Consider the following 72,089-nt stretch of genomic DNA (forward strand, 5'->3'; position numbering starts at 1 on the left):
CTGCAGCAGCCCCAGCCTGCACACCGTCACTCTCCCCGGGGCAGGCATGGTCACCGCCACTCACCGTGCTATGACACCTGCTCTTGGGGGCTCTGCCCCCTCTTCCCTCCTCCGCCTGCCAGTGCTGAGGCCTGACGGAAAGCTCCAAGTTAGTGAGAGCATCGTGGGCTCAGCCAGCCCCGCCAAGGCAGGGTGATGGTGAAGAGAAAATGAGATATGGGTTAGTAAAGCTGATACAGCAGCTAAAGGGCTAATGCAGGTTTGGGCTTTGTTCCCAGTGGTTTCATCAGCAGAGAACAGAGGTGAGAGTCCCTCGTTAATAGCCTTCTCCAAACCCCACCTGGAAAATTACATGAAATTCCGGGCACTTCAATACCATAAAGATGCAGGAAAGCTGAAGGGAGTACCGAGCCCAGTAATAAAAGCAGTGGGGTGGTAGGGAGCCGTGATTTACTGGGAAAGATTAAAATAACTAACTATGTACAGCACGTCTGGGTGGTGACTGCTGAGGAGGCAGGGAATCGTAGCAGCCTATAAATAATGAAGGCATGTAAACAGCGCGGCAGACGCTTCGCCCGGTACCAGGAGGCTCAGCAGAAGGAGGGTAGCCCGCCGGAGAGGACAATTTATGAAGGGCGTTCAGAGAGCTGTGTGGGCTTCTTTTGAAGAGAGAGTGAAATTAAAGACACTGAGGAGTACTGTTCCAACCCAGCAGGAGGAAATCCTGCTTTTCCGAATCTACTGGTTTCCGGTCCACCCTGCGTGACTCCTACCCCAACTGCTGGAGCCCGTGGCTATCACCTCCTCTCCCCAACAGACCGCAAGCTCAGCAGAGTGGAAACGCACTGGGTTTGCTCACCAGTGACTCCCCAGCACCTAAGGCAACACCCACCTCGTGGTCATCATCCCATAAATATCAGCCAAATGAAAGACACAGCAGATGACCAGTTTGCAAAGAAATAAAGCATTTATTACCAGAAATGACATGAGGTAGCAGTCATGGTAAAACACCAAAGACCAAAGACCTAGCAGGCTCATTGCTATGGATTGTAAGAATTTTAAGGTTAGAAGGGCCATTAAACATCCTATATTTCCTATAGGATGAATAAACAACAAGGTCCTACTTCATAGCACAGGGAGCTGTCTTCAATATCCTGTCATAAACCATAATGGAAAAGAACATGAAAAAGAACACATATGAATAACTGAGTCACTTTGCTATACAGAAGGAATTAGCACAGCATGATAAATCAACTAAAACACATCAATAAAAATTTCTTTAAAAATCTTACATTTCAACAATTCTCAATTTATTTTCCCAAACCAGCTCCTGTGTGCCCCGGTGCTTGTGCACAGTCTCCAGAACACTATGTACACCCAGGGCCTTCTCTCCACCCTGAGAGCGCCTCTCAGAGTGCAGCCACGTGAGAAGGACGGTCTCCCACGGAAAACCTCGAAGCCTCTCTAATCGACTAAAACAAAAGAGTGAACCAGTGGAAAGGCAGACATTGCAGGTTTAAGTTAAACAACTCAAGACTGAAACCGCACGGGCCACCTGCCAAGCCTCCTGCTCCTCTGGGCCACCTCCTGGGGTCCCCTCCCACACCCCAGACTCCTCTGCAGCAGCTCGTGTGACAAAGCTACAGGCACCGGTTTGCCGAGATCTGTGGTGAGCACGGGATTTTCCCTGTCAACTTAGCCGACGCTGATGAGCCGTAGTTATGAAATTTGGAGGCAAAGTCCAGACAGCCCTTGATGCATACATTTGTTTCTGGAAAAGTCAACTTCAAAGCCCAAAGTCCATCTATGGAATCCCGAGTCCCCATTAACACCCACAATAAAACAGTAAATACATTCCAGGGAGAAAGCAGTGGGGAGAGTCATTTCTCAACTGAGTCCCCAAAGTGGTTGCTGCCCCCAGGGCCCAGGTGCATGGGGGTTGTGGGGTGGGGGGTGCTGTGGACAGAGCCCAACATAACTCAGGAATCCGGGGGTCACACAACCCACCATGTCAACACTAGGCACTGAGCACAGGAAACCGGAGGAGGAGGCATCTGAGCTGGGTGGAGTCACCCCAGGGAGGAGGGACAGGAAACAGCTGAGTTTGTTGTGGAGGGGTTGGAGGGGAGAGTGGGTTGGGAAGCTGGGAGATCCTGCTAGAATCTGCTCAGACGTGGAGCAAGCAGATCAGAGAAACACAACAGATGTTCAGAGCAAGGGGTCAACACTTTGGGGGACAAAGTCAGAACTTAAGGCCACACAGTCCGACCTCCATGGATCTGAAGCTACATATAGACTTTGTCCACTTTGATCGATTGTTCTGAACAGAAACATTAACACTTTGGAACTTGAGGTGGTACATCAGACCCCGCTGGAGTGTTCCCTAATATGGGGTGCATGTACCAAGTCCCCTTCCCAAACTCTAGAATGTTCTAGAACACAGCAGTTCAGGGCCAGGGAGTGGCAGGGCTGTACAACTCTCACAGCTCCACGAAGGATGGAGGGAAGGATCGTGAGGGAGGTGAGAACGAGATCAGCCCTACAGATGGAGGGGACCCGCTCACGGGCTGGAGAGAAGGAGCTGGCCTGGGTGCAAATCAGTAGGATTTCGTGATATTGAGAGGTAGGGTGGGGGCGGGGAGGGGTGGGGACAAGGATTTCACAAGTTTTGTCCTGGACGCAGGGGTGGGCAGAGGCGGCACCTTTGAGACGATGCTCACAGGTGGGAGAATGTGGTTTGTGCACCTCTTGAAATTGGGGTGATAAAGAGCTACAGAGTCTTCTGAGCTCGGTTGTTATTATGTTCAGCAGGTATAATAATAAGACAGTTCCATGCACCTCCACCATCACACTTTTCCTACTACTAGATTCCTTACACAGATTTTTGGTCTTCTCTGGATAATCTCTGAAATGGTTTCAAAAGTCATTTCTAAAATGCAGGTATAACTCCCAGCAATAAGCCACCAAATTCCAAATCAGGGAGGAAACCTAATGACACACGTAGCCACGAGTAAATAACAAAGTGATTTTGTTCAAACAAGTAGTTCTGGGGCAGAAAATAAACAGCAGAATCACCAAAGATGGCAAAGTCATTTTCTGTGAAACGCATTCTCACTCCATGAACACAGCATAGCTGATGGGCTATTTTCTGGTTTTGTCTTTAGAATTTGTTACCCACTTAAGTGATCCAGCAGAAAGATGCTAGAGATGGAAAACTAAGAATCCTGACCTGATGGGGAGGCAGAAGTGGAAGAGGGTCGAACGAGATGTGGTCACCGGTGTCCCTGCTAGTTCTGAACAGTCCAGAGTATACATACATCCATGTGTCCAACTCTTTATGACCCCATGGACTATAGACTGCCAGGCTCCCCTGCCCAAGGGATTTACTTGGCTAGAATACCAAGAGTTGCCATTTCCTTCTTCAGAGGATCTTCCTGACCCAGGGATCAAACCCACATCTCCTGCATCTCCTGCATTAGCAGGAGGATTCTTTATCACTGAGCCACCTGGGAAGCCCAGAGGAGTTCAGTGAACTATCCCTCCAGCCTCTTGGACATTGGGCTTGTCTACAAGGTCAAAGTTGACTCTCAGGGTCATATGGGAAGGAGGAGTGATGTGTGGTGTTTGAGGCCAGCTCTAGAAATCCCATAAAATCTCTTCTACTCTCGTCTATTGCTATAAATTAATCAGGTAGTCAAGCCCTCTGCAAGGGAGGTTGGGAATTGAGTCTCCAGCTGGGTGGCTGAAAGGAGGGAAGCACGTTGTTGAACATGTTGACCATGAATCTCAGCCTGTGGTCCTCCCCCATCAGGCCCAGTGACATGGCAGTCCCAGCAGATACCCCCCAGAGCTACTGGACCACTACCTGCCAGGTATCCTCTGCATGGAGACACGATAACCAATTGAGAAAACTGAAGAGGGGATATGTTATTGGGACACGTACAATGAAACCTGGATCACTGATCTACTAAGGAAGACTGCTCCTCATTCCCAGTGGAAACTGAACCAAATCAACTCACTTCACATCCCTAAGTCCCATGTGTTTCCAATTCAAAGAAGAAAAAAAAAAAAAAAAAAAAGCTACTTCTGGGCTATGGCCCCACCTCCCTGGAACGTGGCGAAGGTAGGTGAAGCCACACTTGCCCTCTGCTTTGCAGTCCGAGACATGCTGGCTAAACGTGGTGCTTCGGCTGCCCAGGCAAAGTGAGGAGGTACACATGGAGTCCACCATGATTGAAGGAAAATGCTAGGTGGGAGTTTCCAAAACCTAGAACTCAAGTGGACCCATCTGTCCGGTGTTAAGTCAAGATGGGGGAGAGAAGCTGAGGCCAAGGTCAGAGAGCCCAAGTGCAATCCCAGGACTGTCGTGAATCAGCTAGTGTGTTTTTTCTGAGACAGACATGATTGTGTGATTTCAAGGATGCAAATTTGAGGTGTGGAAGGAGAGACACACCCTGCTGTGAGCCTATGCAGGTCAGGTTCTATTCAACATGCTTTACAAACCTCACTTACCCCATCCTGACAACATCCCCCTCAGAGGCAGGGATGAAGGGCCACGCAAAAACACACTGAGGAACATGGTATGTCCCTGGCCACAAAGTTAGAAGAAACCATGGATACGGGATTCAAACCCAGGCCACCAGACCACAAAGCTTACACTTGTAAACAATAACTAACTTGGTAGAAAATGGGTATTTAATAAATGAATAACGACACTCATGCAACTTCCACGATTTAAAAACATCAATCAGCCTCATTGACCTTCCATCCCAGGAGAAGATGCAAGTAAATACTCTTTGTAAGCTGGTATCACCCGTGTGTGAATTAATAGCAGTATAAACGATTACTACTTCCACAGGTTCCATCCTTCTGTAAACAATTAGCACAGTGGGAATGTGTTGTGTTGAAGTCCAATAGAGTGTAGGCACAACATGGCCTGATTTCCATCGAGACAACCATAGCTGGCTTATTTGCTGTCCTCCAAATGTAAAGTTCTCATCCTAGTTGTGTAGAAAACAGAAATGAGCCTTTGATTCTCTTCTGCCTTACAAAAACTTGTTTTCAGACCATTAATCTGCAATCCTGTATACAGTCTTGACGTTCATGTCATGTCTTCAGTATAAAGTCCTACGGTCCTAAGAACAGGTGAGTCAGTCACTGTGTTACATGTTGTATTAATTCTTCCCTCTAATCTCTAGTGAACTTCACAGCATCGTCTGCATTCCCAAGTTTGCTTCAAACGCTTAGCCCCTGTCTAGAGAGCAGTAAGTAACTGATCGAATGGTTTTATAAATTGTTCGTACATTTGTCACATGCTCCTTAATATAGTCCCCTGACTGTGCTCAGAACCATCGGGCGTGGCTCCCGATTTAGCCCCATGACAAGTTGTCACGAGATAAAAACAGCTAAACAGGAATTCTGAAACTTAACTCCTTTAGTTCTGAACTAAAAATACAGAACTAATCATTACAAAGCAAGCCCAGAAAGGTATTCTATATGACACCACATGTATGTCTTGATTTTTCTTGCTGTTGTTCTTTCGTTTCGCTCACAGGTCTCCTTCACAGGAGGTTGTAAGTCAAGCCTCTCTCTCCTGCAAACAGTGTGCAATGTGGTTTGGGGCTGGGGTGGAGGGCTCCCTGGACCACCACCGGTAATGAGCTGCTCTCTCCCGCCCCAGACTCACCTTCCTGTCTCTGGCAGATCACTCAAGTCCAAGGAGCTGGGTTTTAGAAAATGGTGATGAGGGACAAATATCGTCATAGTTTCCCTTCCTCTGGGTGTTCCTTGTCCTGCTGTTCAGCAGACGTGAGGATCTCCTTGAGGGAGGATATGAGGCTGTGGTTGTCAGGAAGGGGGCTGACTGATGCTCCAAGATCACACTACCACCATCATCACATGTCAACTACATGATGGCTGTCTATATAAATACGTAAAATATTTTATGTAATATTTTTTATTTTTTCCATGCTGTAAAATGGCCATACAACAAACTGTACAGAAATGTAGAATGTGAGGTTTGACATGTCTCTCCAGCCAGTAAATCAAGATCATTACCAAACCCATCACCCCAAGGTCTCCTCACTGCCCCGTCTTCCCACTTCTGCTGGCCCTGCTCTTCCCCAGGAAACCACCATCTACTGCCTATAACTTCGCATTTAGATTTAATTTTCTAGAATTTTATTCAAATAGAAACAAGTACATGTACCGTGTACTTTTTTGTCTAGCTTCTTTCATTCAGCTCAATTATTTTGAGATTCATCCATGCTGTGGCATGTTTCAATAATCCACTCGTCTTTATTGTGGAGCGGTCCTCCATTGTACAGACACATCAGAGTTAATTCATTCCCCTGGAGTACATCTAATACATTTGGGGTTTTTCCCAGTACTTGGCTATTACCTTAACAGCTGCATATGTCTTTTTCTGTTGGTACATACATAGAAGTGGAATGTCTGGATCATATAGAACAAGCATTCCAGTTCCTCTGAATCCTTACCAACACTCAGAAGGGTCAAATTTTTTAAATTTTAGCCCTTTTAATAGGTGTGTAATGGTATCTCAATGCAGTTTCACCTCCCATCTCCCTAAAGAGCAATGATGTTGAGTATCTTTTTAGGTAATTATTTGCCATTTGCATAATCCTTGGAGAAGTGACAGTTTAAATATTTTGCCCACTTTACTGAGTTTCAAGAATTCTTCACACATTCTAGCTTCAGATCCTTAGGCAGGTAAGTCTGGACATAACTTGAAGATGTTATATTCTGTCAGTCTGTGGATTTTCTTTTCATTCTCTTAACAGTGTCTTTGAAAGAGATTGTGCTCTTCCTGTGTTGTATCTGAGAAATCTTTATCTAAGTTCACAGATATTTTTTTTCCTATTTGATTCTAGAAGTTTCATAGTTTTTGGTTTGATGTTTAGGTTTATAGTCCATTTTTAGTTAATTTCTATATATGGTACAAGGTATGGATTGAATTTTTTGTGTATGATATATTCAACTGTTCATACCATTTGTTGAAAGGCTGTCCTTTCTTCATTGAATTCCCTTTGTGTTTTTGTCAAAACTTAGTCATCTTGACTGGTAAGGATGTGAAGCAACAGGAACCCTCATCCATTTCTAGTAGGACTCTAAAATGGTACAGGCAGTTCGGAAGACAGTTAGACAGTTTCTTACAAAACTAAGCATACTGTTACCATATGACCCAGCGATCTTACTCCTTGATATTTACCCAAAGAAATGAAAACTGTGGTTCACCAAAAACTCTGCACAGGGATGTTTATAGCAGCTTTATTCATAATTAACAAAACTGGGGGAAAAAACCAGATGTCCTTCACTGGATGATGGATAAATAAGCTGAGGTCCATCCAGGCAATGGAATACTATTTAGTGCTGAAATGAAATGAGCTAGCCAGCCATGAAAAGACTGGGGGAAATCTCAAGTGTGTATTACTGAGTGAAAGAAGTCAATCTGAAAGGGCTATGTTCTGTATGATTTCAACTGTATGACACTCTGGAAAAAGTAAAACTATGGAGACAGCAAAAAGATCAGTGGTTTCTAAAGGCTTGAGGGGTGGAGGACAGAAGACTTTTAGGACAGTGAAAATACTCTGTATGATACTATTAATATAATGATGGATATGTATCATTATACATTTTCCAAACCCCAAAAACGTACACCAAGAATGAACTATAACAGAAATTATGGACTTTCGGTGGTTAAGATGTTGTATGGATTGGGGACGGGGGTAGTGTATGGGAAATCTATGAACATAAAATTGCTCTAAAAACATACAGTCTTAATTTTTTAGAAGTATAGAGATAAAAATAGTGAATTTAGCACATCAGATCTCTTTTTCAGTCCTGTTGCTGCTATAATACAATTTATGTATGAGTATTTGCTTCTTAGCATAAAATAGAGGGTAACAATACAATTTTGAAATTGAGGTGTCTCCCGATTTGTGGGTCTTTTTATGGACTTTGTATTCTGTTCCAGTGATGGGTCGGCACAGTCTCAGTTACTGTAGCCTTATAAGCCTTGAATTTACATGGTGTCAAGACTCCAACTGTGTTCCTTGTTCTGGATGTTCTCACTCCTTTCTATTTCCATATGAACTATAGAATCAATCTCTAATTTCTAAAAAAATGAAAAGCCTGTGAAATTTTGATTGAGGTGACCTCTGATCAATAGGCCAGTATGTAGGAGATATACAGCTTAACAACACATAAACGTGGTGTATTTCTCCATTTATTTGACTTCTTTTATCTCAGCCACATTTTGAGGTCTGTGGTGAATTGGTATCTTGAGTATCTTCTGTGACATTTGTCCTTAAATATTTGTATTCTATTAAATGTTACTTTTATTTAAATATCTGATTGTTCATTAAGAATATGTAGAAATGCAATTGGTTTTTGTAGTGCCTGGTGGCTCAGTGGTAAAGAATCTGCCTGTGATACAGGAGACATAGGTTTGATCCCTGGGTTGGGAAGATCCCCTGGAAAAGGGAATGACAACCCACTCCAGTATACCTGCCTGAGAAATCCCATGGACAGACAGGTACACTACAATCCATGGGGTTGCAAAAGAGTCAAACACAACTTGGCGACTAATCGATAACTTGCATCCTTCAACCTAAACTCGTTTTTTAATTCTACTGGCTTTTCTGTAGATATCATCAAATCTTCTGCATAAATGGTAATGTCATCTGCAAAAAAAAAAAAGATGGTTCTTCTTACTTTCCAATGTGGATGCCCTTCATTTCTTTCTGCTTAGGATCTCCAGGACAAAGTTGAACAGAAGTGGTAAGAGTGAACAACCTTGCTAAGGGTTTTGTCAGGAATTATTTTTAATTTTGTCAAATACTGTTTCTAAATTTACTGAGATGACTGATAACTTGCTTTTCTTTTTTGCATGGTAATAAGTTGAATTATACTAATTTTCAATTGCCAAGTCAACCCTGAATTCTTGGAATAAAGTCCTACTTTAGACATGATACATTATTCTTCTTTAAAAAAAAAAAAAGGTTGGATTCAACTTGCTAAAATTATATTTAGAAGTTTTAAATCCATATGCTCATGATGGATACTGATCTGTCATTTTTTCTTCTTGTAAAGTCCTTCTCTGACTTAATTCATAAAGTGAGTTTTAAATATTTCCTTCTCTTCAATTTTCTGCATTTATCTTAAAGTGATATTTCTTTTTCTTAAACATTTGGTAGAATTTACTAGTGATGCTTCTGAGTCTAGAGGTTTATTTGTGGGGAGGGTCTTAATTGCAAATTCATTTACTAATTTTGTAACTAGTATGAGTATCTATATCTGTTGGTAAAGTTAATATTTCACATTTAAATATTAATAGCAATGATATTAATCCTATTAGTAAAAATAGGGCTATTCATGTTATCTATTTCTTCTTGAGTAAGCTTGGTATCTTGTAGTTTATGTTTTTCAGGTAATTTGTCCATCTAATCTAAATGTTTTAATTTATTCAACATTAAACTTTGTCATCAATTGTTCCTAGCATTCCCTCATTTCATTTTAACATCTATAGAATCTATAGTAAAGTAACCTCTCCATTTTTATATCTCTAAATTGTGTCTTCTTACTTTTTTCTCTGATCAGTTTGGCTAAAGGTTTATCAATTTTATTGATCTTGTCAAATAACCAGTTTTTTGTTTCATTAATTTTTTTTCTGTTGTTTTTATGTTTTCTATTTCATTAATTTCTACTCTGATCTTTATATGTCTTTTGCCCTGCTCACTTTATGCCAAATTTTCTCTTCTTTTTCTAGTTTCTTAAGATGGAAGTTGAATTCATTGGTTTGAGGATTTTTTTCTTTTGTTTCTTCCTTTCCTTTTTCTAATAAAGGAATTTAGTAAATATCAATTTCTCCTAAGTATTAACTTAGCAGTGTTCCACAGTTTTTGAGCTGTTGTATTTTAATTTTCATTTAGTTCAAGCTACTTTATAGTTTCACTTCTGACTTCTTTGAGTCATGGGTTCAAAATCAGAATATTTAGAAGTTACATTTTCTTAGTTTTCAGTGTTTATGGATTATCCAGAGACCTTTTTGCTAAATTGGATTCTATTGTGGTCAGAAAGTATTTTATCTTACTGGTTGCTTGATATTTTTTATTTCCATAGATATTATTGAGCATTGTTTGGGGATAAAATTAAGCTTACTTAAAATAGTTTCATATTTTTTGGTGTTTCTTTTTAAATATATTAGGTAGAACTGGAACAGTGTTTAGTCTAAGGCTAATTACTCTCCACCACTGACTGAATCAGACCTTTCTGTGTACTCCACCCAAAGCTCTGTGAATCCTGAGATTTTTCAGTCTATTCCTCTACCCTTTCTAGAGGGCAATTACTAATCAAATGTATTTATAAATTGTTCATACATCTGTCACACACTCCTTAATATAGTCCCTTCAGTGTGCTCAGAACCATTGGGTGTGGCTCCCCAGTAAGAGAGCCTCATGATAAGCCATCACATGTTTCTGAGATAAAAACAGTCACACAGGAATTTGGAAACTTAACGACTGTTCTGAATTACAAATATAGACTAATCATTATAAAACGTGCCCAAAATGTATGCCAAGTTACATCATACTGACTTTATGTATGTTTCATTTTTTGGAGCTACTTTTCAATTCCAAGTAAACCAAGAAGGAATACCTTTGAGAACAATTCTAAACATCCAGTTGAATGGGAATCCAAAGAAGATCTCCAAGCTACCCAAATCCATTATATTATAAAGCACCAGATGGCACTCTGCTTTAAACCACATCCCAGTCCTCTTCTCCAGAAAAAAGTGATATTTTATACAAAGGGGGCAAGAAGAAAAGTTACGACAATGAACTTATGACATTTTCACAAGAGGTAGGCGCAAGTTGTGTTAGGTGCTCAGTTGTGTCCAACTCTTTGCGACATGGACTGTAACCTGCCAGGCTCCTCTATCCATGGGATTCTCCAGGCAAGAATACTGGGGTGGGTTGCCATTTCCTTCTCCAGGCACAGCTAAGTGAGTCCATATAGATTCATATTGTATATGAAAACAAATTTTAACAATTCTGTTCTGCTTTATAATCCCCCAAATATATTAATATTTGCTTGCTGAATAAATTAAGGAGTTTCCATTGAAAAGTTCCCTTCACTTAAATTTTGGTCAGATTCTAAATAATCAAGTGTGTATTATGTTGAAAGATCATGAGTTTCTCTAAGAATAAAACTCAATAGTTGACCAATTTTAAATGGCTTAAAAATTTAAAGCACCAAATGTGACCTTATGACTACAAAAAAAAAAAAAAACACTTCTATTTATCCAAGCTACAATAATAATATTTATTCTTTCTATTTTAGTTTTAGTTTTCCTATAATTTGAGCTCCTGTTATTTGAAAAAAAAAAAAAAAACATGACCCAAGGGTCCATAGCAACCAGCTAATTAGGATACAGAGCAGCTCGATGGAGTGCAGTTTGACTGTTTCAAGGAGTTGATGTGTTTGGCAACACGTGTAGTACCATGTAGAATGCAGAGCAGGGCAGTGGCTCTCAGATGAGGACTTGATGTGACTAGACTTATTTTCAGGCACGTTAATTCACGTACTTTGACAGGAAGCACTGCTGATACGACTCTTCCCCTTAATAATCCACATTTTAAGAGAAGCAAGCATTTTGCATCTGGAACCAAATGAAAGCTCTGAGATGAGAACAGCAGAATCCAGCCTTCTTGAATAGGAAATATGCCAGGAGGAGGCAACAGGAAGCATGGACATAGGCACATGAGAGTCACCTCAGAATTTAAAACTGCTTCTTGGAAGCAGATTATCTGAAAAAATCCAAATTTTGCACCCTCCCTGGTGGCTCCACAGTAAAGAATCTGCCTGCCAATGCAGGAGATCCAAGTCCAATCCCGGGGTTGGGAAGATCCCCTAGAGGAGGAAATGGCAACCCACTCCAGTACTCTTGCCTGGAGAACCCCATGGTCAGAGGAGCCTGGTGGGCTAAGGTCAGAGGGGTCGAAAAGAGTCAGACACAACTAAGCAAGCACAGGCAAGCACCAAAGTAGCATTTCAGGACTCAGATCAATCTCTGGACAGCACCACACTGGTGGATGGTCATGTCAGGGAAATGTTCTGCCCTCGGGTTCTCTCCATCCAGGGCTGGTCATGTGTGTCTCCTGAGGATGGCACTCTCTCTTCTTGCCACTACACTCTGCTTTGAATGCCCCTGGTGGTAGTTGGTGCTGGTTAGTTGTTCAGTCATGTCTGACTCTTTGCAACCCCACAGACCATAGCTGATGGGATTCTCCAGGCAAGAATACTGGAGTGGATTTCCATTTCCTTCTCCAGGGGATCTTCCCAACGCAGGAATCCAACCTGGATCTCCTGCATTGCGGTGGATTCTTTACCATCCGAGCCACTAGGGAAGCCCTGCTTTGAACACTGCTCTAATTCAATTAGCCCTCATCCCCTAAACACAACATCATAAACTCCTCCAGAGAAATTCTAAAGACCACCTACCACATCCCACTCGTTCCATTTATTCTGCAGCAGGCACTGAAGCATCTCTACTCTTCAAATATGGGACAAAGAGAGAAGACCCAGGAAAGCAGGAAGCCAGGGCCCCCTAAGGTAGAAAAGGATTAACTACAGATTTTTAATTCTGGTGAAGACAAAATGAGAAGTTTTATCCCCCTAACCACAATGTGTAATTTCATCTCTGCAGTATAAAAGTTGCTGTTAGAGGCCCCTTTATATTTCTCTTTTATTTACCTTTAATTGGAGGATAAATTGTTTTACAACATTGTGTTGGTTTCTGCCATTCATCAGCATGAATCAGCCGTAGGTATACTTATGTCTCCTCCTTCTTGAACCTCCCTCCCACCTTCCACCCCATCCCAGTGCTCTAGGTTGTTACAGAGCACTGGGTTGAGTTCCCTGAATCATACAGCAAATTCCCACTGGCTATCTATTTTATACATGGTATTGTATATGTTTCCATGCTACTCTCTCTATTGCTCCTTTCTTTATATTTCAATGAGGTCAGTTGTATGGGAGATGAGGTTGTTTCCAAAGCTTCACTGGTTCTTGTACCTTCAGACTCCTGGTATCCTTAAAAGATATCACAAATATGGAACTGATAACGTTTTGAAATTCTGGTGGGTTTTCCTGTGGATTTGCCCACAGAAGGAAAAATGGTGCAGCCTCTGTTTCAGAAGAAACCCATTTACTGCCCAGGAGCAGATCATCTACAGAAAGAGTCTGTACCATCAAATTCAAGAACACTCTATTAAAACACTGTCCTGGGGAAGCAGGGGTGGGAGAGGGGTGGAGTGAGAGGGTGGGTCTAGCAGATGCAAACTTATATATAGAATGGCTAGCAAAAGGTCCTACTGTATAGCACATGGAGCTACATTCAATCCTGTGATAAACCGTAATGCAAAAGAATATGAAAAAAAGGGGGGGAAAAAACATTGTCTTAAAACAATAGGACTTGAATGGGAATACATCTAACTGTGTTCTTATATATTCCTGTAAATTGGATACATAGTTGAAGACGGGTGACGTTCATGGAACATTCTCCTAATTGCCTTCTCATATGGGCACCCCAGTCCAACAGGATCCAAACTGCACGCTTATGTAACAGTCGCCATGGAACTTAGCCTGAATTTAAGTAACAAGCTCTGAATTTGACTTCTTTCCCTCCACTACATCTTTAGCACTGTTTCATGTCGTATAGCAGCTGCTCAATACATATTTATTGAAAGAATGTAGTGGATATTTTAAAGCTTGTATTTTCACCTCTTTTATTATTCTGTATTTTCAGTGCTATCCTGTTGTGGACTGTGCCTGTGACATGAGGTAAATGAGAGGGGGATGTTAAAGTAATAGTAACAAAAACTAATAGGGTCACCTTCCTCTAAACACAACGAAAGTCTGTGCGTGCAGCCCCCAAAGACACCGTGCAGCCAAGCTGGCCTGACTGCAGGCCGGCCACCTCCATCTCCAGGAACCAAGGCCCCGACTGGTGCTGGCCAATCAGCCAGCCCTCTCTACTTTCTCAGGGTCCATCACAGGCGTCCAGGAAACTCCAGTAAAAGACCCAACAAGCCCAGATTCTCCACGAACAAAGCACCATCGACACATCCAGAGGGCCGGCAGCTATAAGCTCTCTCTCCTGTCTCTCCTGCTCTTTTATGTTTCATCCCAGACATGACGACCTCAGATCCTCAAAAGTCCACATGAGGCGCATGTACATATCCCGGCCCCCGGCCCCTCCCATCCCCAGGTTCATTGCAATACACCACGGTGCCTGTGGTTTAAGCTCCGGGACCCCTGGGGGACCCTGCCTGTCTCTTTACCGCTGATGCCAGCTCCACACAACCAAAGAAAGGGGGAAGGAAGGCATGCGGAAAAGGAAAACAGAAAGGGAGGGAGAGAGGGCAGGATTTGCTCGGCCGTGGAGTGAAGAGACATTCAGAGGACTGCCTGCTTCTGAAAGAGCAGTTATAGTCCTCAGCATCCTCACGGGCCAGGAGAAGCCCTCTTTTTATTCATCAGAAGCAGAAATCCCACAGAGCTGCCATCCACTTGCCCTGCACACCCGCAGACACTGGAAGCCAAAGACAACAGCCAGGTGGAGCCTCCAGAGTGCTCTGCCGCACCCCACAAAGTGTTCAGAAAGAAGCCTGCCAGAGTGTGTTCACAGCAAGGTTCCCCAAGCCGGGCCACGGACATGGTCAGGACCACTTACCCACCCCCGGAGGCCCTGAGCAAGGCAGGCAAACTCAGCAGCTCAGCCCAACATGGGCCGATACACAATCTTGTAAATCCTTCATTCCCAGCATCAAATGTGCCCAGTTCAGTCCATGAAAAACCAATGGGAATCACAACCAAAACCACAGCGTAATCAGAAGGATCTTCAGAAGGGCTGGGAAAAACAACAACAGCCAGTTACAAGCACAGTTGGCCAACGGTTGTTGAGATACCTGGTGCTGTGCTCAGTTGTGTCCAACTCTTTTGGAACCCCTGGACTGCAGCCCACCAGGCTCCTCTGTCCATGGGATTCTCCGGGCAAGAAGACTGGAGTGGGTTGCCGTGCCCTTCTCCAGGGGATCTTCCCAACCCAGGAGTTGAACCTTGGTCACTTATGTCTGCTGCATTGGCAGGTGGGTTCTTTACCACTAGCACCACCTGGGAATTTTGAGATACCTGGGGATGCCTACAACTTTTTAAATTCAAGTTGTTTTAAAAATGTTTTCCAAGACATAAGCTGGAATACATTCAGAGAATAATGAGAAACCTAAAGATGGATTTTCTCTTTGACTATCAACCAAACAGCAAAGAGGCCTCTCTTTGGTGTCTTCTCGACCTCCCTGGTTGCAGTCAAAACACCGTCCAACCTTAGAACCAGACCCACCGCCCTACTGAGTGTGAGCTGGAGCAGTGCCAAGGGGTAGGTAGGGCCCACGTGGGCAACACTTATTGCCAATTTCTTCCCAAAGATGATAGAAAAGGCCGTGTCTCATTTCTGCCTGCTCCCCCTACCAACCCAGTGAAGAAAATGTCAAACAAAAATTCTTATAAAGACCTAAGGGAACCGGCCGCCCAGGCACAGGGCAGGGAGAGAAGCCACACGGAGCTCTCCTCCCACCTGGCCAGCCCTACACACTCCCCAGGATGCGGTACTCTTAATGATGGAGGCAGGCACCTTACAGTCTCATAATTCCTCCCTGTCCCACTGGCAACAATAAAATATCAGTTTTAAAACATGAAATGCCTGTGGACACAGTATGACACTGCCTGTATCACAGATGCATGCACACAGACACACGGGCTTGGTGGCTCATGCATGTTTTGAGTCCATCTGGTGCATTCCCCAACCCCCACCATTTCATTGCACTTTCGCACAAGTGGCCACAAACAGTGGATCTAAATCTGGCACGTTTCGAGGTCAAATGACACAGCACACACAGAACGCGACCTCAGACAGAGCCTTTGTCCCCTCACCGTCCATGGAGGCCTGCACACAGCTCCGAGTGCTGCCCGAGGCATGCCCACGCCTCTCTAACCCTGGCACTCCCCACTCCTTCATCTCAGGCTCACAGAAAAGACAGACACCTGGGTGGGTCTGCTCCCCCCTCCCAGCACCCCACCCCCTCGTCCCCTCAACACACACGCAACAGCTGTAAGAGCAAGGAGATCGTGTTTTTAAAATTCCATCAGTGGTGTAGGCACAGAGTCGGAAGCAGCTCCAACATGGACATCGAGTAAAAAATACCAGTTTTCCAAAGTCTGTAATTTTGTATTTACACAAATTACATAATCCTGTATGTATTTACATACAATTACAGATTATCAAGTAAATAACACAGCATAGTGTCAATGAGATGAAATCACATGAAAACCATAAACTGAAGCTGTTCACTGACCCACAGAGCAGGACATGGTGGGGACAAGTGCCCCGGGGTGACCTGGCATGTCCTGCGGCACAGCCTGGGGACAGGTGCCCCAAGATGACCTGGCATGTCTGTTGGCATGGCCTGGAGACATTTGCATGACAGATGGGGGGGTGATCAATCCATGTCCGTTAAGTCTGTGACTGAGGTGCAGCGTTGGCACCAGTTAAGACAGTGGTTTGGCTGGCCAGGCTCATGTTTGTGAAAACCGGACCCACCACTCCAGAAGTGGAGGGGCAGCTGTCCACGGCCTTGAGTGCCTTACGACAAGAACCGGGTGCAAAGCCAGGAGCTGGGGGGCTCACTCCACGGCCCCACAGGACAGTGCCAGCCCCAGACCTGAGCCATCCACTCCCCTGGCACACTTATGTACAGAAATTGCATAAGTCAGTATTTATTTATTTACACACCATTACAGTTTATTATATCAGTTGCCAAAGCATATAACATTTTGTTTTTCTTTAAAAAAAAAAAAATCACTGAAAAAAAAAAAAAACCTCCAAAAGTCAACATTAAAGTAGCACTTTCTAGGAACCCATGGAGAGCTTTGTCTTTTTCGCAGATGGTTTTCTTTCTCTCCGACAGGTCAATCCAGCATCTAGTGCTACCTTAAGATCACTTTTGGCTGTCTCCTAAAATCAGTTTCTTCAGTGCTAAACATTGTACCCACAACATCCTAGAAACGTGATCCTTCCCTGTGGTCAGAGGCTTGGTGTTTCTCAGCCAAAAATATTAAATGCCTTTTGGAAAATCTACAGCCTGAATATGTGCACATATTAGCAGCAGCAAAGGGTTAAATAATAAATAAGAATACTACATCTTGGGATTAAATGCAGCTTCTGTTTAGAGGAAAAAAAAGAAAATAAATGAAGAGGACATTCTGACCTTTATCATCAATCAGATATTTTACATTGCTTCTGCCCCCTCCCCCACATCATTTCTTAGTTCCAAATCTTGGACTTGGTTCTTCCTTAATGCACGTCAGTGAACCTGCCCATTCTCCACTTCGGGCCAGGGAAGGGGCCCCTGTGCTATTGACAAGAAGCCATGAGCTTCTACCTCAAAACAGCTTTGACTCACCAGTGACATAGTTTTATTTTTCATACAGAATGTGCATCAGAGCAAAACAAAGCTGGAATATTAAACTTTAAAATTAGTTACATAAATCCCAACACATTTTTTAACTGTCACTTTCAATTTCCCATGTAACTGGCTAGAAAGTGTTATATGTGGTATTTGAATTTATTATAAATTTCTTCTTCTTAAATATTGCTTTAAGAATTTGGCTCTCTTCTCCTTAGTATAGAGTAAGAAATAGTCTCCCTTGCCCAAGGGAAGGTTTCAAAATTATTGCTACTAAAGAAATATGTATTCTTATGCTTTTCAGCATAAAATGTTATAAAAGGCTAGTAAAAGAGAGATTATAAAGTAACTTCCCCTCTAAAAAAATCAAGTGCTTGTGAAGACCTTTTTAAAAAACAAAACACAGTCAATAAGTATTTATTTTCCCTCTCATTGTCATGATTGATGGAGATTTATTAGTTTCATTTTGCAAGTCTTATTTGAAGGGTGTTTTTACCAGGTATTATGACAGGTCACACGGAAAGCAATTTTCTATAAAAGATGTTACAACGACCCCTATGGTGCTTCTGTAATTTAATACCTGAAAGCCAAGTTTATAAGAATTATCCTGCTGTTTTGATTCAGAGTGTTGTCCCCTAAAAAAAAATCTGTACCAAGTAAGCTTTTTTTTCCTTTTTGAGAATTCTAAACCAGTACATGTTTGAAATGACTCCTGTTGTTCTGGAGCTTGACTGAAACAAAAACACAGTCATTGTTTAGCTTTGGTATATTCTGCAATAGATTTCGACAAGTAGGATATATACCAACCATTATGTTCTCCAACCGTGATAGAGGAAGCCACTTAGGAGAGAGGAAATAGTACAGACACAGAATAAACGTTTGAGACCCAGTTAATCTTTAATCCTCTGGGGTAAGCTATGGGACAAGCAGTCTGAAGAGTGGATACTCGGTGTCATGAGCGGTACGCGTCAGTTTACAGTAACATGGGCACGACAGCGGCTGTCGCCTTCGGGACACAGGGCCATTCGAGTGTCTGAAATCCATGCATGCCACGTTCGCACGTGGACTCACCACAGGTTCTAGCGGACTTGCCATTTAATGCTTACAGAGCCTAAAGCTTCCAAATGCCTATCTGGCCTGTACATATTTCATTAAAAATAAACTCTATATAATAAATAAATATATAAAATAAATAAAATGTCGCCTTTGGAATCTCTATAAATAAATTTAACTTTTTTTCTTTTTCTTTTTTTTTTTTTACTAAGAGGTCTTTGCTTTAAATTCACTGGGATGACACCCGTGACAAGGAACCGAGAAAGTCTTGTCGGTAAGACCGCGCCCGCCGCACCTGCGGAGACGCAGCGGGCCCGTGGCCGCCGGCCAGTCCCGACGCGTCCAGGTGGAGCGGCTGTGCTGACCAGGATGAGAAAGGACAGACCGGGCAGGTACATGCATGGCCTGTCCTCTCTGCTCCCCTCTCTCTGCAGGCCCTGCCCCCATGTGCCCCCCACCCCGCATCCCCAGCCGCCCTCTGCCCCAAGACCCACCCAGCAGCACAGCAGGCAGGGGTCCCGCGGGAGGACAAGCCCGGAGTACAGCACAGTCACACGTCCCCTCCACGCCTCCGTCAGGCTATGCATGCGACAGAGTTTGGCAACAATGGATGTGATGACACAGCAAATCAATAGGGACCCACCGCGTGAAACCTTTATAGTGGTTACTTTTTTAAGGGCTCAAGTGAAGAAAAGGTCTTTGTCAACTTTGGCTTAGGATATCCTTATAGAGTTCGGGTACTTTGTCAGGGTCCACGGGTCTGGGTAAAAAATGGGTGAATTTCTGGTGCCGCTTAGTCCTGGTTCCTTCCCGGGGGGTCCCGTCCTTATTTAACGCGACGTAGAACCTCCGTCCAGTGTCCACATGCTTATACAGGTTGGAGGAGTACGTGTTGTACCAGTTCTCTTCAAACTGTTCTCTGAAGACACACTCTTGCGTGAGTTTTTCCTGTTAAAAAACAAAAGCAAATATTTTGCAAAATTAGCTCCTTTCTGTATTTAAAAGTTGTTACATAACTGGTGAGAAAATACCGATTTTAACCCACTTTAAAGGCACTCTGCAAAAGCTACTTACCTCTATAAATTCAACTATGTTCTAATTTTTTTTGTAACGATTAAAGCACAAAAAGAATCTAAATTTCTTCTAGTTAAACTTTTCCGAGTGCCAATTATCTGAATGAGTCAGCAGGCAAAGGCAACTAACACCATGAGCTGTTCCTGTTTTCACCACAACGTTAGGATGGAGACCATCCTGGGGGCGGGGAACCTTCTCGTGGACAGAGCTTGAGAGCCACTTCATCGTCAGCATCCTTTCAGAGTCCTTGCCGTGTGGACCAACATCACCCATGATGTTACAAGTTTTCTGCCCTTTGAAGCAGTGGAAGTTATTTATTACTCTACAAGAGTGGTTTTCAAACTTCAGCGTGCAGAAGAATCACTTTGGGATACTTTTTTCTTTCAATGTAGAGTTCCAATCCCCAGCCCTTTACAATTCTGAGCCAGAAAGTCTGGAAATACGAATTTTGAACAGGCCATTGGGGACTTTGGAGGCAGCCACCACTGGGTCCACAAGTTGAGATACAAAGCTTTCTATCAGGACTGGGTCTTCCTTAGTACAAAGAAGTGAAGACAAAAATCCCAGCCCTTGGGCTTCCTTCAATTTAGACAGAAGAACCATTCCCCTCCCGGTTTAAAAGCAGAAAGGCTCCACATTTTCATAAATGTATTGCACTTTGCCTTTCACTGGAGCTTTATGAAAGCCTGGATTCCCAGGAACCACACAACCAGGGCCCCTGCAGTCATGTATCCTGAGCGCCAAAAGGAGTAAGGACCGGAGGCCCTGCTCACATCTCACCCCGACCGCGAGCTCACTCCAGGCACAGACACAAATGAGGCAATGCGGGGCGGGTTGGGGGGCTGCTAAAACTTCAAGGTCCACACCTTCCCAGGTGGTAATGTAAAAAATAAACACTAAAATGACTTTTGAAAATATTCCCCTTGCTCTTGCACACCTGGCCCCTTATGTAAGTAAGAAAACCTACAAATATATATTCACGCAGTTACACACTTGAGGACACAACTCAGCGCGCTGATTCACAGCCAGCCTGATGGACAGTGAGGGTGAGGACAAGGGGGGCGAGTCCTGCTGAGGATGCTGAAAACCAGAGGCCTCGTGAGCCAGCTTCCTGACATCGTTCACCAAACGCTTAAACCACCCAAGGCACACAGGACCCACACCTCCTAGGAGGGGCACTTCTGGATAATCAAAATGCACTGAGTGAGTTGGTAGCAAAATATGTCCTTGGACAAGTCTCTGTTAAGTGAGCTGAACCAGGGGAAAGGATCGAGCAAGAAAGACCAATGGGGAAACACTGGACCACTGATGCCAGGTCTACAGGGACAAGGGGGTTGCAGGGGGAGCGGCAGCCCCTCCCCTGGGAACTAACAGAAAGGCCCCCACCTCCCTCCATGAGCAAACCCAGAGGAAACCCCCACACTGGGGAGACCAGGCTGAATGTGATTTCTCTTCCATCTCCATTAAAGCGGACAAAATAAAACTAGTGTTAAAGACATTAACAGCTACTTCAGACTTTACTTCCATCTGTATAATAAATATTCTCCCCACAGACAAGATTACTCTTGGCTTAAAAGGTCTGGTTTGAGTTTGCAGTGATTAAGTAAGTTTTCTAAGCAGGTGATGTTCATTTATTTTCTGCTTAATAAAGTGGACCAAAGAATGGAATTGTAGAGCCTTCAGTTCTACCAAGGAAGTCAAAAAAGGAATTTTCTTTTTCTTAGCAGGAAACCACATTACCTGACAGATGCATGTGTGTGCTAAGTCACTTCAGTCGTGTCAGACTTTGTGCAGCCCCCTGTACTGCAGGCTGCCAGCCTCCTCTGTCCATGAGATTCTCCAGGCCAGAACACTGGAGCGGGGGGTTGCCATGCTCCCCTTCAGGGGATCTTCCCAACCCAGGGATGGAACCCATGTCTCTGATGACTCCTGCATCGGCAGGTGGGTTCTTTACCACTGCACCGCCTGGGAAGCCCTGGAAGATACTTTGTTTATGAAACAGGGTTCCCCTCCTCCTGGACCCTGAGCTGTGCCCCGGCCTCCATCTGCTCTGAATACGGGTCACACCTGCTGGGCACTGGCCCTCCATGGATCAGGACAAGACACGCCACCTCAGGGTCTGCACCCATGAGGGGCCTGCCTTTGGAGCCACAGGCATGCTCCCAGCTTCAGCCTCCACAGCCCCTCCTGGAGCAGGTCAGCGCCACACCTGGGGCAGGGCCAGGTCAGGCACACAGCTGGGGACCGGCGCCCAGAGCTCAGGACACCACTGGTCATCAAGGTGGCTGTGGTCACATCAGAACCTCTCAGAACTGGAGCAAACCTCAGCCAACAGCAAGTGTGTCTTTCCCCCGAAAATGCCCTAGACGGGGGTCCCTGCTCAGGATCCTGTCGTCATGGTGAAGGGGCATCTCCAGGAGCCCTGCCCAGACTCCCCACCTCCCACTTCTCACTAACAGAGGCTCCCTCCAGATACCCTATCCGTCCAGGGACTTCCAAGGCCCCTCCAAAGGGGCTTTACATGTTTGGGGGGTATTGTCAGTTTACAAAAAAACCTTTTTAAAAAAGTTGAATGTGGTTAAGAAACTGAACTAACCTTTTCACTGCTCCACAAACATGGCTCTGTTTCCCTTATGAGGCTGTTGTAACGTTGTTACACATACAATATAACTTTTTAGACAACTCAGAAAATGAAGTAAACTGTTCCACTATGATCTCCAGACAGCAGTTTTTGTGATGGCTGAAAGGTCAATCATCTCATTCTTGGGAGGGCTGGATAACTTCAGTTAACTATTTAAATGAGGCATGCAGACAATACATTGCCAAACGCCTGGTCCAGTTGAGCTCCTCTAATTATTATGCAAGGATTACAATGCCGCTCAGATAAACCTGCAGACCTTAAAAACTTTTTCTAATTTAAAGGATCATAAAAATTGAAGACCCTAATACCTTTCTATACCATGTATACGCTTTCAAATAATTTTTTCTTACTATTTGGGTTTATGTTAATTAGTGATTTTTGTTTTAGACAAACACAAAGTAGCAAGAGTTACAGAATTAATCTTTTCATGAGCAGACTTCAGTACTTAGGGATAAAATATTTAGTTGAGGTGAATATATTTATGTTAGGAATGTGCAGTCCAAAGTTATTTACCTAAATTAAAAATAAGTAAATAGATGCAAATCAGGACAGCAAAAATATATACATTAACCTGTATTTTTATATATATATGCAAAGGAGAAGAAACAGTTTCTGCCTTCAAATAAACTATACACTTTAGAATTATAGAACTCAGATGTTTTAAAACTCACCACATGTTTCCAATGCAGACGGTTTATAGAGTATTCCACTATAAAGTGATCAATTCTTGTTTTATTGTATTTCCATGTTTTAATTTTTTTTTTTAGATTATTTAACTGTAGCTGTTTATGGCATACCTATCTTTGAACTGCTGGATTATGTCACTAGGCTTGGGTGGAGAATGTGGCTTTAATTCAAAAGTCTTCTAAAGCCCATGCTTTGGAACAAAATCTGGTGAATGTTAGCAACTATGGAAACCTCTTTTCATTTTATATCATCAAATTCTAAGCAGTGGGAAAAACTGAAATTAAAACTTCAAAACTTTTACCAATCCTATTAAAACCAAAGTATGAGATAATAATGTGAAAATTATAGTATGCCCCAGAGAATACTTAGGAATGTTATACGACATAAACTCATATGGACACTAATTTCAACTATTTGACAATTGGAAAATGTGTAATTCACATGGGCGTTACCATGCCCAAGTCCCCATTTAAAAACTGAAATCAGAAGTTTTCAAACTTTGAGAGTCAAGAGTTCTCATTGAAAATACATAGACTTATGCTGCTATTTTAAAACATGGTTCCATTTTTATACATATAAACATATGGTGTAGTTCTAACCACACCATCCAAATGGTTGCTTGTGTTCAACTCAAAGAGTTGTTTAAACCCCCAGCATAAACTCACAATATGTAAATCCCAAGGTCAGAAGTCACACTGATAGGAGAGTTTCCGACCTTTTATAAGTTAATGATTTGATGTGATCACTCATTCTCTGTTGTTGTTGTCCAGTTGCTAAGACCTTTCTCATCCATCACCGAGGTTTCCACGTGCAGGCTTATAGATTCAGCAACCCCGCTCTCCTTACCTCCTTGTTGTTCAATCGCCAAGTTGTATCTGACTCTTTGCGACCCCACTGACTGCAGCACACCAGGCTTCCCTGTACTTCACTGTCTCCTAAAGTTTGTTCAAACTCATGTTCATTGAGTTGGTGATGCCATCCAACCATCTCATCCTCTGTCATCCCCTTCGCCTGCCTTCAGTCTTTCCCAGCATCAGGGTCTTTTCCAATGAGTCAGCTCTTCGCATCAGGTGGCCAAAGCATTGGACCTTCAGCTTCAGTCCTTCCAATGAATCCTCAGGGTTGATTTCCTTTAGGATTGACTGGTTTGATCTCCTTGAAGTCCAAGGGACTCTCAAGAATCTTCTCCAACACCACAGTTCAAAAGCATCAATTCTTCAGCACTCAGCCTTCTGCCTATCGTTTATCCCAGTCACGGTATTTAGACTTCCCTTAACTCCAATTACTTGTATAGACACACCTTCCTCATTAGTAATCCAGCTGTAAAGTCTTAGTGGGAACTGTTGCAAGGATCGGGGTGATTCAATATAATGATGAAAGGACCACTATTAAGAAGCCAGGTCTTTTAGTGCTTCTCTCCTGGGAGAAGTCTCCAAACAGAAAGCAACAAACACAGAGAACAGGTGGGAAGACACTGTGTCTTATTTGATTAGAAGCTCCATTTAGGTCCAGTCCCTTAACATGTCTCACCTCCAGACTCATGTTTCAAAACCTCTTTAAAATCCCCACCATCCCCCATGGGCCTGCTTTTACACCTGCAATCCTGGCCATCAAATGTGCCACTGGAATTGGGGGAACATGTGAAGAAGCAGATGTGTCTGGTGAATGCACATAGAACAAGGTGGACAGGCAATACTGTGTCATCAAATATACAGAAAATTAAGAATTCCTACATTCTCTCCACTCCTTCCACCAAACCAAACCAAACCCTCCAGAAGTGGCTTAAGCATCTGTGGACTCGAAGGCAGGGCCCAGCCTGAATCTGGAGGAACACACCGACATCTCCTAGGCTGTATGCTCACCAGCCACGTGGTACCCACAGTTCAGCCAAGGACAAGACCTGCCAAGAGTACTGCAGGGCAGACAAGGCTACTTAGAGGTAATCTTCACAGCTACCCCCAGAGACAGACATTTGTTTCGTACATCATGTTAGTTCACATACTTGCAATATATTTTCAGAGATGGAGACCCACAGGGGAAAGAAAGTCCCGCCCAAGGTTGAAGAGAATTCCAGTTTGAGAAGTTTAATATTCACTGTAGGCAATATTCTTACTTCTGTCTCAGTGTCTAGACAATGCACATTTGATTCATCTGCCAAGAACTCTACAGGAAAAGATCATGAAATTTCTTTCAGGATCTTAGAACACCTAGTTAAAAAGAAAGCTTATGTAACATTTCTTACCATAGTAACTATCTTGATGAGAGAAGTCATTCAACGACCACTTAAAATGCACATCACAGACTTGCAAAAGCTGAAAAAACTTCAAGCTAAATATTACTCTCTCTAAAAACTGAAAGTAGAAGCACAGACAATGGAGGAAAAGTGGAGAGCTTCAAGGCAGGGAGGTGGAATGAAGGAAACAATTCCTGTTGTTAAGGACACACCTAGAAACAATGGGACCCAGGCACCGAGTCTGCAGGACAATCAACACACATTGCAGGGAGTGGAATCAAAACAGAAAAATGTACCAAAGATTTTCTGTGGTAGACGAAACAGGCAAAATTCAGGCCTTGGGTTGCAGAAATGAAATTAGAGAAACTGAAAGATTAACAAAGACAATGGCTGTATAAGCCCAAAGGCAATTTCTGAAGAACTACAAGATTCACAGAATCTCTGCAGTGAAGTGATGGTGACCTCACACACACAAACACACACACACACACACACACACACACACCCCCAAAATGGGGTTGATCAGCCATCCTGGGCCTCAAGTTCCTTCTCTGTGAAGAGAGGGTACAGGACCCAGAGACATCTAGGGTCTCTCTCAGCCTAAGATCAAATGGTCCAGGCTTGGAGCATCCAGTGTGGAAGCCGAGATGCCCACAATGACTGGAGAAGGACACGCTGAACGGGAAATGGAAAAGGAGCTGCAGTGTCGCTGGAAAGTAGGGAAGAAACCAACTAAAATGTGCAGCATCCGTTGCCAATGCAGAGACGCGGCCAAGTGATGCTTCTGGCAGCAGCCAAGCAGGGAAGCTGCTGTTTCAGGGAAGAAAGGACAGGGACAAAGACAGGGCTATGGCACCAGGGGCCCCTCCTTCCCTCCCTGGGAGACTGGCACGACACCCCCCTCAGAGGGTGTCTTATGTTGGGGGCCCACCGCTGACCTCTTCCCTATGTTGACCTCAATAATCACAGCTCGTGAATGAACGTCTGCCTGACCAACAAAACCTGTGTCATGAGCTGCCCCAAGAGAACTGACTGGGAAGAAAAACCAAAACCTGTAGCAAAACAGTTCTCAAAGTCACAGAGTATCCAGAGCACATGCGTGCTTAGTCAGTTAGTTGTGTCCAACTCTCTATGACCCCATGGACTGTAGCCCACCAGGTGCCTCTGTCGATAGGATTTCCCAGGAGAGGTTTACCATTTCCTTCTCTAGGGGATCTTCCTGACCCAGAGATCGAACCCACATCTCGTGTGTATCCTGCATCGCCAGGGGGATTCTTTACCCACTGAGCACCTGGGAAGCCTGGGGAGGGCCTAGAGCTGGGGGCAAAGCTGGGCGTGTCACACAAGGCAGAGGAAAGGCGGCCCCAAAGAGAAGTGACCGAGGACTGGGAACTTCTCAGACACACACAGTCATCCCCCCAAGATGCACAGAGAAACCGCTCATGGGGTCACACACACACACACGTGTCTCTGCTACCTCCTGACTCCCCGGGTGCCCCCACCACTCAGCTCCAACTGGATTCACATCAACCCAGACTCCTCTAGAACCAAACTCATCCTCCCAGCCCCCACCTGGTGGTACAGAAATGGCCCCATGCTCGTGGAAAGTTACCGGTGCCATTGTCCCTTCCTCTGGGCAACATGTGGGTCACTCTCTCAGGGCCCCTCTGCTAACAGCCCACTTCCAGGACAAATTTGAGCTGACACTGTCAGTCACCCTGCTCCCCCCAGGCACCAAATCCACAGGCCATCATGGGCCATTTTCAAAACAGTGCTGTCACCCTGAGACCCCAACTCTGGGGGTGGACACTCTGGTACTGCCATGGCTGGTAGACTTTGCCAGCATGTGGACAGGAGAAACCATCCTCACCACCATCAGTGATGGAAACTCTGTCCTTAATAAAGAAATCCAACTATTTAATTCAACTAAGAACATAACATACTAATGTGCTGCACTTAAGAAGAAGGTATACAAAATGAACCTCGGCAAACACAGCTTTATGGTTTACAGTCTGAAGGATAAAGCAAGGGATGTCATAGTTTGATCTGAAGGAAAATGCTTATTTCCTTTCAAACATGATGTCCTAACTCTTAACTTCTGAATTCAAAGGTGCAAGAAACACGACTTCCATGGGTCTTGCACAGGGAACTCTGAGGTTGGACGGGACAGCACATCCATCATGGCTGCACTCAGTCCTGAAGGAGGTTGAGGAGCCACTGCTTAGCCCCCAGGAGCCCAGACGGCGCCCACGCCAGCCATCCTCACAATGGTTCCTACTCCAGCCCACAACCCTGAGGCCTGGAGCTCGGGTCCCAGCCCTGTGCTTCCCCCACTCCATGCTTCATCTCCAAGTTCAAAGTCTTCAGGATGCAAGAACAGGCAGGAACCTTCCATAGAGACACAGCAAGCTGAAAACCAACTTCAAAAGACAGGGAGGGAAGGAAAAGGGATGCAAGCCGCTCCAGAGGACCCGGAGACAAGGCCCTGTAGACAGCGAGGCCGAAGGAAAACAGGGTTAGGGGGGTGCAGGAAGGAGGAGGTACAGAGATCAACCCCGGGTGGGGAGCAGACAGCAAGCCCATGTCCACGTCCCGGGCAAGGTCCCTGCAGGCCACGCAGAGCTGCCCGGTGGCGGCTTTGGCATTACCCTGGCGGGTCCAAGCTCACACCACACAGACACTTCCCACAAAGGAGAAGCAAACTGCGGCGGTGATGTCAAGACAGGGACAAGGATGACAAAGGGCTGAGGGAGGAGGAGACAAGCTTGGACAGGATCCTAAGTGCTCACAAGCCCTTCTTGGGCTCCACTTGACACAACGGCCTCCCCATCCTTGGGGGGCCCTCAGCCGGGGTGCTGGGAAAGCAGACACATCTTTCAGCTGCCTGTGAGATCACCGACGGACACCCAGGTCAACGGACAAGCCCTCCTGACTAGGGCAGGGTGGTGGCGGGGGTAGGCCCAGGATGGGGGCTTTCTCAGAGAGGCTCCAGAGCGCCAGCCAGGACACAGAGCAGCATGGCAGCAGTGTCCCCTGAGCAGCTAAGGACAGTGACAGTGGAGGACCCCTCAAATGTCAACGTCGTGGCCTCTGGCAGCTGCCAGGAAAACCAGAAGCAGAGACAGGACCGCTGTGTGTGTGGGAGTGGGGGGGAGCAGAATAGGGACCCGTGAGCAGCCGCGTCTCCAAACCCTGCAGCCCCAAGGTTGCCTTCACACCGGCCCCTCACAAACTGTCTTCTCTGTGAACCATCCAGACCTCCCTCCCAGCCCAAGATGAAGCCCCGCCCCCAGCCCTCTCTGGACACAATTCCGTTACCTCAACCACGTTTGCACATCCAACTCCCCCCCGAGTGGCAAGTTCCCCTTGAACCAGCGCCAAGGTCACCCAAGGAGGAAGCAGCCTTACTCGCGAGGCCACTCCATGTGGATCAGGCCCTGAACTGCAGCTCCTGGGGAAACACGGGTTCAGAGCCTGTTTCTCTGTTCATCACATGCTTGTCAATCAACCAATACACAGCCCTGCTTTGTTTTGTCTCCATTTAAGTTAATATCGTGGATTTTTCAGCTGTGGACGCAGGGCAGTGACCCAGGCCGGCTGAGACTCCTGTGAGGCCCGTGTTTCCTCCGTGACACACACCCAGACTCCTGCACTTGGGACACGCACAGCATCTCAGCACTAGGCCCCGGGGGCATTCTGATCAGAGAAACCACCCTGGAAAAGCACAAAAACATGAGATCCCAGGCACTACACAGATGCAGGAGAGGATGCTCACTCAGCAGGAGTTGAAGGCACAAGGCTGCATGGCCTCGTGGGGCCCTGGCCAGCAGTAGCTTCTGCTGCTGCTCTTGGCAGGTTTGTGAGTCACACCATTCCAGGGTCATACAATTGGGTACACAAACCCCAGCTGGTGGACAAACGTGCAAGCACGTGACCTGCAGTCAAGAGGGTCGACTATTCTCCAGCACCTACAGAAGTGTTGGCCTGTGTGCACAATGACACCGCCAAACCCTGCAGGGTTATGAAAACGAGTGAGTGTGCACTTGTGTGTGGGTGCATGTGGCAGGGAGTGTGCACGGCTGCCCCACAGCATCATTGCAAGGAACGCGGGGATGCAGAGACTGAAGAGAATCAGAAGGTCCTGTCCCGATCATCTAAGCCCCAGGCCAGGCCCCACCTGTTCTACAAAGAGATGCGATGTGTGGGGCAGGGGGTGGGGGGGAATCAGAGCACCGACTCAGGAAGCTTCTGTACCGAGATCCTGGAGCCTAAAGGAAGCCTGCCCCTGAGCACGAACCCCAGTCCCGGGCCATCCCTCTCTTCCCCTCTCTGTGCACATGGGTGCACTGAGCCCAGCCCGTGGGCCTGACGACGAAAACCAGGTCCCTGGTGGCTCCGACAATAGATCGTCTGCCTGCAATGCAGGAGACCTGGGTTTGATCCCTGGGTCAGGAAGATGCCCTGGAGGAGGAAATGGCAACCCACTCCAGTATTCTTGCCTGGAGAATCCTGTGGACAGAGGAGCCTGGCGGGCCACAGTCCATGGGGTCACAAAGAGTCGGATACGACTTAGTGACTTCACTTTTCATAGCCTGTGATGCCTCCCCACCTGTGAGCCCTGCCGCCGCTTATCTGCCAGGTTAGCCACACAGGCCTCAGAGCATCAGGGGAGTCAGCTTGCTGCTTAACAACAGAAACTTGACTACAGTTACATAAAGAAGAAGATAAATTTTTTTATAAAAGATGATTTTCCACTAATTAACAGCCAGGAGTATAGATGCTAAGGAAACAAATGAACCACTAAGTAAAAACTAGGCTGCTAGAAGGAAACAATTGTTTCAAAATCATGTCTGTGAAGGGCAGACTAGACCCTGCTCTAATAAAAGGGTTATTTCTGGGGGAAAAAAAAAATATATATATATATATATTTTTTTTTTTTTTTTAATTCACAAAAACAGATGGCCACTCTTGTGTGTATTGGACAAGATTAATTCACCTGCATTCAAACCAAACTCCTTCCTTACCCTCTGTGTGACCTTCACTAAGGTCACTAAGCCACCAACCCCCATCTCCTCACCTCCAGCACAAAGATGCTCTACTAGCTAAACTGGCTAATACAGTAGGAACGGTCTCCCGAGGCGCTGCCCTCCTTCACAAAGAACCGCCAGGCAGTCCTCTGACAGCCGGCAACCCGCGCATAGGATGGGAGGCCGGGCTCCATCACTCAGTGTCTGCTTAAAGCCACCCACTTGCAGAGCACGCCCGCCCCAGGGAGGCCACCACACAGAAGACTCTTGCCATTTCCCCTGCAGGAATGACACCCTCAGACTCAGCATCCAGGACCCACTGGCATGGCCGCTGCCGGAGTTGTCTCAACTGACACAGCACACAGACAAACCGCTGAGTCCAGCGGGACTGGCCACCAGGCACGGTGTCCTGTTCCACAAGCACACGCTCATTCTGCATGTGCCCACGCTGCTCACACAGGCGCTGCAGACGCCTCACAGAGACCACAGGGACCGCCCCCATCCCGGCAGGTTTCCACAGCTGCACGTACCGGGAAGAAAAAGGCTAATCCAGGGGCAACAGGCTTCCTGCAGGAGCATCATCTCGGACTTTTCATCTCCCAAAAAGTAAAGGAATCCTTCTAAGGCCACTCAAGACCCTCCTGAGGGCTGCCTATAACCACACATGGTCGCCTAAAGATGTGTCTGTCTCTGACGTCACCTTCAGCACTGAGCAGCAAAACCCTCACCACTGGGACTCACAGGAAGAGAAACGACATCCTTGGACCATCTGTGAGGGCCAGGTGACACCTGGCTTCCCAGCAATTCACCCAGGAGGCCATGGGAGGCCGCCCCCGCCCCAGGAGCCCTGGGGACAGGTGTGCTGCGCCCGAAGCTGTATCTCAGCCCCACTCAGGTAGCTTCACCCATCACATCAGACCCCGCCTGCCGCTCCAGAGTCCAGCCATTCCACGGTCCAGGGTGAATTTTAATATACGTATGGTTTGCGTTGCAGTCACCAAAGGAGCACAAAGTGTCTATGTTTGTACATATTCACTTAAAACAAAAATAATTTAAGGCAAATGGGGTTTTGGGATCTGAGATATTTCACTGTTTCCTCTTACAGGGGTGGACATACACCTTCATCCTGGGATGGGTGGTCCTTGAAGCCCTCCAACCACTGCCTCCCTCCATGGAAACACTGCACGAGGGACAGCTCCGGTTCACACAGGCCCAGCCAGTGTGGACAGGCACCCCACGTGACGTCTTGGGCTTTAAAGTTTCTACGCAGTGGAAACACAGTTTGAATCCAGCACACCCTGGTTACTGATTACACGGACTCACGTGGACCCAGCCAGGCACACCTGTGTCTCTGGAAACGTAACAACTAACCGACGGTCTGCAGGTGCCTGTGTGACCAGCGTCTCTGGCAGGTGGTGGCCAGGCTCCCGTGCTCCAGCGCTGGTCTAAGTCCTCGCTCTGCCCCACAAGCTCTGGCCCAGGAGCAAGTTACCCCACCTCCTCTCTTTCAGCCTTAATATCTAAGCAAGGTCCCAACAGCAGAAAACCAGGGTGGCCCAGGTGGAAACCAGGACAGTGGAGGTGGACAGTGACAGCTCGGGTCACGCTATCTACGTGTGACATACTACACGGATGCAGGCATGACCAGCCAAATGGCTAGGGTGATGACCCTACATGCCAACAGCATGCGACATACACAGCACGGCCTTCGGGAGACAGAGACCGGCTCCTAAGAGCCAAATTCAGTGGGAAAGACCAACGGGAATGAAAACTCCAGACAGAAAACGGCGGGTGCTGAAAGGGATACAAACAGGGGTCTGTCATCGTCCTCACCACGTTTTCAGGTCCCATGTTCCCCTTTCCTGTACCGTTACAGTTTTAGAGACTGCGCTGCCTCTTTTTAATGAAAATGTCAACAACTCTCATTAAACGCAGGCTTCTTGAAACAGATTAATTGTTTTCAAGGCATTCTTTTTTAAAGAGGTATTTATTACAGTGAATTATTCTTGACACTGTGAAGTAACCTGATGATGCTCAGATGATTTAGATTAAGACTCTAGAGGTAATGAAGCTTTACATCTACTCTTTCTCTGTCATGAGAACAAAAGTGAAAAATGTAAACTAGTACTCTAACATTTTAATTCTCTGCCCAAGTACACACTCATATGTGTGTGTGTGAGAGAGAGAGAGAGATCTAATACCCTTCCTAAATCTCACCCAGGCAGGGTATTCTAATCTTTACATTTGAAAAATTACATACCTTTCCTTTTATGCCTCCCTTTTTGGAGACTCCTATACATCCCTCAAAACCCAGTGAAGTGCTGCCACCCAATTTCCCCAGGCAATTACTTAGACACTCTTCTGGATTCCCAGGATATCTGTGATTCCTCTAACATGGTACAGTTCATACTGCACTGAATTATTTATAGGTATATTTCTCCCACCAGAGTCTGAGATACTTGCTGTGTTATCTGGGCACATATTAAGTATAAATGTTTGTGAAAAAATGAGCAGATGAATGGACATAGGGATGAATTCAAAACAGGATTACAATAATCAGACTCCATCCCAGAAATAGAATGGCTCAGATTTTCCTTAAATCACATCATAGTATACATCAGCAATAGAGTTTTTTCTATTTCCACAGTATGACAACGTGTGTACATGCTAAGTCACTTCAGTTGTGTTTGACTCTTTGCAACCCTACGGACCATAGCCCACCAGGCTCTTCTGTCCATGGGGATTCTCCAGGCAAGAATATTGGAGTGGGTAGCCATTCCCTTCTCCAGGGGATCTTCCCAACCCAGGGATAGAACCCACATCTCTTATGTCTCCTGCACTGGCAGTTGGGTTCTTTACCAACTGCCATCTGGGAAGCCCTCTAACAGGGTTCAGAATCCTATATATTTTTCTGAATACGTATTACCCCATTCACCTCTGACCTTTTAGATCTAATACTAATATAGTCTTGGAAGCAAAAGAACCACATAAATGAAAATAGAAAAAACAATCCTAAATACATTTTACATTAACTTTTGCTGCACTTACATATGCATAGACTTTATAAAAGTGATGGCTAATTCCCCAAATCTCCTGTTCACCTTCTTTCCCAATGAGATCAGTCTTTCCAAGGTTTCCTCAATGTTTAGAAACACATCTTCTCCACTCCGCTGAGCTTCACACAACTTCACATAGGTAAACTTCTCAGCTACCGTTTCTGGCATGCTAATAACAGAATCGCTGTCTGCATCTCTTTCCTTCTCTCGGTCTCTCTGGGATGGAGAGGAGATGTGTGGGTCACCCCGTTCTCACTGCCACACAAGGGTGATGACAACCACAGTGCAGTGTGGCTCTGGCCACCAAGGAGATGGACTCCCTCACACCTGTGTGAGGTATGCACACAGGCAAACCAGGCAGGCAGCTTGGAAGAGGCGATCCTGCTGTGTAACATCATGGGCACACAGAGAACATCAAAGGACAGGCAGGGAAGACGGGAGTGAAGCCCGGGGCGCCCAAGGCATGAAAGGCCGAGACCCAGAGCAGAGGAGCCATGAGGCCACCAGAGTCCAGCCCCTATCTGGACAGGAAGAGCAGGTGGGGGAGCCTGGTGTCCCAATGGCCACCACCCTCCTCAGACACCATCCTCTCCAGCCTCTGCCTCTCCCCACAGGGATGGATGCTAGGACAACACGTCACAGCCTGGCTCAGCAGGGGGAGAGCAGAGATGGACATTCCCTCCAGCAGGGCCCAAGGGACACACTGACCACACAGGCAGAGACAGCCAGGGCCACACATTGAGGGTCGGGAAGCCACGAATAAACCACAACGTTCAATCCACTGCAACCCAACTAAGACCCTCGCCGCTGCAGGCCCAGGCTGTGTGCAGAGCAACACTGAAAGGAAACCTGCAGCCCCCACCTCAACACCTAGGGAACGCAGACCCACAACCAACACAGAGACACAACCACATCAGAAGTCTACATTCCTGGAGTGGACACATAACAAACATGGATATAACCAACATGGACACAACCAACCTGGACACACAACCAACACAGACAAACAACCACACCAGAAGTCTATGTTCCTCTAGTGGACACATAACCAACATGAACACACAACCAACACAGACACATAATCACACCAGAAGTCTAAATTCCTCAGGTGAGGATGGAAATATAAAGAAGGCACCGCCAGAGCCCAGAGGACACACACACATACGAGATGCTGACCCAGAACTTGGGCTCCAGTGGGTAGGAAGGTTTTGTAGAAGAGGCAGTATTATCACTGAATCCTAAAGAAAAAAAGCTGTCTCCTGAGGCACAGGGAGGAGAGGACGGCAGGGCGGGGTGGGGGACCCGACCCCACAGCCCATCAGATGACAAGTGACCAGAGAAGAGCAGGGGGCAGACTCGAGGCACATGGGACAGGAGCAGGAGACGGCCTAGCAGAGCAGACCCGGGCAGCAAGGTCCGGCGAGGCGAGTGCCTGGAAGCAGGTGGCCAGCGCCTTCAGGGCAGGAGCTCAAGCAGTCTGAGCAGGAAGCAGCGGTGTCGGGGGCTGAGGGACCCTCTGTCGGCGGGACCAGGGTGGGCACGGGGGAGGCTGGAGGCTGAGGAAGGAAATGAGGGAAAATGCAGGCCTGGCCACCGTCCACCGAGCAGGGCCCCAGCCTGAGGACACCTCCAGGCGAGCAAGGACACAGAGGGCGAGGGGGCTGTCCCACCTCTGCTGGGCACCTCAGGCTCTGAACCAGGCAGGGGGCCTCACAAGCCCGCAGTCAGGCCTCCCCGCTACCCCATGGTCACCAGGTCTCTGCCCCAGAGGGGCTGAGCCGGGGACACGCGGAAAGGGCGGGGGCAAGGAATGGGGCAGATGGGCCCCTGGAGAAGCCCCCACAACGGGCCACAGCCTTGAGGACACAGGTCCATCTGCTATGGACAGAACATGGCCTCTGACTGCCCACTCGTCCATCCCTGCCTTCAGAGCACTTCACCTTAATGCGGGCTGCAGAAAACAACATAACATATATGGGCTACACTTTATGTACACAACTTTTAAACAATTTGACATGAGGCACTGAGATCTACGCTCAGAAAACTCTGGAGACCACCATTCCAGGTGCCTGGCCAGCTGCAGTGAGTGCTCTCTGCCTCCACAGGGAGCTTCCAACCCACTGGAGACAGGAAGGAAGACACAAGAAAAAAGAAACTCATAATAGTTACAAATAATTATTATATTTTTCTATTCCTTTTCGCCTACAAGAATACCTGACAGTAATTTCCATCTCCCTTGTCTCTACATAATGAAAATCTTATGTAGCTCAGAAAAAGGGCCGATACTCACTGCATGGTCTATTTCTAGTTTTAATTACAATGCTTGCCAAAGCTGGGGAGAGATCATTTCAATTCATTTCAAAAATTACTCCCATTCAATACCAGAAGATGGGATTTTTCACAGTTTTGAATATTTTATTTACTGGGTAATGAAAATGGCTCAGCATATAAATAAAGCATTTGCTTTAGAAACTTTGGTCTAGAGAAGATTGAGGGCTGACATCTATTCATAACAATGAAGTGGTTTTCTTCAAAAAGTGAAAGCCTACATTCCCCTTCCCACCACCACCAGTTTCATTTCTATTTATAACCTCGAGAAAGAGTGGTTCCCAGCAAACGTGAGTCAGGGATGCTGGTGAGGTAGCCCGCTGCACTTACCGATCCATACAGCTCCCCCTTCTCATTCATGCCGAGGTAGAGTCCACTGTCCACGCCACGGATGCTGACCAGACCCACGGCTATACTGATGAACTCCAGGATCCCTGCAAGACCGAGACAGAGGGACACAGGTCAGGGCGTGGAGCACTGCCCTCTGCGTGTCCACAAGCCTGGGAGCACCGAAGAGGAGCATTTACTCAGGAACCGTCTTCTCTTAAAACCACTGCCCCAAAGAATTGATTTTTCCACTAGATCTTAGCTTCTAGTCATGAGACAAAAACACTTATCAACATGACACATAACAAAAAAAAAGTTTTTAAATAAAAAGCTAGCATTTCCCTTTTAAACTTTTTATTTTATATTGGAGTATAGCTGATTAGCAATGTTTTGATAGCTTCAGGTGGACAGCAAAGGGATTCAGCCATACATATACATGTATCCATTCTCCCCTACCCTCCCCTCCCATCCAGGTTGCCACATAACACTGAGCAGAGTTCCCTGTGCTGTACAGGAGGTCCCTGTTAGTTATCCATTTTAACTACAGCCGTGTGGACATGTCCATCCCCAACTCCCCCCAGCCATCCCTTCCCCCTAATCTTCCCCCCAACCTTCCCCCACCCTCATAACCATAAGTTCATTCTCTAAGAAAAAACCTGGTATTTACACAGATGTGGTAAGAAATGACAGGTCAGATAAGCCAGTGTACATGTTCTAACTAACTTATACGAGCATAACGTAAGAGAAAATTTACTTCTACTTTAAAACTGTGAAATGAAGTATCCGTGTATGGACATGGATTGGAAAAAAGTTCTATTCAGAGAGAAGTCTATGTCTCTTCAAGTAAGAATGGAGATGCCAACCAAAGACTTCTCTGGTTTACATCGAAAATTATCCAGCTCTCTCTATCCAGTATAACTGTATTATGCTCCATCTGGAAAACTAAAAGGCCTACATCCCAAATATTTCTGCTTAAACAAAGTATTGATTTTTCTCTGTGCTTATCTAAGCCGCAAAGAGATAGTTAGGCAATTAAGATAACACAATATTTGGAGGAAAAAAAAATGCTCATTCCAAAAAAATGCTCTTGATTTAAAATAGACATGGATTACTATAACCCAAAATCAAATCAACATAACAATCTTATTTCCTTCTTTCCTCTTGCTTACCTCACTAAGAATAACATTGCCTAAGCTGGGCATAAATCCAGAATTTTATAGTCACACAACAGCAGCTCTAGGTTCCGTAACAATAGTGTTGTTTTAACATGACTATCCAATGGCATTTTGGAGACAACAGTAAGACACTCACGCTCAGCCATTTTCTCCACATTTTGTATTAAAGTGCTACACTCTATGTAAACCTTGCATATACCTTGTGTATACCAAATACTGCATTACCTTGCAGAAATATCTGCAAATATGAAAATAATTTACTTACATTTTAAAAGTTTAGAAAAAAATAGGGATAACACTGCACTACAGTCTCCTGTGACTTGTAAAAAAGCACTTACATGGATTTTTAAACAATTAATTTTGCAACTCTCACAAAACAGCCTGTGCAGCAATCATAGCAAGACATGAAGTACATAAATCTAATAAAGCAAAGGCTCCAAGGTGACGGACAAAGAGAGACCGCTTGTAAAAGGGTGTTCCTAGTCCTGTTACAAGCACAAAACGGAACACAGTCTTTGAGCTTAGTTTACAGACTGTCCATCTGAACCTGCAAAAAAAAACAACTATGTATTTTTAACAGAATGTGAAATAGTGTGTGGGAAAATATGATGAGAAATTGCCTTCTGAATCTGATAACTGGTGAGTCGCGAATGAAAAACACATCTGAAATAAGTTCATTCATCAGCCATTCCCTACCTCACAAAGCAAATGGAAAGACAAATAAGGCAATATTTCCATGAGAGTCAGTTCATGTGAGATGCACGCCCTTATTGATGAATCATTTTATTTCATTATGCCACATCCAACTCTAAGGATTAAAAATAACTTACACTGTGGCATTTTATTACTAAAGGAGTCACATACTACAGTGTGAGTCTCTTCTTAGCTACCTGAAAACATACACTGTAAATCATAGTAATCCTGAAATAGGATAAGGAATTCATTAACATCCAATTTTCACTGTAAAATGGAAACATTTTGCCCCATTGCAGCTGAACAATTTAATACACTATGTCAACTGAAAGTCATAAAACTAAAAGATACTTGCACCTTCTAAGAGGGTATTTGATGATCTTTGCTTTCCCTAACATGAGGCAGCTCTGAGAGAACTAAGAACAGCTATCAACCAACGTTGCCCATCAGCCCCAACAAAACCTAAGTACACGAGCTCTCACAAAGCCATGTGCCTGGTTGGTCTACAGGACATCCGGAGCACCAGTCTCGTCAGTGACAACCCCAACAGCTGGGGTCCTCCAGCATCTAGTATGTGCCCAGTGAGAGGCCTGCCACTCGGGCCACATAACAGCCCAAGGCGTCATCACATGCGAGCCCTCAGATGACATATGGGGGTACTAGGCTTAAGGACAACCTCCCTGGGAGCAATCAGACTCCAAGGCCTAGGTCCTTACTGACCACGCACATCTTCCCATCAGCTTTACCTTTCCTCAAAAGTCTGGGATTTCTGTACCACTTTTTTTTTTTATTAATTCATTTTAATTGGAGGCTAATTACAATATTGTAGTGGTTTTTGCCATACATTGACATGAATCAGCCATGAGTACACATGTGTTCCCCATCCTGAACCCCCTCCCACCTCCCTCCCCATCCTATCCTGCAGGGTCATCCCAGTACACCAGCCTTGAGCACCCTGTCTCATGCATCAAACGTGGACTGGTGATCTATTTCCCATATGATAATATACATGTTTCAATGCTGTTCTCTCAAATCATCCCACCCTCGCCTTCTCCCACAGAGTCCAAAAGTCATTCTTTACATCTGTGTCTCTTTTGCTGTCTCACATACAGGGTCATCGTTACCATCTTTCTAAATGTCATGTATATGCGTTAATATACTGTATTGGTGTTTTTCTTTCTGACTTCCTTCACCCTGTATAATAGGTTCCAGTTTCATCGACGTCATTAGAACTGATTCAAATGCATTCTTTTTATTAGCTGAGTAATATGCCATTGTGTATATGTACCACAGCTTTCTATTCCATTCATCTGCTGATATATATAGTCATTCTCTCACTAGTGAAATGGAAGATGTTGGCGAGATGAGACTTGGCTGAGCCAGCACTAAGGACAAGCAGCAGCAGAGGAAATGAAGAGCAGGTGGGCTCCTGTGTCTGCACTTTCCTCACACAGGACATGGGAAGGTGGGCAGCTCCAGGTGCTAACATACTGATTTTGTGCACACACAACATAAGTTCTGAAATGATTATTACACATTTTGGAAATGAAAGTGGTAAGAGATCAATCTTGTTATCTCCTGGCATCAATAAGACATGCACTCATTCATTAAATCAACAAACTAAGGAGTAAGCCAATGGGCATCCCTGGTGGTTCAGCAGTAAAGAATCTGCCTGCCAAGGCAAGAGACGTGGGTTAGAACCCCAGGTCTGGAAGATCCCCTGGAGAAGAAAATAACAACCCATTCCAGTACTCTTGTCTGGGAAATTCCATGGACAGAGGAGCCTGCAGGGCTACAGTCCATGGGGTCACAAAGGAGTCAGACACCAGTGAGCAACTGAACAACAACAAATTGTAAGCCAAGCACCACACCCTTTGTTGAGAATACGATGATGAGCAAGGACTAGACTATGACCTCAAAGAGCTTCCCATCTAGTGGGCAGGACAGACAACCAGGTAAGTGTAATGACAATGGGGGGGGGGGTGCAATGAGAGGTAGGTATTCGTGGTAGGCAGGCAACTCACTCAGGCTGGGAAAGGGGAGTCTGGGGTGCTTCCAAGGGTTAAGACCAGAGACAAGTCTTCAAGGAGAGAGACTCCAGATGAGAAGGAGCTACATCTAGGGACCCCAGATGAAAAGGATGTCATCACCTCAAACTAGCATCCTTAGCTCTGCAGCCCCTTAAGACGCAGAGACCTCAAAAGAACAGCCCAGCTTTTCATGAGGTCACCTCGTGATCTGGGGGCAAACAGAATCTAGAACATCTGAGTCACAGCTGCTCCCCCACATGCAGAGCTCATCAGAGCTGCAAGGCCAGGAAGACCTGGCAACATGGCAACAAGCCCTCGCCCCACCCAGACTGGAATCCTTGATATTCCTGGTATTATCCTGTCCACCAGGAACTCCAGAACCTCCAGCAGGTGGGTTACCCTCTCTCTGGGCCCAAGCCAGTGCCAAGCATCTGCTTCAGAGTGCACTGATCTGAGTGGGGTTGCCCCCCTCCATGGCTGTTTCCACCAGCATGAGACACAGGGTTGGGGGTGGCTGTTGGTTCAGGAAGAACCTGGGGAGAAGGCTTCTGTGTAGACACAGAAGGGCAAGAAGGAAAGAACTAGGAAGAGTAGAAGGGAGGGAGGGAGAGAGTGGCCCGTCTCTTCTAGGCAGTGCAGAAGGGCCACAGCCATAGGCACTGATGGAGTGACCTGGGCAGCCGCTCTCCGTGATGGTGGCATCTAGCTGTGCCCTTTCACAGCAGGCAAGCACGCCCATGAGAATGCAGTCCCCGGGCCCAGGAGGCCTGGTGGGGTCTGACGGGGCCCACGGTCATCTGTGGTCCACAAGAGGCCAGGTCAGTTCCTGAACCCCTTCAGGAAAATGACCTCTGCACAGCATCCCCCTGACCCCAGACTCACTAGGTAAGTAGTGTTTGGCCCCATGCTCTGTTCACATGGACCATTACCCCAAAGCTGGCCCTGCTCCCAGGAGCCCCTCAGCCCTGGGCCGCACCTCCGCTGGCCCTGGGAAGTGCGTGGACCATGTGAAACAACCCTCCAGCCTAAAAGCCCCCAACACTTAACAGACCTGCATTCTTCAGAGGACAAGAATGTGTGCAGGCTGTGGAGAGAGGCACCAGGGCAGGCTTTCTAAAATAGATTAACCTCCCCCCTCCAGCCCCCTGCTTGGGGAGAACCGCACACCAGGGTTCTGCCAGATCAGTCATCTCAGAGCCTGAGGCCTTGAGCAAAGCCCAGGGTTCATTTGGGAAATAACTAGCTGAACAGGAGCCATCACCTTACCGATTTTTCCAGAATCTGGGCCTATTCTGAGAACAGCATCCTTTCCCTTACTGAGATACTGAAGAACAGATACACAGAACTAAGTTGTTTCAAGCGAGACCCCTGGAAATAGGACTGTTTAACCTGTCTTTTTAAAGCACGGCTATTGATCATATTTCTCCCCTCTGGCACTACTACTACACCTGACCCCAGGACCGGCCGCCCCAAGGCTCCGGCGAGGACCAGCCGGCTCCGCACCAGGCCAAGTCAAATAGCGGATCAGGCCCCAGGCTCCCTGTTTTTATTATCCACATTACCATTTCTTCCACTCATTTTTCTGCTCACTTTTTCCGTCCAGCAGTATTAGGGAACGAACCGTCTGGTTCCCCTGGGCCTATCACCCCAGATGGGATCCCGGGTCCCCTTCTCCGGGCCTGGCCTCCGCGCCAAGCCAGCACCCCCCACCCGGGGAAAACAAAGGGCCCCCCGCGCTCCCCGTGCCCGCATCGCGGCCGCACAGCTCCTGCAGGCACAGCCGCGAGGCTCCCCGCCCCCCGCCCGCACTGCCGCTGCTGTGTCACCGCCGCAGCCGCAGTCACCTGCGTGGGGGCGCGGGGGGGTGGGGGGCGTCTCTCCCGCTTCCTCTGCCATTTCCCCTGTCAGGTGGAAAACGCACCTTATGTTTTAACCGAGGTGCAAGCCCCCTTTGCCCCCTACCCACAGCTCCTCTCCTCCAGAGGCTCGGAAGAGAAACCCGGGATGCACTTGAGGTCCCCAGGGCGCGGCTGGGGGGGGGCGCGCGCGGGGGAGATGAGGGGGTCCTAGGTGCTGCGGGCGGGGCGAGGTGGGCTCCAGGTGTGCTGGCCGCGGCCCCCCCGCCCCGCGCAGGGTCCTAGCGCCCACACTCCCCCGCGCGCGCCCCCGGTCGGGGCCCGGAGCCAGGGTGGGCGGCCGGCGCCGCGCCACGGACATTGCTGACACCCGAACCTGCGGCGCTGACGGCTCCCGTGGGGGCTTCTCCGCGCCGCCCCCGGATGGAAGCCGCAAGAAGCCGGCCGCCGCGCCCTCCCTCCCCGCCCCCACCGCCCGCGCCGCCGCATCCGAACCCGGCGCGGGCGCGCCCCTCCCCCGCCGCCCGCTGCGGCCGACCCCAGCCCCGGGCCCGGGCTTCCGCTGCCCGGCCCCCCAGCCAGCGCCGCCCCCAGCTGCCCGCCAGCCGCGCGGGCGGACGGGGAGAGGACGCGTCACCTCCGGGATTGGGGGCGGGGGTGCCGAGGCCGCGTTTTGTTTTACGGTCTCCGTGCAGCCGCCGGGCCCGCGTCCTTGTCGGCTGACCCCGGAGCGCGCCTCTCGGCCGCCCCCCGCCCCCATCCGGCCCCCAGCCCCCTCCGTCCACCCTGGTCCCTCGCTGTCCCCGAGGCAGAGGCACCGGATTCCTAATGACCAGGTTGCGTGTAGCGAACGTCCTACCCGAAAGGTGACTGCGTTTAAAAAACAAACAAAAAAAAAAGCGCACGGTGGGGAGGAGAAGCCCCAAGCGGAGCCTCCCGGTCTTCCCGGGCGGGGTCTGCTGCTCCGCACCGGAGGTCGCCGGCCGCACGCGGGAGCCCATGGCGGGCTCCCCAAGCGGAGAGGGGCGGCGGATCCGCAACAATGGCACGCGGCCCCCTGCCTACGCCGCCCTTTGTCCCCTCTCTCTCCCCCGCGGCCCCGGCCCTGCTGGCCGGCCCGACCCACCTCCGGCGCCGCGAGCCCACCGCTCCGGGACCCGGCTGTGCGCTCCGAAGGACGGAGAGGGGTCCGAGACGGGACGGGACTCCGGGGCCTCGGCCCCGCCGCGCGCGCCTCCGGCGGCTCCCGCGCCACGCGCGGCCCCGCTGCTCCTGGCGGCGGCCCGATCCGCTGGACCTGCGTTCTCACACCGAGAACGCGAAGGGACGCGGCCCCGGGCTCAAGGAGCCCGATCCCTAAACGCAGCCGGAGCACGCCCGGGCCCGGCGCCCCGGACTCGGCGGTCCCAGCAGCCCAGGGCGCGCGGGGCGGGGGCGAGCCGCCGAATCCGAGCGCGTCTAGGACCGCGCGGAGCAAGCCGGCGGCAGCCGAGTGCGCGCGGGGCCGGGGCGGCCGAGTGGCACCTGCCGGCCGGCGCGTGGGGGCCCGGGCTGGGCGCTACGTCCCCTCACCGGGCCGCCCTCCCTGGTCCGGAGCGCGGCGCGAGCGCTGGCGGCCTGGGGGCGGCCGGGGTGAGCGCTTGCGCGAAGTTTCGTCCTCTTTCCGCAGCGGCCGGAGCCGCCTCCACTGCTCGAGCTTCCTCTGGGTAACTGGAGACTGCAAAGCAGACGGGGGCGCGGGGGCGCGGGGGCGGGGAGGGGGGACCCTGAGCCGTCTCCCTGGTGGGTCCCTCCGGGCCGAGGCTCGGGGAGGGAGGACAGAGGCAGGAAACCCCGGGGCCGGCCCATCTCAGGCCCGGGCCGGCCTCACCTCGGCCATCGTCTGCAGCCCACGAGCTACACGGACAGTTCAGACCGTGCTCAGCATCTGGCGTGAAGCTTAACGAAGAGAAAGCACCATAGGACTTTGCTTTTACGACCTAGTTTAAGTTGTCAGGTGGGTTCGCTCAATAAGTTAACTCCTTCCAACAGTCCAGTTGCCCAAACGCCGCCACCTCCCCCGCCACACACACCCCCGCTTTATTTTTAAGTATGGGGTGGGGGGGAAACCAGGAGAAGCCCCTCCACCCACCACCCCCGGGGCGCTGCCGTCGGGCTCGACGGCTCAGCAGGCACGTGTGTGCAGTCGTTAGAGCGGACGGTCTCCATCCTCTGGGGTCTGCAGCCCTCGTGCTGAGTCACAGACACCCTCCTCGGGAGATGAAGCCCTAGGAATGCCCTTTAAAATTAGCTCGCCGCTTTTGCACGCGCGCACACACGCACACCAGAGGCACCCAGGAATCCTACACAGGGCTGCGCGCGGTAGGAACTGGACAGAGCACAGGGCATGACTCGATGGCTGGAAGGACAAACGACCCCGGACAGGGCCCTGCCCCTGCCCGAGTCCGTCCCCCATCCCCCCCTGCGCCCTGCCCCTGCAGCCCCGGAGTCTGAAATACGACTTCAGTCTCTCCTCCCACGGAACAATCTGCAACCTTCGCCTAAAGCGCCCCAGTCCCTCTCGGTGGGAATCAGCAATACGCTTCATATACAATTTAAGCAGGACACTTCTTGGAGGAATAGAGGGAAGGGGCAAAAACTTCATTTGGCACGAGATGGTAACCATTGCCTTGAGCAAAATGCATTTTAAGTTCTCCGTAGTTAATGATTAAAGCTTGAAACTCGTGGAATCAGTCCATTCAAAAGAAACTTCCTAAACCCGATCTTGCCCGCCTTTATGATGCAAAAGAACTAAGGGTATGTGTTATATTTATAAATCAAGCCCTCCTTAAAAAAAAAAAAAAAAAGCCTTCCAGTGTAGACCCGCATCAGTGCCAGCAGCAGGTCTGCAATTCCGGAGGCCTTTTTCTCCCCTGGAGCTAACGAGACCGAGTCAGTCCGAAACCAAGGGAGGCAGACCCCTTCCCGCATCCGCCACCCGCGCCCGGCCGCCTTCAAGGCAGCTGCGGTCCGAGCCTGCCAGCTCGGGCCCTCAAGGGTTAACGGTGCACCTACCGAACCGGCTGTGGTCCTTCCTGGTTCCCTGGATAGTACCGTTGGGGAAGATTTCTAAGTGAAATCCAGTCCTGCAGTACAGCTGCCTCCGCCTGAGAATCCCCTTTAAGTGATCCAAGTCCGTGACCGCGGGTCCCCTGGGAAGCCCCCCTGCTTCGGACTGACCCAGGTGGTCACTTAGCAAGACCGGGCTGTCCACCGGCAACACCGGCCCGTTCCCGAACGGCACCGCATCCTGCACGCCGAAATAGTTCCCAACTTCACCCAGGGGAGCCATCGGCAGAGTCGGCAGGCGTTCCGAACACAGCGATAAACAATGATGATGGTGCCAACCCAGGAGGTACTCGGCGAGGTAAATCCAACTCCGTCCCTCACTGCAGTTGCAGAGAGAAGAAAAGAAAAAAAAAAAAAAAAAAAAAGGTCCTTTTCTTCAATCCATGAAATGCATCAATAAAAGTAACCTGCCGTTTCGCTGGCTCAGGTTCAAGGTCAAACCGCGGATAGTCTAAGCAAGCACCACTTTATACTCGCACACTGACATATTGATAAACGTATCTATGTATCTCTACACACAGATCCCCAGCTCTCGGCAGGCACGCAGGTCTTCATCTCATCCGACCGTAGGGAGGGAAAAAAATCCGGAGTTTCTCCATTAGGCTTGCGACCAGAATGACCATAGCAACTTAAATGCCTAGGCGTTATTATAGGGGTTTTTAAGATGCACGGGCTACGTCAGAATTTACGGATCCTGACTCCAGGAAGGCATGCGCTGTTTTTACTCTAACCGACTCTGCAGACATCAGCAGGAATCCTTCAAGGGAGGAAAAAAAAAAAAATCTCACGTTGGTGGCGGCGACGAATCTGCAGCCTCGTCCCCTCCTCCAAAAACGAGAAGGATGATAATAAAACAAAAAGAAGGGAAAACTTTAAGCGTCCAAGGCTGGTGTCCAGAGTCCTCCGGAGGCTCGGCTGGCGTCCATCGGCCGGGCGCGGGCGGCGGGCGGCGGCGGCGGCGGGAGCGAGGGGCGCCGCGGCAGGACCCGCGTGCCGCCGGCGGCCGCGAACAGGTGTCGCCGGGGCGCGGGGCGAGGTGGCCGGAGCGCTCCTCCTGCGCAGCCCCGCGGCGCGCAGAGTGGCGCAGGCGGCGGCATTGGGCCGGGTTTAAGGTAGCGCCGCGCCGCCCGCGCTCCCCGCGGTCCTAGCGCCCGCCGCGCCCTCCGCGCTGCGGCAGGCCCCGCGCCGCGCGCCCGAGCGCGGGGACCCGGGGGCGCCCTGAGCCCCCAGTCTCACAAAGGAAGCGCGAGGCTGCGGGCCCCCGTGCCACTGCGGCCGCGTCGCTCACACGGAGTCGCAGCCGCGAAGCTAACCCCTCGTTCGATGCGGCGGCGGAGGTGCAGACTGAATCGGGAGAACTAGTTTTCCCACTTGGGGCTCGGGGGCTGCTTTGAGTTAAGAAATAAAACTTAGCTAAGAGTTGGAGTGAAGGGGGCTGATTTAATGAGCTTGAACGGACCCCACAGTTCCGCTCTCATCTCTCCTGCAAGCGGCGCGGCAGGTGGGACCGGCGAGGCGGGGGCGGGGGACTGTGCGCCCAGCCCCCTCCCACGCGCGCACATCGGCCGCAGTGGCCGCTCCTGGTCGGGTTCGGGGCTCTCCCGGCGTCTCTCGAGCCGGCGCTGCGTTTAGGTCCCGCCCCGCGGCGCGGCCGGCTTGGGTGGGGGGGCGCCCGAGCACCGCCTAGCTCCGCGAGCTCGCCTGCGTCTGCGGAGAGTCCGGGTGCAGGAGCGCGCGCCGGGGGCTCCCCCTACCCTGGAACCCTGGACCGCGCTCCGAGGGGCCAGCTGGGCCCGCCCTCGGGAGATGAGAAAGCCGAGGGCCCCGGGTCCCTCGCGGCCCCGAAGCCGCCGCCGAGCTGAGGGAGCCCGGTGCGGGGAGCGCCCGAGGGTCGCGGATGCTGCTTCCTGCTCTAAACCCGCGGGACGCACGTGGAAGCCGGAGTCCCGAGCCCTGGGCTCGGTTCTGCTCGCGGCCGGCGGCCCTCGCGCCCAACCCCGGGCTCGGGACAAAGAAATCCGGCGCCCGAGCGGCCAGGGAGCCGCGCGGCGCGCCCTGCGCCCGATCCCCGCGGGGCCGGTTGGAGCGCGGCGCCCCCACGCCCGCCCCCAGCCCGCTAGCGCGCCCCGCTCGCCCCTGCTCCTCTTTGTTCACATTGTCTTAGAAACGGCCAGACGGTGAAAGTTGCCGAGACTTGAGCACCGCTCCAGGCCGCGGGACGTGCCAGGGAGAAGCAAGGTGGGACGCAGACCGGGGCCCCGGCGCTGGGAGAAGTAACCGCAGCGTTTTTATGGGGAGAAGTCGGGTCCGCCTCTGCGGCCGGCGGCAAAGGACCGGGCTGGCCCTACTCGGCACGGAGGGCCGTCGCCGGAAGACGAAAGGGAGCAATGAATGTGCAGATTTCTCGGGCGCCGGAGGTGCCGGCGACCCGGGGCGACCTGCCCCTGCCCCCCAGGCTGGAAGGCGTGCTCGGCCTGCCGGGGGGGAGGGAGGGGGGCGCGGCGTCCTGCCCCTCCGTGCCCACACCCGCCGCCGCAGTCCCGGGTCACTGCGCGTCCGGGGCTGCCTCGTGCGTCTCGCTTACGTGTGCGCGGAGCTCCGGAGCCCTGCCCCGCGGCCTTTACAGCAGTCACGTCGACGGTGGGCTTGAACCTGAACTGCCCGGCGGCAGACATCAGAGGCGGGGGAGGAAGTGTCCCTTCTCAGAAACCACCCGAGCTGCTCGCATCCACCACGGAGGCGGCCAGCGGCGCTGGGCTAGGCGGGGGCGTTACTGGACCACTTGGGTACAATGCGCCGGGTTGCTTACTTTTTTTTTTTTTTTTTTTTTGGTAAAACCTAATGAAGAAAGACAGGCGGGCGGGCAGACGGAAGGAGCGATGCGGAGAGAGGGAGCCGCCCGACTAGGCAGGCCGAGCGGCACGTGGGCACGGGCCCTGAGGCCGGGCTGGGGACGCTTCCCACCCGCCGGCCCCGAGCGCATTCTTTCGGTCTGGATTTGGACCGGCAGCCAATGAGCCGAGAGCATTTCCGCTTCCGAACCCCGCAGCCGCGTGACGGCCCCAGTAAAAGCGCTGCGGCGGCGGGCGAGCCGGTGGAGCGCCTTCCCCGCTGCCGGGCGCCCCTCTCCGCCGCAGTCTCTCCGCCCGCGCTCCTCTGCGTCTCCACCCCCGACTGCAGGCAGAGTGCGCGGCTCCCTCGCCCACCGGCTAGCTCCCCCTGCCCCTCGTGCAGGGACGGACGCCGTGTCCTTCCTCTCGCCCATCACACCCCGTTTCTGCGGACCTCACCCACCGCCCGGGGCGGACGCCCTGCAGACCTTCCCGGCTCCGCCGTGGTGCACGACTCCCCTGCCCTGGCCTGTGCGTATGCTGCACGGGTATTCTTCAGTTAGTGCACAGAGGCTCAGCTCCGAGAGGACCCAGGCCTTGCTTTCTTAGAGGCACGCAGTGTCACTGCCTCGGAAGACTGTTGTTAGGAATAAAAGAGAAAATGCCATGGAACAGGCAGCACACAATAGACGCTTAAGACGTGGTGGCTGTGACCACACTCTTCTTAACACAGCTCCGTGGCTTCATCTGCGCGCGGGGTATTCAGCAAACACTTACTGATTTGAACCCAAAGCCACGTTAGGCTACCTCTTCCCAGTACGTTCATCCTTCTGGTTTCCCCGCCTTCCAGTTTGTCCCTTGTCTTTCCTGCTGATAATTTAGTCCTCGGACCCAAATAGGAGACTTGACAAGGGAAATGAAGAGATTCTGAGGGGAGTGCGCACTAGGACGGGGTGGCAAGTCTGCACCCGGCTTTGCCACCCCACCCGCTCCCTGCGACTTCCGGTTCCTCCCTCGCGGTCCTGCTGAGCGGATGCAAAGATGGAGCTAGGATACCTGTGTGTAAAAGTGGCCTGAAGCTATTGACTCGCTACAAACCTAAGGAGACATTGGAAATAGTGCTCTGCCCACCCCTGTTGGGGTGGTAACCTGCTGCTTACTCCATCCGCGTGTTTCTCCTTTGATTTCCTTGGATCCCCAAACGCAGACCATCCAGAACCCTTTCATTCTTTTCCTACAACAACCAGGTAAGGGGTCTCTGTCCTTCCAGTTCCATCCCCCAATCCCCCCACACAATAGCCCTTCCTCTACTGGTGGGCTTCGTGTGAGAACTGGGAGGCGGGCAGTGGTTCCCGCAGATTGGAGTCAGTTCCCACTCTGACCCCCATGGACTAGATTTGAGCTTTAATGGTGAAGACAGAACCACAGTAGCCAGCATTGATCCGTGGCTTCCTGTGCTCCAGAGACTCTACTAAGGGCTTTCCTGCTTTATCTTTTTAACCCGCAAACTACCTTACGAGGAAGGTACTGTTACTATCCCATTGTACACCAGAGGAAATTGGCTTATAAAAGTTAAGTAACAGTACCCAGTGCCACGGTGCTCCTAAGTCGTGGAGCCAAGTCCACAGACCTCAGACCCCTATGGTGCAGATCCCAACTGCCCTCTGTTTTACTGGATATATGCTTGTAAAATTTAGAAATAGCATGTTTCCGTAAAATAAACATATACACATAAAAACAACCAATTAAAATTTGTAAGGAAGAAATAAAGGCCACACTTAAAATAGGAAAAAAAAGATAAGATTCACAGGAAAAAACTTAACAGAAATGCACAAGATTTATATGAATAAATGTGTTTAAAGCTCTCTAGGGACACAAAAGAAAACATGAACAAATGGAATGCCACACAATGTTCTTAAGTGGAAAAACTAATTTCATAAATATGCAATCATTCCTAAATTAATCTAAAAACAACAGCATCATAATAAAAACAGCTGTTTTATTAGAAGAATTGATGCTAAAATTAATATAGAAAATTTAAATTGACAAAAAATGTTTGAAATTGACATTAAAAATAAGAAAGTAAGTAGCAGCCATAAATATTTTAAAGTTGTACTAATTAAAACAGAGTAGCATTATCCTATAACATTCATTTCAGCATGTGAATAAAGAGATAAAGCAATAACACAGAATAGGAATCATAGAAATAGACACAAATGCATATTGGAATTTAATACATAATAGTCAATGGGAGGAAAATGTGAACTATTGAGTAAATGATTTTGAAACAACTGAATAGAGAGTAGATATCTAAATAGTATATAGTAGTATCTATACTTCACATTCTACATGAAGATGAAACCTAAATGGAGCAAATATTTAAACATAAAATATAAAACCATAACAAGTACTAGAAGGAATAATGGAAGAGTTCCTTTATAATCTGAGTTATGAAGGCCTTACTAATTGTGTCACAGAATGAAAATGTCTAAGAGAGAATAATAATAAATTCAACACACAAAATATTTGTTTAACTGCATGGGGAGAAAACACAAATTTAAAATATAAAGGACAAAACGGGAAAAAATGGTCATCTTATATCAAGACAAAGGACTGATTTTCCTAATATGCAAAGAGCTCCTACAAATCAATAAGACAAATATGACTTCTGGTCTCAGTCTGGACCTGCAGAGCTTGGAAGTCTCTCTTCACAGAAAGAAAAAGGTTGAACAAAGTAAAGTCAACAGCTCTTCTTAGATCCATCAGAGAATTGAGGTCACAGGACAAACTGCTTGTCTGGAAACTGGAGAGACGGATGCAGAGAGTTCTTAACTGGAGCCCACAACTGGAACCAGGATCAGTAGGAACATTTTAAACTATAATTGATGAATTTCTGGGGGCTCAGTGTGGACAAGTTTGACAATTAAAAACTCAGAAGAGCCCCAGTCTTAGAAGGGACTCCACACTTTCCTGAGATTTACCTCCAGAAATCCTACCAGGTTCTCACTGAGGAGATCTGAAAAAAATTCCTGCTTCCTTCAGGAAGAGGAAAAACAGTAACCATTTTGAAACATGCCCAGAGCTCTCTGTTCTCCTTAACATAGCTTGCCTTCAAGGGGAACTATTTTACCAGCTCCTAACACACCTGTAGGGAAGGGAATATCCAAGTCCAGCCCTTCCAGCCTTCAACATGGGGGAGGGGAAATCCCAGACTCCAGCTGGCTGAGAGACTGAGACCCAGTCATGGGACCACAGAATACTTCCCTGCCCGCACACCTCACTGGCTGCATCCACAGGGCTTCTGTGTGGTAACAGGAGTTAGAGCTAAAAGAACTACAGGCTCAGACCCTATTTAAGGAATCTCCAGGGAAACCCAAAGACAACAGGGGAGGCAAAAACAAGGACACCAGAAGAAATTTTAGCCCCTGACACCATAGCTACTGCAAACAGTAAAAGCAGCCTAGCTCCCAGACAGATAAATATAAAACCTCACACTAAGGGACTATTGACCTCAGCAGTTTTTATCCAATACAACTAGCTTTCAACAAAAAATTACAAGGTGTGCTAAAAAATAATTTTTTAAGCCTGTAATATGAAGAGACAAAGGACTCATTGGAATCAGACCCAAACAGACTCAGACATGATAGGGATTTTAGAAGTATCACACCAGGAATTTGATACAACCATGATAAATATGCTAAGGGATCTAGTTGGAGGAAATGGGCAACATGTGAGGACAGACAGACAATGTAAGCAGAGAGATCAAGGCTAAAGGAAAGAATCTGAAGGAAATGCTACAAGTAAAACCACTGTAACAGAATGAAAAATGCCTTTGATGGACTCATTCCTAGACTGGACACAGCCAAGGAAAGAACAAGTGAGTTTGATAATATGTTAATAGAGGTTTATCAAGCAGAAATGCAAAGATAAAAGAAACAAATGGAACAGAATATCCAATAACTGTGGGACAATTATGAAAGGTATAACATATATGTAATGGGAAGATCAGAAGGAGAAAAAGAAGTAGAAATATTTGAAATGATAATAGTTGAGAAGTTTCCAAAGTTGATGACAGATTCTAAGCCACAGATCTAGGAAGCTCAGAGATACTAAGTAGGATAAATACCAAAAAATCTATGCTGTATCCCACATTCCACATATCATATTCCATGTCTACAGTGTAGACAACCAAGGACAAAGAGAAAATCTTGCAAGTGGCCAGAGAGGGGAAAAAAATCTTGCCTACAGAGGAACAAGAGTAAGAATTACATCAGACTTCTCTTCAGAAACTATGCAAGCAAGAAAAGAGTGGAATAAAATATTTCAAGTGCTGAAAGAAAAAAGAAAAATACTAACAATAGGATAAAATAGTTTACAGAAAAGAAAATATAAATGGTTCTTAAACATTAGTAAATAAGCTCAATTCCATTCATAACAAGAAGAAATAAAAATAAAGCTGCTGATATACCATTTCTTACTATAAATTTGACCAGTACTAAAAATAATATGAAATGGTATTAGAGTTTGGAAAATTCAGGTACTTTCATACATTACCATGGAGGTGAAATTGACACAGTTTGGTAATATTTATTAAAATTACAAATGTACAACAATGTCTTTGATGCAACAATCTCTCTTCTGGAAATTTATCTTAAATACCTGTACATACATGTGCAAAATCATATGCTTAGGAGACTCCTCACTGTTGCACTCTTCATGTTAGCAGAAGACTGGAAGCAGCCCATCAAGAATATCCATCACGAATAACTAACTTGTCATGTGACTCATAATAAATCCATAAAGTAAAACCTTGAGCAGTTTGTTAAAGGAAAAAAAAAAAAATAGGGAAAGTTTTCTTATACAGCTCTGAACCAATCTCCAAAGAATGTGCTCAGACACATTGGACTTCTTGCGTCCCCTGTGGACTGTAGCCCACCAGGCTCCTTCTGTTCATGGGACTTCCCAGGCAAGAATCCTCAAACGGGTTGCCATTTCCTTCTCCAGAGGATCTTCCCAAGTCAGGGATCGAACCCACGTGTCTTGCACCTCACGTGTGGGCAGGTAGGTTCTTTAATGCTGAGCCCCCTGGGAAGCCACAAAACCAGGGAGACCTTGATAAGAAATGAGAACTCATTCCAGGTGTGGTGCACAACCACTGTGACGACAATTCCCTTGCAAGGGTCCACCCAGTGGGCTTCACACTGCACTTATTTCTCTTTTCAGACATAACAGACACAGAGCAGGGTTTAAAAACACCATGGGTGTCCTCTGGAATTTCATTAACTCATTAGAATCAGTCCTTATCTTTCCCAGTACTTCCTGTGACTCCATATTCTTTCCCAAGACTATATTTCCCCAGGTTTCCCCACACCCACTTCTCCCCAACTGAAGCTTAATTTGTAGCCAGGCGCCCACTACATCATCTGTCCATGTCCCCCACTCATATTTCCTGCCTCAGAACCTTATCATTAATGAAACATCCAGCTACCTCCTTTCTCACAGTCCTATGCCTTTTCAGCAATTCAACGGGTAATTACCGAGTTATTGTTTTTATAACAAGTACCTAAGAACATAAGACATAGAAAGAAGAGAAAAACTATAAAAGCATAAATTATATTAAGGGGAAAAAAATAGTATTAGAGGTGTGGCTTAAATTTCTAGAAGCCATACATCAAATGTGGTAAAGGATGAGTAAGAAAGGAAAGAAGGGTAAAGAGAAATTCATTATTTTTTAAAGTACTTTTTATTACTTATTTATTTTTGGCCATGTGGCATTTGGGATCTTAGTTCCTTGGCCAGGGATCAAGCCTGTGTCCCCTGCAGTGGAAGTGTGGAGTCCTAACCACAGACGACCAGGGAATTCCAAAGAGAATATTAACAAAGAAAATTGCTATTGCTATTGCTAAGTCACTTCAGTCATGTCCGACTCTATGTGACCCCATAGATGGCAGCCCACCAGGCTTCCCCATCCCTGGGATTCTCCAGGCAAGAACACTGGAGTGGGTTGCCATTTCCTTCTCCAATGCATGAAAGTGAAAAGTGAAAGTGAAGTCGCTCAGTCGTGTCCGACCCTCAGTGACCCCATGGACTGCAGCCTTCCAGGCTCCTCCATCCATGGGATTTTCCAGGCAAGAGTACTGGAGTGGGGTGCCATTGCCTTCTCTGAACAAAGAAAATAAGGGCATCTAATTCCTATTATCTCTCCTAGCAAAAACTTTATAATTCATGAGAAGGGCCAGGAGGGGCTTGTCCAAGGGCTTTGCTGGCCTGGCCAAGCTGTGTCTTCTGCTTTCTCCTAAGGCCAGCTTGGTAAGGCTCCTAGACAGACAGGAAGGATAAACATGTCTTCCTCTGATATAAGATATGTTTATCCTTTCTGTCTCTGATATCAGAGGAAGACATGTTTATCCTTCCTGTCTCTCTAGAGAGCCTTACCAAGCTGGCCTTAGGAGAAAGCAGAAGACACAGCATCTTTAAGCACCTTCTTGACAGCTTGGCCAGGTCAGCGAAGCCCTTGCCCTAGGGCACAGCGGCCACTCCCTGGCCCAGCTGGTCCTCAGCATGGTGGTCAGCAGGGCTTCTGCACTGACCTCTGGACGTGATCCAGAAAGTTTCCCTGCCCAGAACTTCTCCCCTTGGACTAACGCAATTAAAACCGAACAATGTTCATGTTGATGTATGGTAGAAACTAGCACGATATTGTAAAGCGATTATCCTACAATAGAAAATTATAACAACAAACAAACAAGAAGAGCAAATCAGAAGGGGAAGGGCTGTGGTCTTATTCACAAACTGGTCAGACTCTGAGGACACCATTAATATCAGTGGGGTGGGAGCACTTACAGGGCTTCCCTCATAGCTCAGTCGATGAAGAATCCGCCTGCAATACAGGAGACCTGGGTTCGATTCCTGGGTCGGGAAGATCCCCTGAAGAAGGAAATGGCAACCCACTCCAGTATTCTTGCCTGGAGAATCCCATGGACAGAGGAGCCTGGCGGGCTACAGTTCACGGGGTCCCAAGAGTCAGACACGAATAAGCGACTAAAGAGAGTGAGCATTTACTCAGGAATAATTAAATTGCATGAGCTCAGAGAAAAGGAGGAATATGCAGCCACACCCAGCACACTGTATCGTGGCGAGTGGTTAATGTTGGTGAGGCATTCTTCTTTGCAGTACACAGGAGTGACTTGAGGGCAAAGGAGGTGGACGCATGTTCTAAACACCAACAGTGCTGACACTTCCTCCTCCACAGGGCTGTGTTTTAATCCATCGCCCATGTTTGGGGCTGTTTAGGATGGCATCGTTTACCTCAGTAGGTTATATACACAGTGAAAGGACAATGAAGAATTCTTAGTGTTTCTAAGCATACCCCAACATGGAGAGAATGCTACATTTTGAATCAGTTCTCAGTGAAAAGGTACAATGAGATCCATTTGACGGGACCCATTAGTAGTCTTTGAATGTTTCTTTAAGGACAGCTGGATTTTTCTTAGTGGGCTTTCTATCCTTCCAAAAGGGCTGGGTGTCCATGGAAGGGGTTTCAAGTATGTATCTGACTATGTGGATTTCAAATGGGATAGTTAACCAGTGATGAACCCAAACCTAAAAACTATGGCTTTTTCCTCTGCAAAAAAATGATTGGAATGTGAACTAAATTTGAAAACAAATTAAAGCAAAACACCAATATTCATGCACTTAAAGAAAAAAGGTGTGCTCCCCTTTGCTGAGTTGTAGAAAACTATTTACACTAAAACATAAAATACAGGGCCAGATCCTGAGTCTCTGACATATTCTTTTCAACAGAAGAAGATGCAAAGGGATGTTCCCCACAGTTCATAACCCCTGGATCCACAGACGATCGGGTGAAATAAGCAAAACAAGACAACACAGCAAGGTAGAAAGAGGACTGTCTTCAGAACCCTGCCACCTGGCAGATTGGACAGGCTGGACAAGCTCATGAATGGTCCTGAGACCAATTTCCTCATCGGATGGTATTTGCCATGTACTTGCTTTGAGAATAAAAACAGAGAGACCATGGAAGACGCCTGGGACCTAAAAGAGACTCAGTAAAAGTTATTAATGAGCATAAATTAATGTTACATACACAGTAAAGCTATTTTCAACAAAGGAACAATAAAGAGGAAATGATATTTATGAAGACTATTCATAACAAAGGGAAAAGCAACAAAACAAGAAACCTCTTAAGACAGTATGACCCCCACCACACAGACGCGCGTTTGCCTGGGGCGGGAGGGCAGGAGGGAACCCTGGCGGACCTGCGGGATGCCCGGTCCTGCTGGTCACAACCGTGAACTCTCCGCGTGTTTGTGCTCTAGTTCACAGACTTTCAATGGTGGGCTGAATGTTACTTACATAATGAAAAACACTGTTTTTGAATTTTGAAAGCTAAACGATGCCCTTTTCCATAAAAATCACCTCCTTCCTAGCAGAGACATTCAAAATATTGTTTTCTATACTCCAGAGCTGTTTGCATAATTGCTCATAATAATTTCATTCAGTTCATCATTTATTGAGCGCCCATGTGCCAGGGTCCAGGAGGAAACAAAATAAATGAGATAGGGTCCTGTCCTCATTATGTCCCTTGACAATAACAATGGTGGTGGTTCTCCTATTGTAAATCAGTTTGTTCATTAGGCTTCCAGGGAAACACAGAAGGGGGAGGGGTGGGAGGTTGATTGAAAGGCACTGTGGGGGCTGGCTTGGCAAATTCCAAGTTGGGCAGGCTTGCAGGCTGGAACGCTGGAGCACAGCAGAAATTTCCTGCACTTCAAGGAAACCTCACTTCTGCTTCTTCTTTTAAATGAGCATTCTTTTTTCTTTTTTTTTTTTTAACTTATTAACTTATTTTTTCTATTTTTTGACCATGCTGAGTAGCATGTGGCATCTTAGTTCCCCAACCAGGAATCGAACTTGCACCCTCTGCAATGGAAGCACGGAGTCTTAACCACTGAACCTCCAGAGAAGTCCCCTCATTTCTGCTTCTAAGGTTAAACTGATAGGATCAGACCGGCCAGGTTATCTAGGATCATCTCTCCTGCTTCAAGCCATGTGGTCCGGACATTAACAAAATCATACATACTGGAGAGCAAGCCTGGTGGATGGTTTGACTGGGTGACGGGGAGCTGCAGCCTCTCCAGGTGGACACCTCACACCGACCACCCGGGCACCCAACTTTTCTCTCCCTCATCTTCTCCTACTTCCTCCTTTGCTTAAAGCCATTCATGCTGCTAAGCTGCTAAGTCACTTCAGTCGTGTCCAACTTTGTGCGACCCCATAGACGGCAGCCCACCAGGCCCCGCCCTCCCTGGGATTCTCCAGGCAAGAACACTGGAGTGGGTTGCCATTTCCTTCTCCAATGCATGAAAGTGAAAAGTGAAAGTGAAGTCGCTCAGTCGTGTCCGACTCTTAGCAACCCCATGGACTGCAGCCTTCCAGGCTCCTCCATCCATGGGATTTTCCAGGCAAGAGTACTGGAGTGGGGGTGCCATTGCCTTCTCCAAAAGCCGTTCATATCTCAGCTCATTTCAGAAGCAGGGCTCTCAGCAAACAACATTCTTGCTGATCCTCGGTCTTCCCTCCCAGGACCGGCAGGACACACACTTGGTGGTTGTGGAACTGTCCATGGAACTGAACCATTGCTACTCAAACACAGTGTCATTACTACAGGGTGTAAGAGGCCTCTCACTAGACGGTGTTCTTATTCTGGGTAGGCTGCAGCCTTGATCCTGGCAAAACTAGGGTGGAGAGGGACCAGGGAAGTCACGCACAGCAAAACCCCTTCCTGTTAGCCACATGTCAAGTGTGAGGAGCCAACACTGCAGGCTCCAAATGGTCTGAGATTCCTTGTGCGTGCTCAGTTGCTCAGTCGTGTCCGACTCATTGCAACCCACGGAATGTAGCCCACCAGGCTCCTCTGTCCATGGGATTCTCCAGGCAAGAATACTGGAGTGGGTTACCATTTCCTTCTCCAGGGGATCTTTCCCACCCAGGGATCGAACTTGCATCTCCTGTGACTCCTGCATTGGCAGCTGGATTCTTTACCACTGAGCCACCAGAGAGGCCAAGGGATTCATTAACTTTTACCTTTCTATCAAGCAGGCTCTTGTTTGAACTTACTTGAGGCTTCGGTCCCTCACTTAGTCACATGCTTGGCCTTGCTCACTGCATCTGTGTCTACACTGCAGTCATTCTCTCCCCAGGGACTCCAAGCAACAGCTGGAGATCTGTTTCATTGCCACCAATGGGGGAGCAGGAGTGCTGCTGGCACCTACAGGGTAGAGGGGCATCTACACAGATGGGCAGGCCCCCCAATGAAGCATTATCCAACCAGATGCACCGATGCTGAGGTTAAGAAACCCTGGTCTAGTGTGAGTTCTGCCACAAATTCCAATCAAGTGCCTCGAAAACTAAAGCTACACAGAAAAACAACTTGTTAAAATTTCTTAACTTTTAGTTTCCAGACATTGCTGAAATTGCCCTTCAATATTATGTTAGAGTTTTTAGTGATTTTGAAAGCATAAGATGAAGAAAATATGTCTGCTTTTAAACTAACTGAAAATACTAGTGTTCTGAGTGAAAGTAACTGATTGTGGTAAGAGTTTTAAATGTGATCATGTGCATGAGATGTCTGCCACACTGTTGTTAGTTTTTCATGAGACAATTTACGTTATTGATGTAACATGTTTCAAGTGATTTATTCAATTTTCATTTATTCTTTAACTGAACCTACATTAAGTCATTTGCTCCTTTCAAAATGCATTTCACCTGAAATGTGGAAGGGGAGGAAGTTTTCCAGATCACAAGTGTAGCATCCTCATGCCCAGTGGTTCTGATTTACAAGTAACACAACATTTACTTTTCTGCTAACAATCTGATACGTTTATCATTGAGGAAAAATATAAAGGCTAAAAATACATGAAATACTGTGAACTTTTCATTACTCATTGTATTAATCAGGGTTCTCTCAGTCTAGTTCAGTCGTTCAGTCATGTCTGGGAGTTTGTGATCCCGTGGACTGCAGCATGCCAGGCATCCTTGTCCATCACCAACTCCCAGAGCTTGCTCAAACTCATGTCAGTGATGCCATCCAACCATCTCATCCTCTGTCGTCCCCTTTGCCTCCCGCCTTCAATCTTTCCCAGCATCAGGATCTTTTCCAATGAGTCAGTTCTTCCCATCAGGTGGCCAAAGTGTTGGAGTTTCAGCATCAGTACTTCCAATGAATACTCAGGACTGACCTCCTTTAGGATTGACTGGTTTGATCTCCTTGAAGTCCAAGGGACTCTCAAGAGTCTTCTCCAACACCACAGCTCAAAAGCATCAATTCTTCGGTGCTCAGCTTTCTTTATAGTCCAATTCTCACATCCATACATAACTACTGGAGAAACCATAGCTTTGACTGGATGGACCTTTGTCCCCTAAGTAATGTCTCTGCTTTTTAATATGATGTCTAGATTGGTCATAGCTTTTCTTCCAAGGAACAAGCGTCTTTTAATTTCATTGCATAGAGAACCAGGGTTGTCTAAAGAAATATAATCAATATGACATATGTGTGCATGTATATATATGTAGGGGCTTCCCAGGTGGCACTAGTGGTAAAGAAACCACCTGCCAATGTAGGAGACACAGGTTCGATCCCTGATCCGGGAAGATCCCACAAGTCGCAGAACAATTAAACCCGTGCCCCACAACTGCTGAGCCTGTGCTCCAGAGCCCGGGAACCGCAACAAGAGAAGCCACTGCAGTGAGAAGCCTGCACATCTCAACTAGAGAGTAGCCCCTACTCACCACAGCTGGAAAAGAACCCTCGCAGCAACGAAGATCCAGCAGAACCAAAAAATAAACTAAAAAAAAATTTTTTTTTATGTTTAAAAGGGAGAAGAGGGAGAGCAGAGGCAGGGGGCGACAGGCTCCGAGGACCCTGTGACCCTGCAAACCTCTGCTAACCACGCCCCCTGGACTAGCCGCCCCCAGCAAACCTCCTCTAACCACGCCCCCCTGGGCTCAACCTCTCGAGGGGTGAAATCACCCAAGTGCGTCCCACTCAGTTCTCCTCTGGCAGATGCTGGCTGTACATCCTCAATGAGAAAGGAAATAAACAAACTCATAAATAGACACCACAGAAACCTGCACTGAGAGTGGAGGTGGGCGCACAGACAGCACACCTGGAAATGTGACCCAGCCCCCCGCACGCGGATGGCACGGACTCCTTACCTCTCTGGAAGAACAAGTCCCTTCCGGGAAGTGCATCCTCACCTGGGAGTCAGACACGAAGCGTGCTCTAACCTGCAGAGCTGTGCCTGGTTCACGTTCCGTGTTTCTCTCTCTAAGACGATCCGTTAGTGAGCCACGTTCAGTACATTAGGGCTGAATCAGGTGCCATTGATCTCCTTGTTTTTGCTCCGCTGGCTCCATATCCTCTCCCTGCACCTCCTTGAATTCAGATTTCTCTCCTAGTTGACTTTTCCCTCTGCTTTGTCCTCAGAGTCATTGTCGTCTCCAAATGACAATTCTTCCTAATATGAATACCACCCTAAGTCTCCTCTCCACCGATTCTGTCATCCCACTTTCATTGTCCTCATTTCTGACCTTACCCTGTGTCTTGGGTTTCTCCTCACCTCCCGTAGAAGAGGACATGTTCCCAACACCACCCAGGGGTGAGCCCTGCGGTCACCTGCACATTCAGGTCCTCAGAAGGGGCTGCCCTATCGCAGGGGCTCAGCAAAGAGGATCTGCCACCTTCCAGGTCTGATTCCACGTGACAAGTGAACTCTGCACCAGAAAATTCAGTTGCCCTCTCCTGACACAACAGCTCTGGTGGCCAGGGTATTTGATGACACTGCACAAGAGGAGACCCTGGAGAAGGAAATGGCAAACCATTCCAGTATTCTTGCCTGGAGAATCCCATGGACAGAGGAGTCTGGCAGGCTGCAGTGCGTGGGGTCACAAAGAGTCAGCACAACTAAGTAACTAAAGCCACTAAACTGAAGCAACTAAACACCAACAACACAAGAGGAGACGTTCTTGAGTTCTATGAGCTAGTACCTGTGACTTCTTTCCAAAGTGTTCCTTTTGCACTCAAGCTGTCTTATGCACATCAGCTTTAAGGTTATAGTGCTCTTTGCCTCTAACATGTTTCGTTCCTGGTTTCCAGAAAGAACGGCGGTGATGTTTCATGCCAGGCCCCAGCTTTACCCTCGCTTCTGGGTCAGCATGCCCTCTGGCGTGATGTACCAGAGACTGTTGACACTGGGTCAGAAGCCAGTTTTGAACAAAGGCTGATGCTAACATCTTCCTCTTCCTGTGTGAGTGGTTATCTCCTCGCGTTCGCTCCTGAGCACAGTGACTTCCGGGAGAAGGTCTCCAGCTTGGAAAACTGGGGGCAGATTTTAGGGGAACTAGGAGCTCGTCCCTCCTCTCCCTCCATGTAGGGACATTTGCTGTTGTTCCTCAGCCTATGCAGGAAGGAGAGGAAACCCTCCAGGAGGAACCTGAGCAGCCCTGACGGCTCCATTAGACCCTGGCAGAGGCCCAAGGAGACCACCAAGCTCGCTCATAAATGCACGGTGTCTAATAAACATGTGGTGATGATTTCTATGATACATTTATTGAGCAGAAGAAATGCGCTACATTTAAAAATGCATGCACTCTGCTTTTCATACCTCCTGATGGGTGTGTAGAAACTGCTAGCCGTATGTCTTCCCCGGTAACTGCATCTTGCTATCCTGGCCTGAGGGCTGCCCACGGCCACCATTCTGCTCATGTGCTGGGGGTTATCTGTGGATCGAGGGCTGACGGCCATCCCACGTCAGGACCACTTAACTGTGGGGCGAGCTTCCGTCTACAGATTGCGTCAAGGATGCTTAACTGTGGGACAAGCTTCTGTCTACAGATTGTGTCAAGGAGGCTTACTGAGCCCAGTGGATTTTTTGTTCTATGTCTCCAGAGGAAAGCATTCGTTTGAGCTTTCAAAGTGAGGGATTTGCTTCTTCACCCCAAAACTACACACACACACATACGTACAAACGCCATCTCGTACCCTGAATCCACTTCAGATATAGAAATCGCTGCAGGAAACCAGGATCCTCGCAGCCCCTTCTGTTTGGAGAACAGCAGCAAGAAATTGGTTCCTCGGGGAATTTTCCCCAACAACCATGACGTTACAAGCACTTTATCAACTCAGGCAAAGTGTCTTAAACAGCACGTGTTTAACAAGTGGGAAACCACAAGTTGTGTTTCAAACCAGAAATTGGTGCTCTGTGCTCACTTTCTCTAAACTCTGCAAAGAAAAGAATAAACCCAGTCAATAGAAAACTCTTAAATCAGGTGAAATCTGTTTTTCTTCCTTCTACTCCTTAAAAGCTAGAAGTCAGCAAAACAACCCAACCAAGGCAGAGAAGGCACATTTTGGGACCCAGCACAGGAAGGCCAGTACTCAAAATGCCCCCCCAATTTTCGCACCTGCAACTATTTTCAAGCTCAATGATAGAAGTAAAATTGGTCACTTGTGAGCTGAACTCAGCACTGGCTCCTTATTTTGACTGCATCAGAATCATCTTCTAGTGAAATTATATTTTGCAAGCAATTTTTGTGTCTGCATGCAAGGGCTGAAATGAACCACTGCAAAAACAACAACAACTGCTCTCCTTAAAACTTAGTAAAACACAAAACGTGTTTGTCATTTTCTCCCCTCCTTACTTTTCTAAGATGATAAATTAACACTTGCCACACATGCAGAATCAAAATCAGCTAAAATAAATTCAAAGTCTCACATGTTTTGTTTTCCCAAAAAAAAAGGTCTGGGTTTAAGTCTATCAGTTATGCTTAAGAAAAATTCCTGTGATGAAAATGACCCAGCTTATCTCCAAATCCACTCAGAGAAAAATATTGTCTTATTTTTTTCTGAGTTTTTGTGTTTAAAAATAGTCTGCAATTCCCGCAACTCCTGTCTTTCTGCACAGAGGAAGTTGTATATGTGTCCATGTTACCACAAGCTTACCAAGGTCTTAAGTGCAATAAAGATAAATGAATGAACTCACTTAGAGAAAGTGCCCGTGACTAGACCCCAAGGGGCTCATATGGGGAGGAATTGGGGCGGGCACATGAGACACCCAGGATGCAGAGTTTAGGGGAGCCCTGGGGAGCTGGCCCTGCCCTGGAGGGACCCGAAGCAGGAGGCTAGCTTTCTCCCTCCCCTGAGTCTGGGTCACTCTGGAGTCCTCAAGGATGAGGAGACCAGGCAGGGATGGTCCTTCTCACAGACTGTGGCCCTCACAGCCAGAACTGGAAGCCCCCATGCACCCTCTCCTGCTGTTTAACCTGTGACGCTGAACTGGGCGAGTCCTTTGAGTAGGAGCCCTCCCTCCCTGTCCACTGTTCCAGGGAAATGTGGGTGAAGGTGGGGGGCTCTGTGCTGGTTGGAGGTGCAGAGATGTCTTTGCACTCTGAAGGCAGAACTTGGGAGTCATGTTCACGGGGCCAGACAGGCTGGGTGCGTCTGTCTGGACCCCAGCTCTCAGGGGAGCAGCCCCCGGGGCTCACCGGCTCTCCAGCCCACGGGCATTGTTGCGGTTAGCGGGGCCGCGGGCGGTGGCGAGAACTGCCCTGGCAGTGGGGCCAGGCCCGCTCATGTGGAAGGGCAGCCGCGCTCATTCCCAGGCCCCCAGCCATTAGGGAGCGAAGCAGCTCATTAGAGGTCCTCCCCTCTCAACGCCAATTACCCCCAGATAATGACGGCCCGGCCACTCTCTGCCTGCCCGTCCTCTCGGCTGGCGCATCCTCACCCAGGCCTGGCCTCCCCCCACCAGCCTGGGAACTCGGCCCCCAGCTGGTCTCTGTCCAGTGCTGGTCGGAAGGCGGGTAGGGTGCCCCCCCAGAGCCGGCTGGTAGAGGCGCCCCAGTCGTCCTCTTCCAGAGGAGCCGGCTGTGAGTGGCAGAGGTTGCCATGTTTCTTCTCATTGCAGAAAACACTACAGAAGAAAAAGCCAGCCTGAGGCCCTCCCCATGGCATATTAGTTTAGGAGTAAAAGGAATGACTGGAAAAGGAAATGGTGACCCCTTCCAGTGTTCTTGCCGGGGAAATCCCATGGACAGAGGCCAGGCTACAGCCCCCCAGGGTCACAAGAGTGGGACATGACTTAGTGACTAAACTGACACTACCAAAAGGAGCGGCAGGGAAGCCAGGAACGAGAGAGGGAAACACTTCCCATGAAAGCAGAAAACAGCCTGAATCTGTTCAGAAGCTGCCTCTTCACCAGGGACTGCCTCTGGACTGAGGCCCTGGGCTCGGGCGCTGCTGTGCACATACTTTTGTCTGCTATCACCAAGCTTAACTTGCTCCTCACTCTCTGACCTGCGTACTTCACTATCTGTGCTGCAAATTCACATCGAGTTCGAAAGCCACGACTTTTTTGTTTGTTGTGTTGTTGTTGTTCAATTGCTCAGTCATGTCCAACTCTTTGCAACCCCATGAACTTCAGCACACCAGGCTCCCCTGTTCTCCACTATCTCTTGGAGCTTGCTCAAGAGTTGGTGATGCCATCCAACCATCTCATCCTCTGTCATTCTCTGCTTCTCCTGCCCTCAATCTTTCCCAGCATCAGGGTCTTTTCCAGTGAGTTGGCTTTTCACATCAGGTGACCAAAGTTGTTGTTTGTTTTTTAATTTATTTATTTTTAATTGGAGCACAACTGCTTTACAATATTGTGTTGGTTTCTGCACACACATCAAGATGAATCAGCCATAAGTGTACATATGTCGCCTCCCTCTTGAACCTCCCTCCCACCTCCTACCTCGTCCCACCCCTCTAGGTTGTCACAGAGCACCAGGTTTGAGTGTCTTGCATCATACAGCAAATTCCCACTGGCTGTCTGTTTTACATATGGTAGTGTATATGTTTCCACACTACTCTTTCAATTCATCCCAGGTTCTCCTTCCCCTGCTGTGTCCACACATCTGTTCTCTATGTCTGTGTCTCCACTGCTGTCCTGCAGAGAGATTCATCAGTACCATCTTTCTAGAGTCCACATATATGCATTAATATACAATATTTGTTTTTCTCTTCTTGACTTACTTCAATCTGTATAATAGGCTCTAGGTTCATCCACCTCGTTAGAACTGACTCAAATGTGTTCTTTTTTATGCCTAAGTAATATTCCATTGTACATATGTACCATAACTTCTTTATCCATTCATCTGTCAATAGACACCTGGATGAAAGCCACGATCTTTAATTTCCAGCTTTCTGGCCACGTCAAGCAGTTTGTGTTTGATCACCTGTGCCCTCACCTGCAGCTCCTGCCTTATATCTGGTGCCACTGAGAAATGTCACATGACTCACATCTGACCCTGTTAAGGGAATGTCTCCAGGGCTGTCACTGTCATGAGAAAATGGATCATCCCATTGTTTCACTATCTTAAATGAATCCACTTGTTTTCTCTGTCATGTCAATACTCTTTCAAAGACTCAGCAGCACATTTTGGAAACTGTTATTTTACGGGCAGATCTGGTTCACGGGAACTGATGAAGGGGGTGTCTTCAAAGATCATCCAAACAGCATGGAGTCCATCCTTTAGAGGGACACCGATGGTCAGGAGAGGCAGAGCCCATGCTTCCTGATGTCCTAAACTAACATCCCAGAGTCCCAGTGGAAAAAAGTCACAACTGTTTGTATAGTAACAGAACTACGGAAAACGACACAAAATCAGCTGTGCAAACGGCCAAAGCTAAGACTCTCTTCGGTTTATTCTGCGACAGGGTGAGAATGTAAATGGTGGTTTCCAGGTGGAAAATGAATCCAAAGAATGTAGGCGCCCCCTTGTGGACAGAGCCATCAGTGCCCTTCAGGTGCCTCGTTTACATCACTGTGTGTGGGTTCAGTCACATCTGAGCGACCCCGTAGTCTGTAGCCTGACAGGCTCCTCTGTCCCTGAGATTCTCCAGGCAAGAACACTGGAGTGCCATGCCCTTCTCCAAGGGATCTTCCAGACCCAGGGGTTGAACCCATGTATCTTACGTCTCCTGAATTGCAGATGGGTTCTTTACCACTGAGCCTGCGGGGAAGCCCTATTTACATTAGAAGTGTTAGTTGCTCAGTCACGTCCGACTCTTTGTGATTCCCTTCTCCAGGGGATTTTCCCAACCCAGGGATTGAACCCGGGTTTCTTGTATTGCAGGCAGATTCTTTACCGTCTGAGACACCAGGAACACCTAGGGCCTAAATGGCAGGTAAGTTTCCCAAGATCTTCACCTTCGTAATTACTGCTCAGATGAACATGCACCCTCTAGGCAAGAACATCAGAGCTTCGTATGCTATGTAATCAGGGTCCTTGACCCCAAAAGTCTCCCTAGCAGACCCACTGTGGGTCTCCCAAGCCCCAAGTGCTAGTGGCTCTGTGGCTGTCCCCCTCTCAGGGCACTCAGGGCTTCCCCGGTGGCTCAGTGGTTAAGAACCTACTCTGCAGTGCATAGGACACTGGTTCCATCCCTGGTCCGAGAAGATCCCACATGCCACGGGGCAACTAAGCCCGTGCACCACAACTACTGAGCCTGTGCTCTAGAGCCCAGGAGGTGCAGGTACTGAAACCAGTGGGCCCTAGAGCCCGTGCTCTACATCGAGAGAAGCCACCGCAATGAGAAGCCCACGGACCACCACTAGAGAGTAGCCTCCTCTCTCTGCAACGAGAGAAAGCACAGCAACGAAGACCCAGCGCAGCCAAATATAAAAATGTTTTAATAAATAAAATTTTTAAAAATGAGAGCTTATGACAAATGAAAAATACACTTTCTTAAAAAAATCCACCCAAGTCAAATGCACTTGGATGGAGGCATGAGGAGGTGACAGAGGTTAGCAGCGACACCTGAACTGAAAGGGAAGCAGGGTCCCTCAGTGGCAGCTGAACCCACAGTGGCCTGGCGGGCGGGGAGGAGTGGGGGCCAGGACACACCTGGCCTCTCCTTTCTGTCTGTGGGATCCAAGCTGAGGACCTGCCTACCACATGGCCCAGAAAAACGATTTTTTATCATCTGTCAAGACAGGAGACACATCTATGGCCACCGTCCATTTAGAGAAGCTGTGTGCATGTTGTACAAGAATCCATCCATTAAGACAGATAAGAAAACGAGGAGAGTTGAAGGTAGGGAAGAAGTAAACAGGACTTCAGTCGTTAACACCCTAACACAACAGGCTTTGCGTTTGCTAGTCTGTGTGTAGAATGCAAAAGTATTAAAGCCTGGTAACGCGATGGTGTTTGGTTTTTTGTCTCTTTTCTTTTTCTTTTTTTTTTTTAAGTGAACTTTTTATCTAGAGGGAAGTCCCTAATGAGGAGTCGGTAAGTCTGGACTAGTGCAAGAGCAGTATAGAAACATCCAATCTCTGGGCTCATATTACTTCCTTTGTAAAATTAGAGGGTTAATTTAAAATTTTCCAAGGCTTCTTCCAAATCTAAAATTATATACTGCCTCTAACAACTCAACAAAAATTTTCAATTTCCATCTTTTATTTTTCTTAACTCTAGTTTTGTATATCCATTATTCTGCCTCATTTTTATGGCATGTACATGAGTGAGCCATGATCCTACCAAAAATGACTCAGTTGGGGGAGAGTCAGCTCTGAAAAGACAGTAAATCAGTAACGTGGTTCCTCAACCTTCTCCCAGGTTGGGGAGAGCACAGCCCCAGGGTGAGGGAGGACAACTGGATCAGACTCTGCTAGGCTCCTAGCCTCAGCCCCACTGCACCCAGTTTAACGATGTGTACTCCTCCGGCCGCTGGGACGCATGAAAGGTCTCACACCCAGAGCATCCTGCCAGCTGTGTGAAGCCACTTATATCGGCCATTACTACCCACAGTAGTTCTAAGGAAAAGCTTTTTCTTCTTCTTAGTATACAAGGCTTACCGGGTGGCTCTGTGGGAAACAATGTGTCTTGCCTGCCAATGCAAGAGACACAGGAAAACGTGGGTTCAGTCCCTGGGCGGGGAAGATCCCCTGGGGGAGAAAATGGCAACTCACTCCAGTCTTCTTGCCTGGAGAATCCCATGGACAGAGGAGCCTGGCAGACTACAGTCCATGAGGTCATAAAAGGTCAGACATGACTTAGCAACTGAGCACCCGAATACAGTCAGCATATAAGAAATTTGCATAACAAAATTTATCGTGAAAAAAGAGTGTTTAAAATTTTCTGCTCAATGAGTCTTTCAGAAATAAAATTAACTTCCAGAGAATTCAAACATTTCTATCATTATACATAAAGGACAAATGGGTCTTTTTCTCGTATCATTAGTACAAATATTAGAAGAATGATAATACCTTTTCCTCTATTCAGATAGCACCTCTTTTCCCAAGGAGTTCGATGTGTTTCTCAAAAGTATTTTCTTTAAATGTCTTGACTACAGGAAATAATCTTAGTTACATACTCTTTGTCATCTCCAGTATCATTTTTAAAAGCATCACATTTTAAGATAGACTTTACTATTAATTATTACTATTAACAATAATAATGCTAATTATGATCATTAGCCCTCGGCAGCTGCTCACAAGGAGAAACTAAAGACTCAATGAGCTTCTTCGAGTTTAGCATTTCCGTGAAACATATAATTTTGAAATACTGAAAATAGATTTAAACACTATTAATTCTGTATTTGTGTCCTTAATAGTGACGTAATAGATTTCTTTCCTACTTAGTTTTTTCCAGCTGCATACATAGCAATTACCCAAAACTCTGTAATTCACGTTAGACTTAGATCCAGAGACCCCAATAAATCTTTCTGGAGTTTGGAGTAAAATATATCAATTAACATTGTTAAACCTGACGTGATTTATTATGCTTCTTCATTAAGCTTATTTGACAGCCTAGAGACAAATATATATGTGTGTATGTATGTATATGCATTTTTATGTATATATGTATGTGTGTATAAGTATGTATATATCTATATATATATATATATGTATATGTAGATGTGCGTGCATTCTCAGTCACTCAGTCATGTATGATTCTTTGCAACCCTATGGACTGTAAAATTCTCCAAGTGAGGCTTCAACAGTACGTGAGCCAAGAACTTTCAGATGTTCAAGCTGGATTTAGAAAAGGCAGAAAAACCAAAAATCAAATTGCCAACATCCGTTGGATCATACAGAAAGCAAGAGAGTTTTAGAAAAACATCTACTCTGCTTTATTGACAATGTCAAAGCCTTTGACTGTGTGAATCACAACCACCTGTGGAAAATTCTTCAAGAGATGGGAATATCAGACCATTTTACCTGCCTCCTGAGAAATCTGTATGCAGGTCAAGAAGCAGCAGTTAGAACAGGACATGGAACAACAGACTGATTCCAAATTGGGAAAGGAGTACGTTAAGGCTGTGTATTGTCACCGTGTTTATTAACTTATATGCAGAGTGTCGGTGGTGGTGGTTTAGTCCCTAAGTTGTGTCCGACTCTTTCGATCCTATAGACTGTAGCCCATCAGGCTTCTCTGTCCATGGAATTCTCCAGGCAAGAATACTGGAGTGGGTTGCCATTTCCTTCTCCAGGGGATCTCCCTGACCCAGGAATTGAACCTGGGTCTCCTGCATTGCAGGCAGATGATTTACTAACTGAGCTATGAGGGAAGTCCCCATATGAAGAGTACATCATGTGAAATGCTGGGCTGGATGAAGCCCAAGCTGGAATCAAGATTGCTGGGAGAAATATCAATAAGCTCAGATACGCAGATGACACCACCCTTATAGCAGAAAGTAAAGAGGAATTGAAGAGCCTCTTGATGAAAGTGAAAGAGGAGAGTGAAAAAGTTGGCTTAAAACTCAACATTCAGAAAACTAAGATCATGGCATCTTGTTCCCTCACTTCATGGCAAATAGATGGGGAAACAATGGAAACAGTGACAGATTTTATTTTCTTGGGCTCCAAAATCACTGCAGATGGTTACTGCAGCCATGAAATTAAGATGCTTGCTCCTTGGAAGAAAAGCTGTGACCAACCTAGACAGCATATTAAAAAGCAGAGACATTACTTTACCAACAAAGGTCCGTCTAGTCAAAGCTATGGTTTTTCCAGTGGTCATGTATGGATATGAGTGTTGGGCCATAAAGAAAGCTGAACCCTGAAGAACTGATGCTTTTGAACTGTGGTGATGGAGAAGACTCTTGAGAGTCCCTTGGACAACACGGAGATCCAACCAGTCGATCCTAGAGGAAATCAGTCCTGAATATTCATTGGAAGGACTAATGCTAAAGCTGAAACTCAGATACTTTGGCCACCTGATGGGAAGAGCTGACTCCTTAGAAAAGACCCTGATGCTGGGAAAGATTGAAGACAGGAGGAGAAGGAGACAACAGTGGATGAGATGGTTGGGATGGCATCACCGACTCAATGAACATGAGTTTGAGCAAGCTCTGAGAGTTAGTGATGGACAGAGAAGCCTGGCATGCTGCAGTCCATGGGGTCGCAAAGAGTCAGACACGACTGAGCGACTGAACTGAACTGAACTGGGCTGTAGCCCACCAGGCTCCTCTGTCCATGGGATTCTCCAGGCAAGAATACTGGAGTGGGTTGCCATTTTCTACTCCAGGAAATCTTCCTGACCCAGGGTTCGAACCCATGTCTCCTGCTTTTCCTTCATTGGCAGGGAGATTCTTTACCACTGAGTCACATAGAAATCCCAGTATTAAGGATACATGATGATAAGGTTCAGCGTACCAACAAATTATTCCAATTTCAAAACTTATACCGCTCAAAATGTAAAAAGCAAATATTGCTAGGACTCCAGGAAGAAAGTAAAACTACAATCACACGATGTATATGCAAAGTAGAGAGATTTCAACATATCCTTCTCAAACAAGACATGTCAAGTAAACAAAAATAAAAACAATAGCAACTATAGCTATGGAAGAATTTGGGCACAACAAACAAGCATGACTTATTCAACAGATGTAGGATGGATTTAATAATTAAAAAATAAACATTCTCCTCAAGCACAAATGGAACATTTACAAAAAGTAATATAAAGCAAGCCTTTACATTTTACAGAAATAACATATAAGTCACATTTGCTAAAGAATACAATGGGTTAACAAAAGAAAAAAAAAGTCCCTCTATTTGGAAATTAAAGACTTCTGAAAATGGGTCAAAGAAGATACCATAATGGAATTTTTTTAATGTTTATAAATAAATAATAGAAATACCATATTTGAGAACCTCCTGGGATATAGCAAAGGCAGTAATTCATGAAAATTTAAAGACTTAAATGCTTATTTTAGAAAAGAATGAAGACTGAAATTTAAGTGTACACTTCAGTTAGTAAAAAGGGAAAAATAGAAATGAAACAAAGGAGAAAGAAGGAAAAATAAAACAGCAAAATAAATATCAACTTAAAAATAGGAAAACACAGAGGATAACAAAGAAATTGTCCTCTTATCCAATTATCTAAATCGGTGGCTTTCAAACTTCAATTTGCAAGAGATCATGTGGAGGGCTTGTTAAATGTGGGCTGTTCAGAATTATCCCCACAGTTTATGAGTCAGTAGGTCCGGGAGGGGCCCAAGACTCCACATTTCTAACAGACTCCCAGGTGGTGGTGGTGCTGCTTGTCCGGGGACCAAGCTTTAAGAATCACCGATCTGAGTTAATGTCTTTAAATCCTAACCAAAATAACTGTAAAAGCACTTTTAATTCCACTTATTGAAGACAAATTGCACATACACATATATCTTCTCTCCCTTCTGAGACTCTGCTAAAAGGTAAACCCAGGTAAAAGGCAAAAGATTTATACAATCTGAAGAGAGACTGAGTGAGATGTATGGAAAGAGTAATATGGAAACTTACATTACCATATGTAAAATTGATAGCCAACGGGAATTTGCTGTATGGCACAGGAAACTCAAACAGGGGGTTATCAACCTAGAAGGGTGGGATGGGGAGGGAGATGGGAGGGAGGTTCAAAAGGAAGAGGATATATGTATACCTATGGCTGATTCATGTTGAGGTTTGACAGAAAACAATGAATTTCTGTAAAGCAATTCAGTTCAGTTCAGTTCTGTTCAGTCGCTCAGTTGTGTCTGACTCTTTTCGACCCCATGAACTGCAGCAGGCCAGGCCTCCCTATCCATCACCAACTGCCAGAGTCTACCCAAACCCATGTCCATTGAGTCAGTGATGCCATCCAACCATCTCATCCTCTGTTGTCCCCTTCTCCTCCTGCCCTCAATCTTTCTCAGCATCAGGGTCTTCTCAAATGAGTCAGATCTTCGCATCAGGTGGCCAAAGTGTTGGAGTTTCAGCTTCAACATCAGTCCTTCCAATGAACACCAAGGACTGATCTCCTTTAGGATGGACTGGTTGGATCTCCTTGCAGTCCAAGGGACTCTCAAGAGTCTTCTCCAACACCACAGCTCAAAAGCATCAATTCTTTG

General features: G+C 47.4%; 1 protein-coding gene and 1 long non-coding RNA gene across 2 annotated transcripts; one reads left to right on the forward strand and one right to left on the reverse strand.

Moving 5' to 3' along the window:
- Positions 1-19,271: 19,271 nt before the first annotated feature.
- Positions 19,272-45,097, reverse strand: FGF9 (fibroblast growth factor 9). Its single transcript, NM_001245926.1, has 3 exons — positions 44,775-45,097; positions 35,970-36,073; positions 19,272-19,541 (listed from the first exon to the last, which is right to left on the reverse strand). The coding sequence occupies exons 1-3, from the start codon at positions 45,049-45,051 to the stop codon at positions 19,296-19,298; spliced, it is 627 nt and encodes a 208-aa protein (NP_001232855.1). The 5' UTR covers positions 45,052-45,097; the 3' UTR covers positions 19,272-19,295.
- On the forward strand, positions 39,815-41,441 carry LOC132346769 (uncharacterized). The gene is made up of 2 exons (XR_009496718.1): positions 39,815-40,254; positions 41,323-41,441. It is a non-coding gene; the product is annotated as an uncharacterized lncRNA (long non-coding RNA).
- Positions 45,098-72,089: the final 26,992 nt, after the last annotated feature.

The sequence above is a fragment of the Bos taurus genome, chromosome 12, assembly GCF_002263795.3.
Source record: "Bos taurus isolate L1 Dominette 01449 registration number 42190680 breed Hereford chromosome 12, ARS-UCD2.0, whole genome shotgun sequence".
In the NCBI taxonomy this organism is placed as follows: domain Eukaryota; kingdom Metazoa; phylum Chordata; class Mammalia; order Artiodactyla; family Bovidae; genus Bos; species Bos taurus.

Excerpts from the sequence above, each read along its gene's own strand:
- FGF9 (NM_001245926.1), bottom strand. The coding sequence starts at position 45,051 with ATGGCTCCCCTGGGTGAAGTTGGGAACTATTTCGGCGTGCAGGATGCG. Across the intron at positions 36,074-44,774 it reads GAAGGACCACAGCCGGTTCG|GGATCCTGGAGTTCATCAGT; the intron begins GTAGGTGCACCG and ends TCGGTCTTGCAG. Across the intron at positions 19,542-35,969 it reads AGGGGGAGCTGTATGGATCG|GAAAAACTCACGCAAGAGTG; the intron begins GTAAGTGCAGCG and ends GTTTTTTAACAG.